We start from the raw sequence: 72,089 nt of genomic DNA, 5'->3' as shown, positions 1-72,089 counted from the left end.
TAATACCTTGTCATCTGGAGAATTAGAGGAAATAAGAAGAAAAGAACAAAATGAGAGTCTTATTGGTGAAAACCTTCATAGGCACCATAAGGTGATGGTGAGTTGAGAGAAAGAACAAAATGAGAGAGGCTTGATGGTGAAAACCCTTCGGGCACTACAAGTCGAATAAGGATCGTGAATCAGATTGGATAATCGGAGCATTGAAGCTCAGTTTCACGGTTTAAGGGTATACCAAGAGTTGAACATTAGACTTTCTTGACAGATTAGGCAACAGGTGCATGTCATGGTCATTAGAGTTGGTATCCACATCTGATAAGTTTCTACTTTGTAGTTTTCTTGTTAGGAATCATCTCTTTCCATTGTCCTTTACTCTGTTCCTTTGTCTTGTTTACTTCCTCTTCCTGAGTCTGTTTGGTCAAAACAAGTGAGAAATGACTTCAAAATTTGCCACCAGCTTTCCAATTGCACAAAACGAGAATTAGCTAGCATATCAAAGTGGCATAAGTCAGGAAAGAACAGCATGCGCACTGAGTTGGTAACAATCAACGTGCTTTGGGATTCATGTGAAATACAAAGGTTTGGTATATGTCAATTTATGAACAATGCAACAGATGGAGGGTGTTGGTTGAATGGATCAAAGGTATTTTCTGTGATAAGATTGACAAAAAAAGTGGTTAACCAGTGACAAGCAAGGTCTTCCAAGCGGAAATCAAAGTTATCATGGCAAGTGAATGAGCAATAGACCTCAAGGCCAAGGCCAGTGGTTTAAGTCAGGAAAGAACAACATGTGCACTGAGTGGGTGGCAAGTGATGTGTTTTGGGATTTATGTGAAACACAAAGGTTCAGTATATGTCAATGCATGAGCATAATGCAACAGATGAATAGTATTGGGTTTTGAACAAATCAGAGGTATTTTCCATGATAAGGGTGATAGAGAAAGTGGTCAGTCAATAAACAGGCAAGGTCTTTTGAGTTGAAATCGAAGTTATCATGGGAAGTGAAGGAGCAATCACCCTCAAAGTCAAGGCCACAAACCAACCACCATATCTATAAACTCACAAGTTTTATTTGTTTGAAATAGGGACAAAAATTGTGTCCAAATCAAAGCTTGGAAGTTTGAATCTTTTTTCAAGTGTCGTGCCCAAACTTTGTTAGTACAAAGGCGGTTTGAGAAGGGAAAAGAAAAATTTGTTTGATCTGCAGGAACCCTCCATGAGGAAAGGCATGGTTCAGGGGCAAGGAATTTTGTTCGTTCTGCAGAGATCCTCCAGGAAGAAAGCATGGCTCAAGTAAGTTCATTCTCGGCTTTTCAGGACCCTCCTGGATAATGGGATTTATTTTTAAGTGTTTAGGACCCTCCTGGATAATGGGATGTAGTTTTAAGTTGACAGGACCTTCCTGGATAATGTGATTTAATTTTAAGTTTTTAGGACCCTCATAGATAATGAGATTTAGCGTAATTTTTACCGTTAGGAAATAGAATTTAGCTTTCAAGTTTTCACTCTTAAGATAAGATTTAGTTTTTAGGACCCTCTTGGATAATGGGAGTTAGCTTTTAAATTCTTAGAGATTTTGGGTAACATGATTCGGTTAACACTCACATATGTTCCCAATATCAAAATGGGGCAGAAAAATTTCTTTTGTTTTGTCTGTTTTATTGCAATCAGGCGCCCACTTGGAGAACAAGGGAAGACATCACAAGTTCAAAGGAAAGTGGGTCAAGCTTAGAAATCAGGCGCCCACCTAGATAAAAAGGATAAATGGTTCAAGCTTCAAGGGAAAATAGTATCAAGTAACAAAAGGAGATGGGCCAAGTTCAGCAATCATGCACCCACCTGGAGAACAAAGGGAAGCAGTTCAAGTTTCGAGGAAAAAACAGTTCAAATGTTGGAAATCAGGCGCCCACCTGGAGAACAAAGGAAAAACAATTCAAGTTTTAGAGGAAAGGAAGACAATTCAAATGTTGGTAATCAGGTGACCACCTAGAGAACAAAGGAAAGCAGTTCAAGTTTCACAGGAAAGGAAGACAATTCAAATGTTGGTAATCAGGCGCCCACCTGGAGAATAAAGGGAAAGCAACAATGTTCAATAGAAAACAGTTCAAGTGTTGGAAATCAAGCGCCCAACTGGCAAACCAGGGAAAACAATTTAAGTTTCAGAGGAAATGAAGACAATTCAAATGTTGGTAATCAGGCGCCCACCTGGAAAACAAAGGGAAACAGTTCAAGTTTCGAGGAAAAAGAGTTCAAGTGTTGGAAATCAGGCGCCCACCTAGAAAACAAAGTGAAAACAATTCAGGTTTCAGAGGGAAGGAATACAATTCAAATGTTGGTAATCAGGCGCCCACCTGGAGAATAAATGGAAAGCAGCAATGTTCAAAGGAAGACGGTTCAAGTTCAGCAATCAGGCACCCACCTGGAAAACAAAGGGAAAACAATTCAAGTTTTAGAGGGAAGGAATACAATTCAAATGTTGGTAATTAGGCGCCCACCTGGAGAACAAAGGGAAAGTAGCAATGTCCAAAGAAAGACGGTTCAAGTTTAGCAATCAGGCGCCCACATGGAGAACAAGGAAAAATAGTTCAAGTTTCGAGGAAAAATAGTGCAAGTATTGGCAATCAGGCGCCTACCTGGAGAACAAGGAGAAGGCAGTCCAAGTTTCGAAGGAAGACAGTTCGAGTATTGGCAATCAGGCGCTTACCTAGGGAATAAGGGAAAGGGAATTCACTTCAGAATGCAATTCAGGTCAGCAACAAAAGAAACTCACAAAAAGAATGCGAGTCAACAGTCCGAGATGATCAATGGAAGTTAGTCACAATCATGAATAAAAAAAGATAAAGGCAAGAAGTGAATCCAAATGCAGAAGTTGATGAAAGATGTGGGCTGCTCAAGACATGACTGAAGTCACAAGCGTGGTATGTCCGATTTTGATCCGAAAAGCTAAAGAAGAATGAACTAGCACCTGCAACTAGCAAATCTCAAGGTTCAAATCCAAAGTTTGCATGAAAAAGCATTCAAGACTCAAGATCAAGCTTCAAAAGACTTACAGATAGGAATCTTGTAACTCGTAGTTGACAGGCTTAGCTAGTTTTTTCATTTTTTGATTTTTGATGTAATAACAGGACCGCGGACCGGAACCTCGGTGGAACGGCACCTCGACTGGCTCCCCATCTCAGTATACTCCATCATTGATTCTACTTCTGAACTACACGTGGCCTGATTCCTTTATAGCCAAGGATATGTAGGCAGCTCAGATACCAAGGCTCGGTCACATTCTCCTTCCTTTTAGTTTTTGGTCTCCTTAAATAAGGGTCGGATAAAAAACATGTCTAGTCGTTCTTTTTCTGAAAACTCTTTGTATTTCCAGTAAAAGAGGGGCAGCTGTAGACATGTGATTTTTGACTCTCCCCAAGATTTTTTATATTTTAGCATGTAAATATTTAATTTAGGCCTAATATTGATATTTCAACTAATTTTGATTCTTTTACTTTATTTTATTACAAGAAAACAAAAATAAATAGTTTCATTAATGTTTTGTAGTCATTTTTAATCTTGAAAAATACCAAAAATAGTTTTGTTTTAACGGTCAGTCTTATTTTAATAGTTATTTTATTTAAGTAGGATTAATTAATAAATGAGATCGTATTTTTAGTCTCGTTCGCGGGAAAAGAATAAAATTTGGGCTCAAACGACCAATTTTTAGGCCTAATTTTCGAATCTAGCCCATAATTCCTAGGCCGATACCCCTTAACCTAAAAAAACTACAAAAATCTAGACCTAGACACTCTACAATCAGCCAAAAAGAATACAAAAAAAGACCCTAACGCCTAAGAGAATGGATCCGCCGCCATTTTTCATCTAGACCCCTCCCCCCCCCCCCCGAAACTTCATCTTCCTCACCGAGCTTCACCATAAAAGCCGATGTTCACTTCTAAATTTTCAGCCATGAAAGACTCCTTTTATTGTTAACTACAGGCTGTTGATTGTCTTAGACTGCTTTTAAAGCTTCTTCTGGATTTTTGTTAGCTAATGAAGTACCACTGCTCTTGTGTACATCATTGTCTTTCATGTTCAAGGACGATGATTTAGCATCGATACTAAAGTCTCTTTCCTTGTGGCTTGTCCATCGTTCCAATTTGGGTCGTCCCTTCTCGGAGCGTTTCTATCATCACCCTAAACCTTTCTTCTTTTTTCTTCAACCTAAAAAACAAAAGAACCTAGACACCCTAACAGAGCACCCTCCTCACAAAAATCAGCAGTTGCTGCTGATCTCTCACCCTCCCTCTCGCCTTTCTTTTTGCTTTGTTTATTTACATTCTCTAAGTTGCTATCTCACACCTTCTCAGTTCCAACAAAGCGTAACATATACAAGCAAGCGAGTTTTCTTTTTTCCGACTTCGTCTTTTCGTTTCGTGGACTGTTTGACATGTGAATTCCTATACTAGAGACGATGCGTTAAGATTGAGCACTTTTAATTATGGACGTGAGGGGCTGAGGGGTTCAGAGCAGTTTTCATGGAAGTTGTGTTATGGAAGTCACCTATTTGAGGTTTCGTCCGCATATTGTCGCGATTTTCGCTTCGGAAAATTGTTATTTGAATTTTTCGTACATCGGCTCATAGTTGTCCCTTAACAGAGGTTCTTTTTCTCCTTTCAATTATTCCGTTTCTTGATTTCATGATATTTACTGGAATTTGGTCTATATTAATGAATGTTTAATTTAAAATGATACTCTTGTTATTACGTGGTTGCAAGTATGCTAAAATAAAAGAAGTTATTTCCTTTTGTGATTGATTTGTAGTACTGTTAACTATTTTGGAATGGATATTTAGCTTAGCAAGTGCATTTCTGGAGAACAGATTAGTTTAAGGATAATTGAGTGCACCTTTTAAGTTAGAAATTAAGAATGTGATTGTTATTTGAAAGGGCTAACAAATTAGTTCTATAAGCCTAATTAGGAATAACACTTTTAATAGATTGAGGTGTGCCATTTTATTTAAATCATCTATGGCCCTCACAAATACTATAATTATTTGTAAAATGATATTCGCCGAAAAGCCTTTAGGCGCGTTTAAAATACAATTGTGATTGTGTACACGTTCGCGTGACACGATCATGATTCTAAAAACCAATTTGGAGTATGCGTTCGCGTAACTTCGATCAGACCTTCTTAATAATAAATTTGTTATTAATATAATTCTCTTTAAATTAAATGTAGTTCTTTAGGCCGAGGTGTGCCATCCATAATTGAATCCTATGGCCCTCGTGTTAATGTTATAACTTAGATATTAAGAATGATATTCGTAGTTTACTTTAGGCACGCTTAATATACCATCGTGGTTGTGTACACGTTCGCGTGACATAATTATGATTCTAAAAACAAAACCGGAGTATGCGTTCGCGCAACTTCGGCCAAACTTTCTTAATAATAATAAAGCATTATTAATTGTGGACACGTTCGCGTGACATGATTTTTGACGCACCAAATAAACGGGTACACGTACGCGTGACCCGTTTCAAGATAATTTCCTAATTAAAAGAGGCAAATGCACATAGGTTCTAAAATCTGTATTTATTAAGCCAAGTATGATCAAAGCGGCCGTGCTAGAACCACAGAACTCCGGAGTGCCTCACACCTTCTCTCGGGTTAACAGAATTCCTTACCTGGATTTCTGTGTTCGTGGACTATAAACAGAGACCAACTTCCTCGATTCGGAATTTTAAACTAGTGACTTGGGACACCATAAATTATCCCAAGTGGCGACTCTGATATTATATAAATAATCCCATTTTTATTGTCACTTAAATTGGAAAACATTCCCTTATACCCTTCCGGGCGTGAGAAAAAGTAGGTGTGACAATCCCACGCTACGTCGTCTTCTAGCCATGATAGATAGTAGTACATATGACCAGCGTGATACCTATCTAGCTCAATGGTTTCTCCTTCCACAATGATCTTTTGGTTCCACATATGTTGTGCCTCAAACTTAAACGGAATGACATATCCTTTGAATCTACCTTGTACTGGACTATGTTGGAAATCCGAGGTATGACATGTTTTCTTCTGCTTGCCTTATTACCCTTATGGGAGCATAAGGATAGATGCCTCACAACCCGATCAGTACCAAATGAGTAGTCCCCCTTGACCTGATGATGAACTCACTACTATGAAACCATTCAAGCATCCAATGTACCTGCTCATCTGTCAGACCGTTGAAGAAACGCATCCAACTTACAGCATTTCCAGGATATGCAAACTTGTCTGGGATAAACGTCATTTTCTATGGCTGATGGTTGGCTATGTAGTCATTCAGTGGCCTTCGTAGAAGCTCTTGACGATACTCTCCCCTCTGAAAGTGTTCCAACAGCCAGACTTGTAGAAACAGATTAAAACCCTCAAAGTGTCCAAATCCCTGCATGTACCAATCTAGAGTGCGGTATATCTCAGCTAAGATCATATGGATGATGATATAATTTTATCCCTCAATGTCTTCCATCAAAGTCTTGGCGACCATGTCTAAGCGAGTATGAATCCTCCCCCTTTCATTGGGAATATCAACAACTCCAAGAAGTAGACGATGAACACATAAACCTGGCGGTGCACCCAACCCAAAGAAGTAATGGCGAGTTCATCATGGTGAAGATGATACGACTTACTATGCCCATAACGCTCGTAAAGAAATTCAAAAGGGATGTATGAATTCTTTAGACAAAGCAGCTCATCATTCTTCTTAAAACCCAATATTTTAAATTAGGGGAGTGCGATTCTCTGGTACTATTAATCCTAGACTACCCATGGAAACTTGGCGAAGCCTCCTATTTATTCTAGGAGAGGAGTCATTTCTATATTGCCAAATCGGAAAATAGCTCTTTTCTCACCCTAAAACATAGTAGCGGCCTCAATTAATTTCCTGTTTGGTCAAATGTTTAGCAAGGATGGCTGGTCACCAAGTACTCTTCTCACATGATTTTTGTCGCAAGGTGCAAGGTCTTTCCACAAGTCTAGTACAAATATGGGTTGTTTTGGACCATGTCGAACCTGGGGATTTCATGCTTCATTTTCTGCAAACAAAGAAAGGTTAGCCATTTCACCCTCCAAATTTGACTACTTACGCAACAATGATCAACATTTTGGCACAATTTCTCCAAGTAATGCACATAATATGATAGTGTCCATTGGGATTGTGGAAATCCCATCGGACTTTGGACAAGGTTCATCTTAGCGGGTTGTTATGTTAATAACGCTCCAACCCGTACTAGGTTTAGCACGATGCATGTACATTTCAAGTTGGAGTAGGCTTTCTAGAATGGTCTAGACTGGTCTCCCAAGTGTACAACTTGAGAGGGATAGGCACGGGACCGTCAATTGCACCGCTTATCGACTAGTCTACTGCAAATAAGCCTTTCCGATTTAAAAGGAAAAATTTTCAGGAAAGCGCGGACACTCATCAAGTGCTGCTATATTGATAATTGGCACGAGTGGAGTATGATGTGGAGCATTCTTTATGCATAATAGTAACACATTGCCAAGTATTTTCATGTAAGAAGTAGTAAATAAAATAGCAAAAGTGAATATGAAAATAAGAGAAAAGAAAAGAAAGACAAAAGAAAGAAGTCAGTTTGGCTCATGAAAATGTGCGAGAATGTAATGAAGCAGGTAAGGAAATAGGGATAATATAGCGATCAAGATGAAAAGAAATGGAGAGCGATCATACATGTCATAGCAAACAAAGGAGAATAAGGAAAGAGATGTGCATGTCATAGCAAATTTAAATAAATAAAGGTGAATAAGGGAAGGTATGTGCAAGTAATAGCAGTTTTAAAATAAATAAAGAAAAATAAAAGAAAGTAATCCACATAAGTCAAGTTCATTATGGTAAGAGCCTAAGTGTAAATCCCCAGCAGAGTCGTCATGCTGTCGCGTCCCATTTTCTCGCGAAAGCGGGTTTCGGTGTGGGACAACTCTTTTAAAGGAGGTATTAAAAGAGAAGAGTTATCACCTAATGATTTTTGAAGTGCGTTAGGGCACCTATTTGCAAATAAATCTGTTTAACTAGTCAACGCCACAAAAAATCGGGTAAGGACTCAAATTACCTCAAAGAGAAGGTGTTAGGCACTCTCCGAGGTCCACAACTGTGGTTCCCGAACGAATTTTATACTATGTGGATTATATGATTAAACTAGGCAAGCATATAAGCAAAGAAAGATATGAAAGTTGAAAGTCCTATTATAACATAAACTAGTGTAAGTAAAAATATTATTAAACTATATGAATAATTTGATACAATTTTTAAAGATCACAAGGATTACAACTGTGTCGGTCTATATTTAATGACTAAATCCTTTTAGCAAGCATATAAGGGAAAGGGGGTCCTAAGTTTTATAGCCTAAAGGATCACCCCGTGCAGCATAAATAATACTTCGTAACTTCCTTTAGGTAGGAGTTGCTCATATTATTCAGCGGGCACAGACTATCATCTCCTACTACCCGATTACTATGTTAGAGTCGTTTACTTAAAAGTATTCTAATTTAATTCTAAGTTGTGCCCTATGCGTGCACTACTCATCTCATGCCTAGGGTCTAAGAGGCTTTGGGCCTACTATTTGGTAGTTCTAGACTCAACTCAGTTGCTCAAAATGATAAAATTAGGCGACAATCAAAACAGATAGGACTGCACATAATTGCAATAAAAGGGGCTCAAGTAACCTCCACACATAAGTAGGAAAAACACGCAGACAGATCTGGTTAGGCAGTATGTGGCATTAATTCTTATAGGCATGATTTCTATGTGATTATGGATTCCAGTATTATATGGGCAGTGCTGTAATTTTTGACGTATATGCAAATTAGAGTGTTGCAAGTCCTATAGACGTGATATCCAATCGTTTGTGTAAATAGGCAGTGAAGTCATTACAAATATCCTATGGGCATGTTTTCTAACGATTGATAATTGGGCTTGATTTTAAGCGATTTATCCTTATAGGCATGCTTTCTAGGAGGGTGACAGTATCCTACAGGCATGATTTCTAATAGTTGACAATTAGACTTGCTTTTGTAATACTTTATACTTATAGGCATATCATCTAGATAAGGCAGTGCAAAGGAAAATAATAGAAACAACTGATTAATTAACCTATAGCCATGGTATCTAGATAAGCATACCAAGGACGTGTATTATTATATCCTATAGGCATGTTGTCTATTAAGCAAAGCGAGTGATTACTATAAACATGTTGTCTAAGGCATTCAATAGTAGATACGAAAATAAGTGCAAGTAATTACTTAAACTAACATGCTCTGAATAAAGTACCAGTGTCAGACAAATTAAGTGAGGTGTGTGTGATCCTTATAGACATTATTTTTATTAGTGTACAACAACATGAAACTAAATAGCATATAGGACATGTTGAACAAAATAGCAAATAGATCACGCAGACTCTATAGGCATGTTTTCTACCCATTCATGCAAGTATGAGAATACCCCAACCCCCTATCATTAATACCCTGGCAGTTATTTACAAATTATTATAGGCCCAGTTAGAATAATAAAACAAATACAAACTTAATAGGGCTACTGCAGGCTCAAATACAACGTTTACAGGCTCATCACAAGTACAAAGTAACCCAAAAGTGCCTTTCTAGGCCTTTACCAGCCGTACTCTTGCATATCTAAAAGGCCTGATATCCAGGCTTGCAAACCCGTCTGCTCAATGCTCAGATCCAACAATACATAAAGCCCAATAAGCCAGGCCCCAAATATGAAAACAATTTCCTTGCTTACCCATTAGAAAATAACGGGAACATGGGGATATAAGGCGCGTCATTCAAAATAGCTCAGGGTTCAGGTAAAGACACATGGATTCCCATTATAATCATCAGTAGAAAGGCTTTCTGAGTGTCACCTTAGGGGTGACAACTAACAGGTAAGAGGAGACACATGTACAAAGACTTTGCAATGAGCACATATGTGAGACAAACAAGTTCAAAGCATGGATTTCTCAGGATACACCAGAGTAATTATAGGAAACATGAATCCACAAAGCAAGGATCTGCACATGGAATAACAAATGATAATGACATGCTCGAGAGATTCCCCTTTGGGGTATATATCACTACAGTCTTCATAAGAATTCAAGGCAGGGCATAACTAAGAGTTGTAGACCAATTCAGGACAAGTAGAGATGTTACTAACTAAACCTAATTCAGAAGCTTAGGGTTAACATTATTACAAGCTCAACACCACAACTAGTCAGCAAACAAGTGTTTAATACAAATTGATCACATATAGCAAGTTTAAGTTTTGCACATCAAAGATTCCTTAGGCATTAAACTCGAGCAAACCTAGCATTAGCAGATATGAGTGTACAGAACAGGATGGTAGTAAAGCAAGTAACTATAATGAAGATCGGGGTTCACAAGTAGCATGCTTTGTCTGAAGGGTTTAGAATACAGACACGATCAAGTAGTAAGTTATGCTTAAATGACTTAGTATAGAGAAGTACAGTCAAGCAAATTCTGGGCATGAGTAAGTACCTCAAAGATTTAACACAATAGTTAAGAACAATACATGAATATGAGCAAGCAACATACATAGGAAACTAATGTGTGCATAAACATAGTGGACTAAGTAGGTTCAAGATGGTCGAAATATGTATACAGTGGGCAGATATCTAAGTGCAAGATTTAAGCAATTTTAGATGCTAAAGAATACAGAACTATAGGCTAGCTTTGAAATAGATAGGATTGCAAACAAAGGCAACAACATATTTTAATCACATAGGTTCAGAAAATTTGACCAAGCATAGTACTCAGGTCATGACCACGACTAAGAATAGAATTGCAAGAGTCAAGGTACTTACCTGTTACAAATTTATGGACAAGTAAGTAAGAAGAACAATTTCTAGTAGTACTTTAATCGTCAATAGCAAAAGAACAGCAACACCCCCCAAAATCCTAGTGCGTCAGAGTTTCCAAGGGTTTCAAGTGAACGCCGGGCAGTGCACCCACTAAGAAAGAGCAACAATCGAACTTTCGGTGGCCTTGGCTTTCAGCCAGCCAAGGTCTCAAATTTCATAATAGTATATAGAATGAGAGACTAAGAGAGTAACAATTGTTAATTTCAGTCTCCGGTCCCTCCAAAGGGGAAATTGGAGAGGGGTTTATGTAGTTTTCAAATTAAGATGGAAAAACAAGGAAAATAATCAATTAAACATAAAATCAAGAAAGAAAATATCGCATGCAATCTACAATAGGACCAGTAAAAGAAAAATTGGAATACAAACCCTAGTTGGAGTCGAACTTAGGGCAAATCATTCACAAGCCCCAATCATGGCGGAATCAATAGAGATATACCATATACAAGAGAGATTTTCTCTTCTCCAGTGCATAGAACCATAATATCACCCTAAACCATAGAATCAAAGCCAAATTTGTGAGAATCTGGCCTGCCATAAGTGAAATGGTAACGAAAGTTACCATAAAATGAGTAATAGTAGCAAGAAATGTAAGTAAACTCGCGTGTGGACGTGTATAAGGAAAGAATAAGAAGGGATGTCGGCTAGGGTTTAGTGTGAGAGTGGAGATGAGAGAATGCAGATGCAGCTAGGTGAGGGAAATAGGTTAGGCTTTCAGGGTAAAAGGGTATAAGAAAAGGGTAGGGATTATTATGGGCCATTGATCATCTGAGATCAACAGTTGTGATTAAAGGGATGTGGGGCGGGTCGACTAAATGGATCTTGATCGGGTTGAAATAAGAAGGGTCATTTGGTTTGGGCCAGGGCAGCTTGGGGTATTGGGCCAGATGTTTGGGCCTTGATTTTGGTCCGAAAGTAACTTAAAATAGGGCTACAAATTAAAATACACGAAAATTGTTAATAAAATAATATATAAAACTATTTAATAGATAATAAAATATCAATTTTGCCACAAAGTGATTGAAAATAATAAATTAACATTACAAAATATAAAAAAATCTAGTTGGCAAAAAATAACGTGAAAAAATGTAATTATGCATAGCACATAGGTTATTATTGAAAAATTGTGTAAATAGCCTAAAATACTAAATATATGCATAGCACATAGGTTACTAAATATGTAGATACAAATAATAAATTTAGATGATTAAGTCATCTCAAAATAATGTAAAGCGATAATTAATAAATATTCAAGTAATTTAAATGCAAAGAAATCAATTTTAAAGCTCCAAAAATTGTAGAAAATACTTGTATAACTCTTATAAATTAAGTAATGATGCAAAATGATATTTTGAAAGTATATATACTATTTGAAAAATATGAGGGCAAAATTGGGTATCAACAGGGAGTCAGATAGTCTTAAGGAGGTGTTATCCCATCGAGAAAAGAACTAGTGGATGAAAGCCATGCAAGAAGAGATGGAATATCTATAGAAAAATGCCACGTACAAGCTAGTTGAACTTCCAAAGAGTAAAAGACCACTCAAATGCAAATGGTTCTTTAAACTCAAGAAAAATGGAAATGGCAAGCTGGACAGATTCAAAGCTCGATTGGTGGTAAAAGGCTTCAAATAGAAGAAAGGTATTGATTTTGACGAAATTTTCTCACCTGCTGTCAAAACGAATTCTATTTGAATAATTTTGAGCTTAGCAGCTAGCCTAGATCATGAAGTGGAGCAGTTGGACGTGAAAACTGTATTTTTTATAGAGATTTATATGGAGCTGCCAAAAGGATTTGAAATAGCTGGAAAGAAACACATGGTGTGCAAATTGAATAAGAGTCTTTATGGGTTGAAGCAGTCACCAAGGCAGTGGTACAAAAAGTTTGAATCATTCATGAAAAGTCAAATACATAAAAATCTATTTTGATCCATGTGTATACTTCAAAAGATTCTCTGACAGTGACTTTATTATTTTATTATTGTATGTAGATGACATGTTAATTATAGGAAAGACAAGGAGCTGTTTGCAAAGTTAAAAGGAGATTTTTCCAAAGTCATTTTATATGAAGGACGTGGACCTATCACAATAAATTCTAGGGATGAAGATAGTTCGAAAGCGAGCATGCAAAAAGTTGTGGCTGTCTGTCACACCTCCTTTTTGCGCGCCCGGCCCCGAAGGGTTAAATGCGCGAGGGAGTTTTCCCAATTTAAGTGACAATATTCGAAATGGGATTATTTATTTAATTCAGAGTCGCCACTTGGGAAAGGTTTGATTTTTGGTGTCCCAAGTCACCGGTTTATCTTGAATCCCGAATCGAGGAAATTTTCGACTTTTCCAAATGAAGTCTGCGAACCAGAAATTCTAAGTAAGGAATCCTGTTGACCCGAGGGAAGGTGTTAGGCACCCTCGAATCCCGTGGTTCTAGCACGGTCGCTTAAATTGTTATAATGGCTAAATATCTGATTTAAATACATCTTATGACTTACGTGCTTTTATTAAGTTTAAACCGCTTTTATTATTATCATTTATTTTATAGAATTGCAACGTCGTGAAAATGCATCTCGAACCACGTCACAATCAATGCACCCGTAGTTGTTAACGCATTTCGACTCCGTTGAGATTTGGATTCGGGTCACATCAATGTGCACTCGAGTTTAAGAACGTAATTTAATTAAGCCGTACCTAAAGAGTCTAATGCGTTATTATTTTTGTAGAAGGCCATGAAATTTGCTAAACGGCCTATCCTGGACTCTAAATAATTATTATGGTTATTTATTGAGGGCCCCGCAATTTTGCATTTTTATTTGGCGAGGCTCGCCTCTATTTTAGAAAAGGATATCCTAAAGTGGCTACATTTCTAATACATTTGTCTCTAGGAAAATAAAGGAGAAAAATACTAAACTTACTTGTTTAAGCAACTAACATACTAAATCCCTACTATATATGATGAATCCAAATTTTTGCTTGATTGCCTAATTGGTTGTTTATGAGGTAAGAATTATCTCATGCCTCGTCTTTAAGGAGTGAATAAGTTTTGTTAATTTGCTAAGGGGGTTGCTAATAACGTACACTAAATTTGCAAAAAAAAACGATCTTCCAGTTCGAATTGCAAAACTAGCTCTTTTGGGCTTGATAAATGAAATCAGTTGTTTATTAGGAAAACCACTGTTAATTGAACTCAAAAATAGTCGCGTTATTCCGAAACGATGAATCTATATTGAAGCCCATATCGAAGCTATGTAGAAACAAATAGTCCAATAACAGGGTCAGCATACATTATTACCCTGTTAACGTAATGCTGCATGAGAATTAGTTCGGGGTTCACTTATCTTGAATTCAAATAGAAACGAATGTAGCAGATTCGATGGTTCGGAGATCTAGGCAAAAATACATACATATGCTTGCTATGATTCTATGTTATGATATCATAACTGAAACAGAACTAACAGTTGCATGCTTTAAAAAACACATCTGATCTATCAAGCCAATGCTATCTAATTGTTCATCTCAACTTAGAATATATGTTAATTTATACAGAATGTTTGCAGTTTGCAGTTAAACAAATACAGGCTAAACTAACATTCAACCTATTTTGAACACCAGTATTATAACATAAACAGATGTTCATTTCTTTATTTCTGCTTCAACTTCAAACTTTCAACAACACATGGTTTCAGGAGTTGTGTACCTGGAAATATTTGACAATTGAAGAAGAGGGAAATCAGCAGAGTAACAATGGCAACAGGTGCAGCAGCAATAACAGCAGGCAACAAACAAGGGCAGTGGAAACAGAAAACCCCAGATAAGCCAAACTTCAAGAAGTAACCCAATGCAAACTAACAACCAGTGAGCTCAGTTTAAACTTGAAAGGAACAGAATGAGCAGAGGAATAGATGAAATCCAGATGACAATATGAAGAAAACAGTTCCTGATTTTCCTATCCTTTCTCCCTTGTATCTGCCTGTGTGTGTTAATAAGGATGTATTCAGCTCTCTCTTCTCAAATCTATCCTTTCTCTGTATGCTCTCTATCTCCTCTAATATCAGGTGTTCTCTCTTTCCAACTGAAGGAAGTCTGTGTCTATCCCTCTATGTGTCTTCCCTCCCCTGTATATATCAGATGTCTCCTCCTTCTCAGAACTGATGGAAGTCTGTGACTATGCCTAATCCCCTTTCCCTCTGTGTTCACTTTTTAATATCAGGTGGTGTCCCTTTTCTTTTTCTCCTATCTTCTCTATCTGTGTCTCTCTATCTGCCCTCCCCCCTAATCTCTGTATCTATTCCTCTTTTATAAGCCTTCACATTACCCCTTTTAACAGCCTGTTTAGAATATCACAACACCCCTCCCATGTGCCTTCCATTTTCAGATTCCAATTGGCTAATTAAGTATGAACAAAACCCATGATATTCCCTGGCAGACTCACTTTAAGTAATGTTTATTATTTCTGAGGTTAAAGTAGAGTATGGGCAGCAGAATGTAGTCTGACAGCATATGCTGTCAAACTATTTTAATTAAAAAGGACCTTTATGCACATGTTGTGCACAAATGCACATGACATCAATTCAGATTACAGTTACAGACCAAGCCTTAGGTTTCTGAAACCACATTAACAACTATAAGTAACTGAACTTAGTTCTTAATTGATTCAGGCAATGTTCAACAGAAGCAAATCGATTTATTTTGTTCAGACAGTTGAAACTAATTGACGACACATGTCGACTCGACTATATTAGTTATAACACGTACAATCGACACCAAAATCAGACATTCAAAAGTATAGGACACATGATTCGAATTGTACTGACTAAACAAAATTGTGCTTCGAGGAATCAGTTAATCAGTACAAATTTGGAATTCAACTAATTGCACAACAAATACATACATACACACTATCAGAACAAGTAGAAGAAGATACTCAATCAAACAACAAAGGTTCAGGCAAAGTGGACAGGGCATAGTTGATAAAATTCGGGGACAACAACAACAATAAAAGCCTTTCAAACAAACATGGACTAATAGAACAAAGAAAAGAGAACAGAACTCACCTCAAATCCCAAAAAATCAAAACCTTAACTCGGACTCGGACAGACCTTTCTTAAGGCTGAACGGACTTTAATCGAAGTGTTTCTCAGATGAGAAACACTTCGATTAAGGTCCATTAGACCTTAATCCTTTGGTTTGAACAAAACACGGCCCATCGACGAGGAACCTTATGTTTCCAAAAACAGATCTGGGATTCGTGCTTCCCTGGTCAGATTCGGACCAAACCAAGCATGGTTTGGTCACGAGGGGGGTCAGGGGAGTGTCTGGTGTGAAGCTGGGGTTAAACGGTGTAGATCGAGTTTTGACTCGAATCTTCAAATGAAGATTCGAGAAGGTGGGATGGGATTCGAACTACGTGGTTAGCAGATCCGTGTTCTGGATGGCAAGGGGGTTCTATGGTGTTAAGGGTAGGGTCACCGGCGTCCATGCCGCCGGCTTTCATAGTGAAGGATACAGGGGCGGCTAGGGTTTGAAGGGGACGGGTTTGGTGAAGACGAAGGCTGAGGTGTTGGATAGGGGGGCAGGGTATGGTAAAGGGTTTATATAATTAGTGGGTAGGTGGATCCTGGCCGTTGGATGAGGTGTGACGAAGGGCCAGGATCCTTCGACTAACGGGGAACGGTGTCGTTTCAAGGGTAAAGGGTTTGGGTTGGTCCGGGGGAGACGGGTCAGGTTCCTTAGTGGGTTATGGGGAATCGATCTTGACCGTTGATCAATTTGAGATCAACGGCCCAGATCAACCTGTATTAATACGACGTCGTTTGGACGCTCTGGGTGTTTAGCTGGTGTGGACCGGGCAGGCCTGGTTTTGGGCTGTTTGTTTGGGCCAATTTTAATAAATTGGCCCAATCCGGAAGAAGAAGATTTTTTTTATTATTATTATTTCTTTTTCTTCTTTATTTTAAAAAACAAAACTAAGCAAAATCAAATTAAAATTAAATACACACTCAATACAATTATTTGCACACACACTAAAATATTTCAAAACAGGTAAAATCAAACAAAACAAAATCACGGACGAAGATGCCTATTTACGATTTTCTATTTAACGACCGGATTGCGGTTCGAATTATGCATGACACACACATTTTTTTGTATTTTGTTTTAAATAATAAAAATACAAATGGGCAAAAGTCACAAATAAATCAACAAAGTGTCGTACAGAAATCCAAAAATTGTACAGCAGGACCAAAAAAAAAAAATTTCTTTTTTATTCTTTTGGAGCGATTGTCGCGCAAAACAAAAATCACGTGCTCACAGCTGCCCCTCTTTGTTCGGAAACACGAAGAGTTTTCGTGCAAAGATAAAGTGAGCGTGTATGAGCGATTTTTGCCTATGAACTACTCCGTATGAAGCATGTTTTTTGAAAGATCTGACCGAATCTTGCTTCAAATATTTCCTACATATCTTGGGCTAAACAGGAATCAGGTCAATGTAGTTCGGGAAAATTTTGGTAGCTAGGACTACCATGGGATTGCAATGCTTGCTGTTACTGCTGCTGCTGTCGTCACTGCTGCGTCACTGACCGCCTTATTACAACCAAACGAAAATTGGAAACTGAACTAACTACTTATATGCATGTCAACTGCTAGTTACAAGATTCCTATCTATGATTCTTTTATGACTTGATCTTGGGTCTTAGCTGATTCTGCTTGTAGACTCCGATCTGAATCTTGATGCTTGCGAGTTGCGGCGACTTGTTTAATCTCTGAGATACTGAGTGAGACGCGATTGGCAGGGTTCAGAACCTTAACCAAATGTTGGAGTCAATCTGCCTTCCTTTTACTCCGATATCTCGGGACATCTTCTTTTTTTTCCTTTTTCTTCTTTGATTCCGAACTTGGACTCATCTCGTGGGTCGTTTCGATCCATGTGGCTCGAGGTTAGACCTGTGGGAGAAAACAAACGAACGAAATTTTCTGCCCCAGTTTCACTAGGAAAATTTTGTTAATTATTCGCCAGGAAGTTCATAAAATTGATGAGAAAGGATATGCATGCTCAGTTCAGGGTTGGAGCCCTGATACCGACTAGCTGAGGAGAGGTTCGGTTTTAGAGTCGGAACTCTGATACTGACCAACTGGGGAAAAGTTCAGCTTAGGGTTTAAAACCCTAATGCTGACTAAAGGAAGAAGCTCAGTTTAGGGTTTAAAACCCTAATGCTGGCTGAATGGAAAAAGTTCAGTTTAGGGTTTAAAACCCTAATGCTGACTAAAGGAAAAATTTAGTTTAGGGTTTAAAACCCTAATGCTGATTAAGGGAAAAATTCAGTTTAGGGTTTAAAACCCTAATGCTGATTAAAGGAAAAATTCAGTTTAGGGTTTAAAACCCTAAAGCTGACTGCATGGAAAAGCTCAGTTTAGGGTTTAAAACCCTAATGCTGGCTGAATGAAAAAAAGTTCGGTTTAGGGTTTAAAACCCTAATGCTGACTAAAAAGAAAATTCAGTTTAGGGTTTAAAACCCTAATGCTGATTGCATGGAAAAACTCAGTTTAGGGTTTAAAACCCTAATGCTGGCTGAATGGAAAAAGTTCAGTTTAGGGTTTAAAACCCTAATGCTGACTAAAAGGAAAATTCAGTTTAGGGTTTAAAACCCTAATGCTGATTAAAGGAAAAAATCAGTTTAAACCCTAATGCTGACTGCATGGAAAAGCTCAGTTTAGGGTTTTAAAACCCTAATGCTGGCTGAATGAGAAAAAGTTCAGTTTAGGGTTTAAAACCCTAATGCTGACTAAAAGGAAAATTCAGTTTAGGGTTTAAAACCCTAATGCTGATTGCATGGAAAAACTCAGTTTAGGGTTTAAAACCCTAATGCTGGCTGAATGGAAAAAGTTCAGTTTAGGGTTTAAAACCCTAATGCTAATTAAAGGAAAAATTCGGTTTAGGGTTTAAAACCCTAATGCTGGCTGAATGGAAAAAGTTCAGTTTAGGGTTTAAAACCCTAATGCTGACTAAAAGGAAAATTCAGTTTAGGGTTTAAAACCCTAATGCTGATTAAAGGAAAAATTCGGTTTAGGGTTTGAAACCCTAATGCTGACTGCATGGAAAAGCTCAGTTTAGGGTTTAAAACCCTAATGCTGACTAAAAGGAAAATTCAGTTTAGGGTTTAAAACCCTAATGCTGATTAAAGGAAAAATTCAGTTTAGGGTTTAAAACCCTAATGATGGCTGCATGGAAAAGCTCAGTTTAGGGTTTAAAACCCTAATGCTGGCTGAATGAGAAAAAGTTCAGTTTAGGGTTTAAAACCCTAATGCTGACTAAAAGGAAAATTTAGTTTTAGGGTTTAAAACCCTAATGCTGATTAAAGGAAAAACTCAGTTTAGGGTTTAAAACCCTAATGCTGGCTGGAAGGAAAAGCTCAGTTTAGGGTTTAAAACCCTAATGCTGGCTAAAGGAAAAAGTTCAGTTTAGGGTTTAAAACCCTAATGCTGACTGGCTGGGGACAAAGTTCGAGAATACTAAACGATCTATTTTTGAGTTTTCTTGTTTTAATAGAAGATAAAAGGGAGTTTCGTGGAAACTTACCTTTCGAGTGAATTCATCATTGCCGAAGTACTTCCTGTACCCGTGTACCTTCTTCTTTGGGCGACACCTGCTTCTTGCACGGTTGTCTTGGATTAGACCTGTTTCAACCTTTCAGACAAAGAATCACTTGTTAGTTCGGAAATGACGGTCGGTTTGGTGACCTTGATCGTTCCCAGTTGCTTTCTTGCGTCTTTATTTCTGTTGTGAAATTCCGCCATTGATTTGATTCAAATGGCGAAACCCTTTTAGACTGCTCAGGCTTGTATTTCCAGATTCTGCGATGATTTGCATCGTAAGGCCTCTTTTTTTTTCTTTTTTGTCCCGTTTTGATTGGAGGTTCTCAACGGGGATTTTATTAGAGGTATTCTGTGGGCATTTGTACAAAAGGAAGCTCTGTGGGGGAATATTTACGAAGTGGATTCTTTGTGCGAATTTTGTACAATGGGGCATGCTGGGTATTTGTTTCAAAACGAGTTTCCCAGGGTTCGTTGGGGTAAGCTTGTTGGGGAATATTTACAAAGGGACTCGCTGGGGATGTGCTGAGGAAATTCCAACGGGGATTTTTTTTTTCTTTTTTTTCATATTGGGGAGACTCTGTGGGAGATTGTACAAAAGGAGAGACTCTGTGGGGATTTGTACAGGGGGAGACTCTGTGGGGATTTATCTGAAAGTGGACTTGCTGGGGAGGAAATTTCTCTTTTCCTCTTTACTTTAAACACCATCACACATCATGATTCATCAGGCTCGGGCAATAGTAACAATGAAATGAGGCGTTTTCCTTCATGAACGGGATTCCGTGCAAACAAACCTGCCACCTGCCCTTTCTGGTGTATCCTGAACTTGGGGTTAAAACATAAAAGAGATTCGAAAAGAAATAAAGAAAGGAGAAAACAAATTTCAGGAAAGGAGTGTCCTTTTCGGGACGAGAAAGACTTATCTGAGGAAGATAACGCTGGCTTTAAATGACATTACATGCTCTTTGGACTGGACGCCTGACCTTCCATGAACTTGCGTTTCCCTGAACCAGAACGGATCTTTGATTCCAAACCGGTGGAACTTTGCCGAGACTTCCTTGGGGTAGAGTCATTCTTTTTCGGCCAACAGCGCCCTTTGTGGGTCTTCGCTGGCTGACCTCTCTCATTTCTCTTCCTGTCATCGCTTGATAGCACTCTTTGTGAGTTTTTTACCAAAACAAGCTCTCTCATTTTGGTTTCTCTACTCCCGTCGCCTCGTGGTGCCCGAAGGTTTTCACCGACGAGACTCTCTCATTTTAACTCTCTCAATTCAAAGTGTGATGGTCTCCATTTGCGACGCTTATTGGTTCCCCACCATATTTGGTAACTGATTTGAAGGCTTGTACTTGGTAAAGAGAGGTATACGATACTAACTTCTCAACTGCTCGACGTGCCCCGGTTTCAATTTCAGGGTGAATGGGATTTTATTGTTGGTGTGACTGAACCTCAGGGAGAGGCTGCCTACGTATCCTTTCGGAATCAAGTCAAACATAGTTCGGGCCTCAATCAATTTTTGTTTTGTTTTCTTTTTTTTTATTCTTCTTCTTTTTTTTTTGTAGAGAGGATTGGGTAGTGTTTGGGAGTAGTGGGGGATAAAACCTTCGCCATTTTCAAATGTGTCAGGACCACTGGAGTATGATCTAGACGTAGTATCTCTTGACTGCATCTGCATTTACTGCTGTGTCGGGGTCATTTCCTTCGATATCACCTAAATACAATGCTCCTCTCGGCAATATCTTCCTTACGATGTATGGGCCTTTCCAATTTGGGGCAAACTTTCCTTTTGCTTCTTCATGATGCGGCAGAATACGCCTCAGTACCAGCTGACCTACTTCGAAATTCCGGGGTCGGACTTTCTTGTTGTAAGCACGGGCCATCCTTCGTTGGTATAACTGTCCGTGACAAACTGCGGCCATTCGCTTTTCATCAATCAACGTCAATTGCTCCAGTCGAGCCTTGACCCACTCGCTGTCTTCGATTTCTGCTTCGACAATGATTCGAAGCGAAGGAATTTCTACCTCTGCCGGTATTACAGCCTCGGTCCCATAAACCAAAAGATAAGGAGTCGCTCCCACCGATGTGCGTACCGTAGTGCGGTACCCCAATAATGCAAAAGGTAACTACTCATGCCACTGTCGGGAACTTTGGATCGTTTTCCTCAAAATCTTCTTGATGTTTTTATTTGCAGCTTCCACAGCACCATTGGCTTTCGGCCGATAAGGAGTAGAATTCCTATGCGTTATCTTGAACTGCTCGCATACATCTCCCATCAAGTGACTGTTCAAGTTTGCTGCATTATCTGTAATGATAGTCGCAGGAATACCGAAACGACAGATAAGATTTGAGTGTACAAAATCTACTACAGCTTTCTTAGTGACCGACTTGAGAGTGACAGCTTCTACCCATTTTGTGAAGTAATCGATGGCAACCAGTATAAACCTGTGTCCATTCGAAGCCTTCGGTTCGATTGGTCCAATGACGTCCATGCCCCATGCGACAAATGGCCAAGGTGCAGACATGGGATGCAACTCGGTGGGAGGTGCATGAATCAAATCACCGTGCACCTGACACTGATGACACTTCCGAACAAAGCTAAAGCAATCTTTTTCCATGGTCATCCAGTAATAACCTGCTCGAAGGATTTTCTTCGCTAAGACATACCCGTTCATGTGAGGTCCACACACACCTGCGTGCACTTCGTGCATGATCTTTCTCGATTCCTCGATATCGACACATCTTAGGAGATTGAGGTCCGGGGTCCTCTTATATAACAACTCACCGCTTAGAAAGAAACCACTTGCATGTCGCCTAATGGTCCTCTTCTGATCTCCAGTAGCGTGCTCGGGGTATTCTTGTGTCTTCAGGAATTTCTTGATGTCATGGTACCAAGGCTGCGTATTTGATCCTGCCTCGATTACATTGCAGTAACCGTGTCTTTCCTTGATTTGGATTTCCAAAGGATCGACGTGGGCATTGCCCGGGTATGGTAGCATTGAAGCCAAAGTAGCAAGTGCATCTGCCAGTTCATTGTGACACCTCGGAATATACCTGAACTCTATTGATGTAAAGCGCTTGCTGAGGTCCTCCACATGTTGTCGGTATGGGATAAGTTTGACATCCCGAGTTTCCCATTCACCTTGGGCTTGTCGGATGATCAGGTCAGAATCTCCCATAATCAGTAAGTCTTCGACATCCTGATCGATTGCCATATGCATGCCCATGATGCAAGCTTCATACTCAGCTGTATTATTTGTGCAAAAGAAACGAAGTCTAGCTGTGGCGGGATAATGCTGACCAGAAGGCGAGATCAAAATTGCCCCAATCCCTACACCCTTGGCGTTCACGGCTCCGTCAAAGAACATCTTCCAAACATGAGCTTCCTCCGAGATCACTTCTACGGTGTTTACTTCTTCATCTGGAAAGTAGGTATCCAATGGCTGGTATTCCTCATCGACCGGATTTTCGGCCAAATGATCTGCTAACGCCTGGGCTTTCATTGCCGTGCGAGTGACATAAACTATGTCGAATTCCGTAAGCAAGATTTGCCATTTAGCCAGTCTCCCAGTAGGCATTGGTTTCTGAAATATATACTTCAAAGGATCCAACCTGCTTATGAGGAACGTAGTGTGGGCTTGGAGATAATGTCTCAGCTTTTGAGCAACCCATGTGAGAGCGCAACATGTCCTTTCCAACAGTGTGTATTTGGCCTCGTAGCCGGTGAATTTCTTGCTCAAGTAGTAGATTGCTTGCTCCTTCTTTCCGGTTACGTCGTGTTGCCCGAGGACGCAGCCAAAAGAGTTCTCCAAGACTGTTAGATATAAGAAAAGTGGCCTTCCCGGTTCTGGAGGGACCAAGACCGGGGGATTCGAAAGGTATTCTTTGACTTTATCAAAGGCTTCTTGACACTCAGTTGTCCATTTAATCGCCGCATCTTTCCTTAACAGCTTGAATATGGGCTCACACGTGCTTGTCAGCTGGGCAATAAACCGACTGATGTAGTTCAACCTGCCCAAAAGACTCATCACGTCTTTCTTTGTTCTTGGGGGAGGCAGATCTCTGATGGATTTTATCTTAGTTGGATCTAGCTCGATACCTCTCCTGCTTACGATGAAGCCCAAAAGTTTGCCCGACGGAACTCCGAAAGCACATTTGGCTGGGTTTAGCTTCAAGTCATACTTCCTTAGCCTCTCGAAGAATTTCCTCAAGTCTTGGATGTGATTATCCTGTGTCCTGGACTTGACTATCACGTCATCCACGTACACCTCTATTTCCTGATGCATCATGTCATGGAAAATAGCAGTCATGGCCCTCATGTAAGTAGCCCCAGCATTCTTCAAACCAAATGGCATGACCCGGTAACAGTAGGTGCCCCAAGGCGTGGTGAAGGCAGTTTTCTCGGCGTCCTCTTCATCCATCAATACCTGATGATACCCAGCATAACAATCTACAAAAGACTGTATCTCGTGTTTGGCGCAATTATCAACGAGGATGTGGATGTTGGGCAGCGGGAAATTATCTTTAGGACTTGCTCTGTTCAAATCTCGGTAATCTACACATACTCGAGTTTTCCCATCCTTTTTTGGTACTGGAACCACATTCGCCAACCATGTTGTATATTGGACTACCCGAATCACTCTTGTTTTCAGTTGTTTGGTGATCTCCTCTTTAATCTTGTCACTGACCTCAGTTTTGAACTTTCGTTGCTTCTGTTGAACTGGAGGACAATCAGGATGAATCGGCAATTTATGAACCACTAGATCAACACCTAGCCCCGGCATGTCATCATATGACCAAGCAAACACGTCTTTAAATTCAAAAAGAAGCTGAATTATCGCCTCTCGCGTTTTCTTGTCCATGTGAATGCTTATCTTGGTCTCCCGGATTTCTTCCGGGGTTCCTAAATTTACCAGTTCAGTGTCATTCAGATTGGGCTTAGGTTTATTCTCGAAATATTCCAACTCTCGGTTTATCTCCCTAAAAGCCTCTTCCGCATCATATTCTGGCTCTGGGTTCATTAATTCGCAGTTAAATAACTCATTGTGATCTGGGCGTGAAGTCCGCAAGCATGTCATACTTAAAGCCGCATTATTATGACTGAAAAGAAAGATAAAAGGAAAATAATAAAAACCAGAACAAAAGAAAGAATGGGAAAACAATGATGATTTTTTTTATTTTTCTTTGGAAAGTTGGAAGACAACAATGTTTACAACTTAGGAATTCAAAACAACAATTGAAAGGAAGAAAACGCTCAAGTTATGTCCTGGAGATAACTTGTGACACAGGAAAGATGGCAGGACAGGTCTACCCGGACTTCCGTCTAGTCGGGAATGGCGTAGCCTCCCAGTTTTGAAGTCGGGCGTTCGGCCCCATGCATAGCATCTCCGCAGTGCTTGTGCCTTCACCTGGTTGAACCATATGGACCTCGTAGAGCATATCTCTCATCGCCCCACATATCTCCTCGATTTCCTCAGCTGTGAAGACCTCATCATCTTCTTCTTCAACGTACCTTGGCCTGATGAAAGTTGCATATAAATCCGGCAGTGGTTGAGGTAACTTCCAACCCTCATTTTTCCTTTTCTTTGCCCACTCTTCGTCTGCTGGAGTAGGTTTGAAACCTAGTCCAAAAGGTTTCTTGATGACTGGCAAAGTAATGGGTTCTGTTATTCCCTGAAGGGTTCGTCCAAGTCCCTTCCCTGGCCTAAATCCATGCCGGATCATCTCTTTGGCCACCATGACCGAGGCGTTAGACAAGAAAGGCTGGGGGCAAGGTATTCCCTCTCCGTGTTGCTCTGCCAGTACAATCTTGAAAGCTTGATAGACCGTGTGTTCACTCCCTTCTCTCGGTTCAAGATACGGGATGGATGGGTCCCGATAAATGGCATGTTCGTCTTCCCCATGGACCACGATCTCTCGGTCTTCGTACTCGAACTTCACCATCTGGTGAAGAGTGGAAGGCACGGCTCCTGCCGCATGGATCCAAGGTCTGCCAAGGAGAAAATTGTAGGATGTGTCCATGTCGATCACCTGGAAGGTTACTCGAAATTCGACTGGTCCTATGACCAACAACAAGTCTATTTCTCCCATGGTATCTCTCTTGATGCCGTCGAAAGCTCTTACGCAGACATTGTTGGGTCGGATTCTTCCGGTCCCAATTTCCATCCTTTGTAGCGTGGAAAGCGGGCAAATGTCAACACCTGATCCCCCATCCAACATTACCCGCTTGACATAATAGTCTTCGCATTTAACTGTTAGATGCAAAGCCTTGTTGTGTGTCGCTCCTTCCGGGGGTAAATCATTTTTGCTGAAAGAGATTTGGTTAACGGCGAAGAATCTTTCTGTCATCCGCTCTAGTTGTTCCACCGAGGTTTCAACTGGTACATATGCTTCATTCAGGGTTTTCAGTAGGATCTTTTGATGTTCGGTCGACCTCATCAATAATGACAGCATGGATACTTGTTCAGGGTACTTGCGCAGCTGATCTATCACCTCGTAATCCGGCATTTTCATTTGGTGGAAGAACAATTCCGCTTCTTCAACACTCACGGGCTTCTTTGGCGGGAAGCGCCTTTGTGTGGCGTTGTTCAATTCTTGGGTATTTGAATACCTTCCAATGGAAGTATTTTCTGGAAGTTCTCCCATGACCTCTTTACCTTTGTACATCACCAAAGTCTTTTGATAATTCCACGGCACTGTGGACGGGTTGGTCATTGGCTTTTGTGGCGCGCGTCCGATAACCACTGGCTCATTCAGCCGAGGTGGTTGAATCATCCCCCGGACCACATAGGCCCCTTTCGGTACGTACATAGGTTTTGTCTTTTTGATTCCGAAGTTCTGCGCGTTCTCAGCTTGACCTCGTGGTATGTAAAGAACTTCATCCTTTACCGGTACCACTTTCTTCTCTACCTTCTTTTTAGGCACTTTCTTTATAGCTTTGACCTCTTCCCCCTTTTCTGGTTTCTGGTCCATTTCGGGCCTCTTCCCCGTGTCGACAATGGCAATTATGGCTTTCAGAGCAGGGTCAAACTCTTTGTCTTCACAAATCATCCCGATCAGCGGCCCATTATTGTGAGCAGGTAATGGATTGTTAGTTACATTCGGGATCTCCTCGTCCCTTAGCACTATTTTCCCTTGCTCTATCAAGTTTTCGACCACTCTTTTCAATGACCAGCAGTTATTTGTGTCATGTCCTTCGGCTCCTGAATGATAGGCGCATCTGACTCCAGCTTTGTAAGAAGGTGACGTCGGGTTTTGCCTTGTTTGAGGGATCGGTTGCAAGAAACCCAACTGGACCAGCTTTGGGAACAAAGTTGAGTATGGCTCACCGATGGGCGTGAAAGTCCGCCTTCTGGGTGGATCCTGAGGGCGGAAGTTATTCTGCGGGGGTTGTGGGTTATAGTGGTTGCGGTAAGGAGGCTGATTTCTGGGAGGTGGAGCTGGGCCTCGGTTGGCTTGTTGTGGTGGATGGTTATAAGGTTGGGTATTCATGACCATATAAGGTTGATGAGCATATGCCAAATTAGAGTGGGGGTAGTAGTGTTGTGGGGCTCTTTCCGGAAAATGGGGCCTGGGATGACGATACTCCCTTGCTTCAGAGGCTGCCATAGTCGTTTCTTCCTTCTTCTTCCCCCTTGTCGTTCCTCCGGACCCGCTTTGGACGGCCTAGGAGGTTGCCCTTATGGCTTCTTGACTCAGAATCCTACCTGTTTTCAAACCATTTTCCACCATCTCTCCAATCTTGATTGCTTCCGCGAATGGCTTACCCATGACTGACATCATGTTTTGGAAATAGTCAGACTCTTGAGCCTGGAGAAAGGTAGTGACCATTTCCACTTCATCCATGGGAGGCTTCACTCTCGACGCCTGTTCACGCCACTTAATAGCATATTCTCTGAAGCTTTCCAAAGGTTTCTTCTTCAAATTCGACAGAGAGTTTCGGTCTGGTGCAATGTCGATGTTATACTGGAATTGTTTTACAAAATCTCTGGCGAGATCATCCCATATATGCCATCGGGACATTTCCTGATCCATATACCATTCCGAAGCTATCCCTACTAGACTTTCCCCAAAATACGCCATCAGCAGTTCTTCTTTTCCGCCGGCTCCCCGTAATTGGTTGCAGTATTTCTTAAGATGTGCAATGGGGTCACCGTGCCCATCGTATTTCTCGAACTTTGGGGTCTTGAAACCCGTTGGTAGGTGCACGTGAGGGAACATGCACAGGTCGGCGTAAGAGACGCTCTTTTGTCCGCTCAATCCTTGCATATTCTTCAAACTTTGTTCAAGGCTTCTCATTCTCTTGGCAATCTCATTTTGTTCTGCAGTTCTGGGGTTCTGATCCTGCCCAGGGGCGGGCTCGCACTGAGGTGGTAGAGGGTTAGTACTGGTAGCGAACCTAGTTGGTTCCATTGAGAACGATGGTGTTTGGAATGTAAAAGAGGATGAGTCAAAGCTTGGCTTGTACGTGGTAGGCTGTGCCGTAATCGGGCAAGGCGATGCAGTAAAGATGTTCATGCTTGCATCAGTGGATGACATTCGGGGATGAGGCTCAGAAGGCAATCCAGCAGAGAAGGCTGAGGTGGCTGGGTACCCGAATGGGGTAGCAGGATAATTTATGGGGACATTAGAAGTCCCACTTGACCTGGAGAATAATTCAGGGAATCCGGGGACGACACTTGGCGGCTCTTTCCCATTATTCCAATCGTCCAGCATTTCCAACATGCGGAGCCGTAGGATTCTATTTTCCTCCGCAGTTGCGGATTCAGGTGTGAGGACGGCTGAGATCGAGCTCTCCTCGGAAACAGGGGTTGTTTGCAATGGAATTTCTGAAGACATTTCCACACTTCCTTTTGACCTGGTGAAGTAAGTGTGAGTACTGCTTCTGGTCCTAACAACAGGTAGTTGAACACTTCTCCTTGACCTCGTGAAGTATGAGTGCGAGGCCAGACTTTCACCAAACCAACCGTCTTTTCAAAAACCCTGGATACTCATCGACAAACGCACGGTTAATTTGCAGCAAATAACAGATAGTTAATCTCACGTTGGGCATGATGCACCTATACAGTTAAGTGGATTACTATAGGTTTGCTACGAGAGCATGCGTCATTTTGGCATTTTTCCTCTTATTAGTTTTCCCCCTTTTTTCTCTTTTTTTTCTTTTTTTTTTTTGTTTTTCTTTTATTATTTTTCTTATTTTGCAGTAAAAGAAATGCGACCGGATCCGATGAGGATTGCCTACGTATCACGATGCCTACGTGAATCAGATCATTACGTAGTTCGAAAAACACAAATGAGCGTAAAAGATGCAACCTCTTTATTGTTGAAATGGTCTATTACAAACTACATTTTGCAAAAGAAAAAGCGAATTTTGAAAATAAACCTAGACTCAAAATAGACTAAAAATCACCCTGATGGGAAAAACAAGCAGAAGATGCTAAGATACAGATTTGACTTATGAGTTCATTATGGTTTTGAAAATTGGTGTCCGCGGGGCATCGTTCGGCCTCACCGCGGTCCTAGGCGTGAGATCCCTCTCAAGTTGCTCCAGCTCATGCATAGTCTGCTTGACATAACCCATCACTGCCGAGAGGACGGTAACGTTGGACATGTTCTCACATCGTAGACATCGTCTGGTGATGGCATGGGCAATGGCCTTGATCCTATCTCTGGTTTGCTTCTTCTCTATGAGTAGGCGTTTTATCTGATCACTACATATCTTGAATACTTGAGCATCCTGTATATGCTGGTGCTTCAGTCGCCGTACTTCCAACTTCATCTGGGCTATTGAGTCGTACCAGTATCTGCTCTCAATTTGGAAATCCTTGGCCTGATTAGCTGCTTTGATCTCAAGTGTAGCCATCTCTCTCTTTATTTTAGCAACAGTTTTCTCGTGGTCGCCTTCCAATTGATTCAGGTATCGGCGATGCTTATCTGCTCTTGTATCCCACTGTGTCCTGAGCTCTGCTATGACGTTTTCAGATTTCTCCAAACTATCTTGCCATTCCCTGATTTCACCTTTTAGCCTTTTTATCAGCTGCTCGTCTAATCGATGCCTTGGCTGTTTATCCGCATCCACCCTTATCTGTTTGATCTGGGCTCTGAGCCTTTCGTTGTCCTGAATTAACCTGTTCCGCTCTCCCAGATTGGTAGCATCTTGCACATTGTGCTCATATTTCAAACTTTCCACTTGTTGCTTTAACCTGCTGATTTCGGCGCAATAGCCTCTTTCCTTTGCTAACCAATCCCACTGCCTTTGCGATGATTCGGTGAAATTCCGGATGTGGGGTCTCTTAGCTGGCCTTTCATGCTCAAGTTCCCTTCTATACCATGCAAGGTAACCTGGCGCCGTCTCTCCTTTGGCTCGATCCCGCACGCAAGTATCTGATTTCAAATATTGGCACTCACTCCAGATTTGGCGAATCTTTGCTTCTGGGAATTGTCCGTTAGGACTTATCTCAACTGCTTGAGTGCTAAGATCTTCCTCATGAGGTACTGTCTGGCATCTTCCGAATTGTCTCAAAACTCGGCAGGGTGCGTAAGGTTGAATGCTCTTAAGCCCCATCAATAAGAAATGAGTTTTAGCTGCCGACGTATATAGGATTTCATCAACAGGCAACCATCCCAACGTCCACTGTATTTGGCTAGCAGTAAGAGCTTGAAAGAACGAGGTCCATGCCAGGACTCCTTTGGGCAAACTGATCTCTTTGGCTCTCGTGTAAGATTCTTCTATGCAGGTCTTTTCCGGGGAACCATGGCTCAAAATCTCGGAACGATGGCAGAGGTGCTCGGTCATCCATATTTGTAGGAGCAAGTTACAACCTTCGAAGAAACTTCCCCCAGCTTTACAAGCCGTAAGAGCTCGAAAGATGTCAGATACCACCATAGGCGCGAGAGTACTGTCACTTTGCGTGAGCAAAGTGCTGACGACCCCGGATATCTTCAAATCAATGTTTCTGTCTTTCCTCGGAAATACCAGAAGGCCTAGGAACATCATCATGAACGCTACCCGTCTGTGCTTGTCCCACTTCTGACGAATTCCTTTGCTGCATAGTTTGTTGATTGGATTATTGAATCCCCCTCATGACCGTACCTATCATATATGAAGCATGGAGTACAAAATTCGGCTGCCAGATCCGGGTTGTGGACCGTTCTAGGTATCTTCAATGAATCTAGGAACCGATGTACCATGACGACTCTTGGGGCGACCAAGTATTTTTCCCTCAAGGGAAGTTCAGTATTCCCGATGTATCCGGCCATTTCTTCCAAAGTCGGGGTGAGTTCAAAATCAGAGAAATGGAAAACATTGTGCGCCGGGTCCCAATAGGTAACCAAAGCTCTTATGATATCTCCCCGAGGCTGGATTTCTAATAAACCCACAAGACCTTTCAGATATTTCTTAACCTCATTTTGTCCTTCAACACCTAGATCATTCCACCATAGCCGTAACTTGACAGGGATTTTGGTCATTATTGAAAAATGTTCATTTTGCATCGTGCTCATCCTGCACATTTATTAAGGTGATTTTAACAAAACGAATTGACTCAAAAAAAAATTTTTACAGAGGGGATCAAGTTTTGAACACGGCCTTTAAACACTTCAGGGACGAAGATTTTAAGGTTGTGTGGGTCTACTGGATAAAAATGCTAAACAAGACCCAAAGGTGGCTATTTATGCAAAGTCAGCCTTCCGGCGTCCCTTTCGGGAACATTCGGCTATTTATGACAAAACAGCGTCACCCGATTTATTTACGACTCTTTTTTTTTTTAAAGTTTGAAACGCATTTTTTATTTATTTATTGATTTTGGCTATTTTAGCAAAAATGGGGTTGAACCCGACGAGGGTTGCCTACGTATCTCACATCCGGTGAGAATCAAACCGGCGTAGTTCGGGCATATCATGAATAGAGAAAATAAACCTAGAAATTAAGAATAAGTATTTTTATTTTTGAAAAGAGATAAAGACTAAAGAAAATATTTATTATTATTTTTTAGGCAATATTTGGACTATTAGTCTGAATTTATAAAAGGGGTACTACAAAAGAACAACACATTTTTTTTGAATTATGAATTTTCCGTTTTTTTTTTTTTTTACTTTTAAATAAATACCCTTTTTGATTTTTAAAAGAAAAGAAAAATTTTTATGTGTTTTTTTTTTAGTAAATCAAACTAAAAGATAAATGTTGGTTTTATTCTTTTTTTTTTAGAAAAATTCCGGCGAGGTTGGGACACTACTTGGACATTGGTTTTATTTTCCCAAAATAAGCAATTATATCCCTACGCTGCTATTTTTCCTCTTTTTTTTAGAAACCGGTCAGCATGCGGAACCGAAGCAAATAAATGCGCAAAACAAATAGGATGCAGCAGGGTGGTCTTTTTCATTTCAGGTTGCCTATCCTGGGCGGACCCAACCCCTGTGTTGAGCCCCTAAGTCAAATGCAACATGATGCAAATAAACGTTCCTACTAGGGATCCGGCATGAAGTTTCGTTATACTAGGTTTATACCCTGGGTATTTGTTCTAGACTGTGTACCCGAGCGGACAACTCGAGTCGAGGAGGGGGCTACGTACCGGGGACCCGCGAGATCGTCCGGCTTTGTAACTTGTCCGACCTCTTTCTTATTTCAGGTATAGACACTAACAGAATAGGGAGTCTCGACCAGCGAGCTTCTCCCCGGAGGTAAGAAGAGAAGGGTTTCGGCACAGTTTATATACGGTTCAGATAATATCAAAGCGGTAAAAGACAGCATTTAGCACATTATGCAAAAACATGTAATAAAGATCAGATAATAAAGCCAAATATAACAATTATTCTAAGCTCGAATTCTTGAACCCTGAACCAGTGGTTCTGGGTCAACAAATCCCCAGCAGAGTAGCCAGAGCTGTCACACCTCCTTTTTGCGCGCCCGGCCCCGAAGGGTTAAATGCGCGAGGGAGTTTTCCCAATTTAAGTGACAATATTCGAAATGGGATTATTTATTTAATTCAGAGTCGCCACTTGGTAAAGGTTTGGTTTTTGGTGTCCCAAGTCACCGGTTTATCTTGAATCCCGAATCGAGGAAATTTTCGACTTTTCCAAATGAAGTCTGCGAACCAGAAATTCTAAGTAAGGAATCCTGTTGACCCGAGGGAAGGTGTTAGGCACCCTCGAATCCCATGGTTCTAGCACGGTCGCTTAAATTGTTATAATGGCTAAATATCTAATTTAAATACATGTTATGACTTGCGTGCTTTTATTAAGTTTAAACCGCTTTTATTATTATCATTTATTTTAAAGAATAGCAACGTCGTGAAAATGCATCTCGAACCACGTCACAATCAATGCACCCGTAGTTGTTAACGCATTTCGACTCCGTTCAGATTTGGATTCGGGTCACATCAATGTGCACTCGAGTTTAAGAACGTAATTTAATTAAGCCGTGCCTAAAGACTCTAACGCATTATTATTTTTGTAGAAGGCCATGAAATTTGCTAAACGGCCTATCCTGGACTCTAAATAATTATTATGGTTATTTATTGAGGGCCCCGCAATTTTGCATTTTTTATTTGGCGAGGCTCGCCTCTATTTTAGAAAAGGATATCCTAAAGTGGCTACATTTCTAATACATTTGTCTCTAGGAAAATAAAGGAGAAAAATACTAAACTTACTTGTTTAAGCAACTAACATACTAAATCCCTACTATATATGATGAATCCAAATTTTTGCTTGATTGCCTAATTGGTTGTTTATGAGGTAATAATTATCTCATGCCTCGTCTTTAAGGAGTGAATAAGTTTTGTTAATTTGCTAAGGGGGTTGCTAATAACGTACACTAAATTTGCAAAAAAAAAACGATCTTCCAGTTCGAATTGCAAAACTAGCTCTTTTGGGCTTGATAAATGAAATCAGTTGTTTATTAGGAAAACCACTGTTAATTGAACTCAAAAATAGTCGCGTTATTCCGAAACGATGAATCTATATTGAAGCCCATATCGAAGCTATGTAGAAACAAATAGTCCAATAACAGGGTCAGCATACATTATTACCCTGTTAACGTAATGCTGCATGAGAATTAGTTCGGGGTTCACTTATCTTGAATTCAAATAGAAACGAATGTAGCAGATTCGATGGTTCGGAGATCTAGGCAAAAATACATACATATGCTTGCTATGATTCTATGTTATGATATCATAACTGAAACAAAACTAACAGTTGCATGCTTTAAAAAACACATCTGATCTATCAAGCCAATGCTATCTAATTGTTCATCTCAACTTAGAATATATGTTAATTTATACAGAATGTTTGCAGTTTGCAGTTAAACAAATACAGGCTAAACTAACATTCAACCTATTTTGAACACCAGTATTATAACATAAACAGATGTTCATTTCTTTATTTCTGCTTCAACTTCAAACTTTCAACAACACATGGTTTCAGGAGTTGTGTACCTGGAAATATTTGACAATTGAAGAAGAGGGAAATCAGCAGAGTAACAATGGCAACAGGTGCAACAGCAATAACAGCAGGCAACAAACAGGGCAGTGGAAACAGAAAACCCCAGATAAGCCAAACTTCAAGAAGTAACCCAATGCAAACTAACAACCAGTGAGCTCAGTTTAAACTTGAAAGGAACAGAATGAGCAGAGGAATAGATGAAATCCAGATGACAATATGAAGAAAACAGTTCCTGATTTTCCTATCCTTTCTCCCTTGTATCTGCCTGTGTGTGTTAATAAGGATGTATTCAGCTCTCTCTTCTCAAATCTATCCTTTCTCTCTTTTCTCTCTATCTCCTCTAATATCAGGTGTTCTCTCTCTTTCCAACTGAAGGAAGTCTGTGTCTATCCCTCTATGTGTCTTCCCTCCCCTGTATATATCAGATGTCTCCTCCTTCTCAGAACTGATGGAAGTCTGTGACTATGCCTAATCCCCCTTCCCTCTGTGTTCACTTTTTAATATCAGGTGGTGTCCCTTTTCTTTTTCTCCTATCTTCTCTATCTGTGTCTCTCTATCTGCCCTCCCCCCTAATCTCTGTATCTATTCCTCTTTTATAAGCCTTCACATTACCCCTTTTAACAGCCTGTTTAGAATATCACAACACCCCTCCCATGTGCCTTCCATTTTCAGATTCCAATTGGCTAATTAAGTATGAACAAAACCCATGATATTCCCTGGCAGACTCACTTTAAGTAATGTTTATTATTTCTAAGGTTAAAGTAGAGTATGTGCAGCAGAATGTAGTCTGACAGCATATGCTGTCAAACTATTTTAATTAAAAAGGACCTTTATGCACATGTTGTGCACAAATGCACATGACATCAATTCAGATTACAGTTACAGACCAAGCCTTAGGTTTCTGAAACCACATTAACAACTATAAGTAACTGAACTTAGTTCTTAATTGATTCAGGCAATGTTCAACAGAAGCAAATCGATTTATTTTGTTCAGATAGTTGAAACTAATTGACGACACATGTCGACTCGACTATATTAGTTATAACACGTACAATCGACACCAAAATCAGACATTCAAAAGTATAGGACACATGATTCGAATTGTACTGACTAAACAGAATTGTGCTTCGAGGAATCAGTTAATCAGTACAAATTTGGAATTCAACTAATTGCACAACAAATACATACATACACACTATCAGAACAAGTAGAAGAAGATACTCAATCAAACAACAAAGGTTCAGGCAAAGTGGACAGGGCATAGTTGATAAAATTCGGGGACAACAACAACAATAAAAGCCTTTCAAACAAACATGGACTAATAGAACAAAGAAAAGAGAACAGAACTCACCTCAAATCCCGAAAAATCAAAACCTTAACTCGGACTCGGACAGACCTTTCTTAAGGCTGAACGGACTTTAATCGAAGTGTTTCTCAGATGAGAAACACTTCGATTAAGGTCCATTAGACCTTAATCCTTTGGTTTGAACAAAACACGGCCCATCGACGAGGAACCTTATGTTTCCAAAAACAGATCTGGGATTCGTGCTTCCCTGGTCAGATTCGGACCAAACCAAGCATGGTTTGGTCACGAGGGGGGTCAGGGGAGTGTCTGGTGTGAAGCTGGGGTTAAACGGTGTAGATCAAGTTTTGACTCGAATCTTCAAATGAAGATTCGAGAAGGTGGGATGGGATTCGAACTACGTGGTTAGCAGATCCGTGTTCTGGATGGCAAGGGGTTCTATGGTGTTAAGGGTAGGGTCACCGGCGTCCATGCCGGCGGCTTTCATGGTGAAGGATACAGGGGCGGCTAGGGTTTGAAGGGGACGGGTTTGGTGAAGACGAAGGCTGGGGTGTTGGATAGGGGGGTAGGGTATGGTAAAGGGTTTATATAGTTAGTGGGTAGGTGGATCCTGGCCGTTGGATGAGATGTGACGAAGGGCCAGGATCCTTCGACTAACGGGGAACGGTGTTGTTTCAAGGGTAAAGGGTTTGGGTTGGTCCGGGGGAGACGGGTCGGGTTCCTTAGTGGGTTATGGGGAATCGATCTTGACCGTTGATCAATTTGAGATCAACGGCCCAGATCAACCTGTATTAATACGACGTCGTTTGGACGCTCTGGGTGTTTAGCTGGTGTGGACCGGGCAGGCCTGGTTTTGGGCTGTTTGTTTGGGCCAATTTTAATAAATTGGCCCAATCCGGAAGAAGAAGATTTTTTTTTATTATTATTATTTCTTTTTCTTCTTTATTTTAAAAAACAAAACTAAGCAAAATCAAATTAAAATTAAATACACACTCAATACAATTATTTGCACACACACTAAAATATTTCAAAACAGGTAAAATCAAACAAAACAAAATCATGGACGAAGATGCCTATTTATGATTTTCTATTTAACGACCGAATTACGGTTCGAATTATGCATGACACACACATTTTTTTGTATTTTGTTTTAAATAATAAAAATACAAATGGGCAAAAGTCACAAATAAATCAACAAAGTGCCGTACAGAAATCCAAAAATTGTACAGCAGGACCAAAAAAAATTTCTTTTTTATTCTTTTGGAGCGATTGTCGCGCAAAACAAAAATCACGTGCTCACACTGTCTTAGGAGAAGTACATTGAACATGTACTGGAACGGTTCAACATGAAGAGCACTAAGCCAGTCAGCACACCTCTGGCTAGTCATCTGAAGTTGAGCAAGAAAATGTGTCCTACAACAAATTAGGAGAAAGAGAGCATGGCTAGAGTTCCTTATTCTATAGCAGTCGGAAGCCTGATGTATGCAATAATATGCACCAGGCTTGATATTGCTCATGCAGTCAGTGTTGTCAGCAGGTTTCTTGAAAATCCTGGAAAAGAATACTAGGAAGTAGTCAAGTGGATACTTAGGTACCTGAGAGGTACCGCAGGAGATTGTTTGTACTTTGGAGGATCTGATCCAATCTTGAAGAGCTATACAGATGCTGATATGGCAGGTGATATTGATAAAAGAAAATCCACTACTAGACACGTGCTTACACTTTCAAGGGGAGCAATGTCATGACAGTCGAGGTTGCAGAAGTGTGTCGCACTCTCTACAACTCAAGCGGAGTATATTGCCGTTACTGAAACTGACAAGGAGATGATATAGCTAAAACGGTTCCTTCAAGAGCTTAGCTTGCATCAGAAGGAGTATGTTATCTATTGTGACACTCTAAGTACAATAGACTTGAGCAAGAACTCTATGTACTATACAAGGACCAAACATATCGATGTGAGATATAAGTGGATCCGAGAAAAGGTAGAGAGTGACTCTCTACAAGTCCTGAAGAGAATTCTGCAGATATACTGACCAAGGTGGTACCAAGGGACAAGATCGAGCTGTGCAAAGAACTTTTCGGCATGCACTCAAGTTAGAAGTCTGGTGTTACCTCCTTCAGAAGAATGGGTCTGGAGGGGAGATTTGTGGGGTTCATCCCCATAATAAAATAAAAGAAAAAGAAAACAAAAATAAAGAAGGAAACAGATACCAAATCTGATGGCCAAATCTTGATTTGGAAATAATTTGCAAGAAGCAAATCGGCATGTTGGCAACAACTTGCAAACCAGTCAATTTGATTGGTTGGAGTGGACGGTCATTCTTCCTATAAAAGGAAGGCTTCAGCTTCTCATTTCTTGCACCAAAACTCAGGGAGAAATATATCAGAGAGCATAGAGAGCAGTGTGAGGTATTCACAGGCTGTATAGTCTATGAGGGAAAATAGAAAGTGTGAGCGATATTATAGTAAGGTGAGAATCTTAAAGGAGGTTTCTTTCTTTTGAGTGTATAGTGGTCTCTGTAGTATTTTACTCGGGATTACTAGGTGTAAAATTCCTCATTATAGTGGATTACTTTGCTCCTCTCGGGCCCGTGATTTTTCCCTTATTCAGAAGCATTTTCCACGTTAAATATTTGTATTGTTGTTGATGTTTTTATTCTTGTTGATTATCGTATCTCATTACAACGTTACTATTCCGTTGTTATTACCGTGAATATTATTTCTATGGGGGGGAGGAAGTTTATTCCCAACATTTAGGTGTAGTCTTCTTTTGTTGTCAATGGTAATATGCACAGTTATTACCACACACAAAAAAAAGCTCAAGTCGTTGCTCGATTAGCGAGTCAATTTATTTTAACCCGCTCAATATAAAACTGTGCGATTATCCGCAATTCGAATTATGCGTTACAGTTGACACTTGACGACCTTTGCTAGTAAAAATAGCACGGTATAGCCAGTTTTCGGACTGGTCATTCAAAAATAGCCAGCGTTTAGGAAGTCAATGAAAAATAGCCACTATTTTGCTGAAACAGAGACCGGTCCAGCATAATATACTGGAGTTCGGTGCACCTGTGTATGAACTCCAGCATATTATGCTGGACCGGTATACTTTGCTGATTCCAGTATAATATACTGGAGACTAGAACAACTGTGCTCCAAACTCCAATATATTATACTTGACAATTATACTTGCTGGAACTCCAATATATTATGCTGGAGTTCTAGTGTGCTTATGTTGGAACTCCATCATATTATGCTGGAGTTCCAGCACACTTATCCTGGAACTCCAGTATAATACACTGGCGTATTTTCTAGGTTTTGAACAGTGTTTTCGCTCAGATTTATCTTTACATGAAAAGTAGCTAAATTTCAATTACTTTTGAAACTGGGCTATTTTTGAACGACCAGTTGTAAATCTGACTATTTTTGAATTTCTCCCCCTTTGCTAACTACGCGAGCCCTTTGCTTGGAGGGGAATTAACTTTCCCAACTTTTGCACTTTAGCCCGTCAGCAGGATATGCTTATTCCCAGTTACTCGGCGACGTTAAGCTGGCCAACCAGCAAACCTTTGCACCCGCGCAATAGCCTTAACGCTGGGGCAATGTTTGCTGGCTTTGTGGCAAATCCATGCAAACACAAGTGATCTCTTATCCCCGTTGTTACGCCCAAGAAACCGTTTCGACAAAATGGGGTTGGTGGGCGGATAGGAAAAGGGGAGGGCATGAGGGGTTGAGTGAATTTCAATCAAACACAAAAGATCTATGAAACACTATACACCTTTGATAATGTCAAATATTACAAGGAGAAATCAAAGAAGAAAGACTAGTCCCATATTACTGATGTTTGATTATATTTGAGCAGATATATTAACAATAAAACAAACAAATTGAATAAACCTCTCAATGTTAAGACACTAAACACAAATAAATAACCACAGGACATGATCAGATTTGAAGAATAAAGCTACACTTTTAGCTGCAACAACCTCCTCCTTGAGAAGCAGTTCCATCTCTTCCGCCTGATGGCCCAGGAATGCCTCCGTACCCAACTTTTATTCCGTATGACTGCAAAAGACGATTGAAAATTTGAACTCTTTAGATCAGGGATTTATACACAACAAAAAGTCACCATTTGACAAAAACAAGCAATAACAAGCTCCCTAGTAACCAGATTCTGAAATAACTTTCAACTCATTCACCTCTCTTCAAATAAAACAACCCCATGAAAAGAAAGCATCGTCACTATCCTAACTTGTATGAATTGGAATTTGGTTCGCATTTAGGTATATCAAAATTCCTCCCTCTCCTCATAAATGGTACTTTTAGGAGTCAAAGTTATATTAATTAAAGAGCCTCATTTTACTCAAAACTCTAAACTGTGTCTGAAAATCCCAAAATTCAGATTTAGTGGAAGCAAACTGGACATAGTTCTATATTCAAGTGTTGCACAAAAGTTGAAATCCTTTTTGGGATGACAGGGCCCAAATCCAGATGACTTTAATAAAATTGTATCTTAAAAATATATTTTTCTGCCTGTATATCGGATATTAGTATATTCATCCCTATGTTCTAGATTGCCATCCCAGTTTTCTGAAAAAAGCAATCGAGGTGCAAAAAAATTGCCAATCAAAAATTGGATACAATCTTTATAAAACATTTAATTTCTCTAACCAAATTTCCAGTAAACTGGATCACTATATAAATGAACTTCACACTAGATTACAAGATAGGCAAATTAGCAGTTCACTTCAAAAAGCTATAACAGCATTTAAGCTGTGCATAGCACAGATAGATACGTCTTTGGAGGTTGGACAAGTCAGATGCGAGGGGGGTGTCCCCCAAATGTGGATATTGTTTTGTTTTAAGTATTGGTCCGTTGAACTAATTAGTTCAATATAAAACTCTGTATTGTTTTCCAGAGGAATGAAGACACCCTAGATCTTTTTTATCATTTAAATAAGCAAGGAAAGTACTATCTGGCAGTAGGATCAGAAGGCACCATATAAGTCCTTCTACATGGTAACACGGGATGTGCCAATAGTATTTTTCTTTACTCCCGAATTGTCTTACTTTGTTTTCTCTCATACATTAATATATCTCCACAGAAGTTACTTTTTCTCCAACAAGTAACAACATTCAGTGCACAAAGCGATAAACATTAGGCAGATTATACAAATGTAGACAGGGTATGGGATACCTCATTTGATACATCAAACACTCCATCCTGTATTTTCTTATAGATAGTTGAGGCTGTTCTGATAAATGCCTGAAAAGGTGCAATAGAATTTCTTAGCGAAAAGGGTGGCCCTCGCACATTCTCAAAGCTCCAGAGAAGTAGCAGAATATAGGATTTCTTACCTCTTCAACATTCTGGGCAGTTTTGGCAGAGGCCTCCATAAATATCAAGCCATTTTCCTTTGCGAACTGCTCACCTTCTTCTGTGCTTACAGCCCTTCTGTGAGCCAGATCACACTTGTTTCCTATCAGCATTATAGTCATGTTTGCATTTGCGTGCTGCCTTGCGTCTTCCAGCCAACTAGCAAGGTGATTGAACGTTTCCCTCCTATAAAAGTTTTGGAGAAAAGAAAATCATCACTTCATCACTAACACATTAATGTAGACAAATGTACTTAGATTTACAGCAGCAGGAAGAGTGAAGGAATCATCAGATGATCACCAATAGAATAATGCAGGAACCAATTATTATACATATCAGCATCCAGGGATGGAGGGATGGAAGGAGACAACGAAACAAAGATGTGTCAATTACAACTTACTCCCAGATGAAGTTTAATACAGAAGAAAGATAATTGATTCAGTAATGTCCAGTAAGAGAGAAACTTATGATGCAAGACAATAGAGTGTTATCATTACCTATAGAAACTTTTTAAATTTCTCTTTGACAGTCAAGGACATAAAGTTATCATCATCAGAACACCATTTAATATTGTTTTACAATCAAATAAGTCAAAAAGAAATTAGAAAAGGCTACAAACTATACTGCAGATGCAGCCAAATCTGCCTTACAAATGACATCTCCGGGCAACAAAGTTTGTGTAAAGAAACATTTCTGAAAATTGGATCCAAGTCAAAAGACATATCAAGAAGTAATCCTAATATATGCAAGCAAAGTTATGCTGACTAACCTGGATTCCATGCATATATGTGATAAAGATGTATGCAGGACAATACCTTGTAATATCGTAAACAAGCAGTGCCCCAGCAGCACCTCTGTAGTATGATCTAGTGATAGATCTGAATGATTCTTGGCCAGCCTGAAAAGGTGAGCATTCATTAGAATCAGGCTGTCAGCCATAAATGATCGCACATGCAAACAATAACAAAAACAGTAAGAACGACTCTGCTGCTTAGGACAGAATATAAGGCATTTATGAGGATAGTCTCAAGCTCCTAAATGACCAAAATAAGATGATCAGATGAACTGTGGTCTAATTTAGCACTTTTTGGACATCCGGCATATTAACAGTAAAAGAGAAAGAGACAAGATGTGTCACAAACCGTGTCCCATATCTGTAGTTTTATTGGTTTGTTGTCTATTGTGATCATCCTAGCCCCAAATTCAACCCCAATGGTCAAGTCATGGACCGGTTGAAACCGTTTGTCCGTAAACTGCAACAGAAGACATGATTTTCCGACTCCTGTGCAACAAAACATTGTAAAGTTATGGATGATGTCTAATAAATGCATACACCAATATCACATACAAAATATTAGAACCAAATGATTATAAGAAATGCTAGGGGGCAAAGTACACTGGCAAAGGGCAAACTAGAAACTGCAAGACAGCTTTCTGTGTATGCAGATACGACTAAAAAAATACCAAGTCATGAGGAATCACTCAGCGTAATAACCATCACATAAATTTTCAATAGTTTAGATTCTCATTACAGGGATTTGAGTCCCCTAAGACGAAGAGTGTTTACGAGGCAGTTCCTTGTAGTGATATAGTGGCAACAGTCCCGAGTAGCCATCTTCACCATAACCCATATGTAATTCATCAATTAAAGCATGTTTTTATTATTATGAGCCTTGACAGTTTTACAATAATCACTTGACCATATGCAAAAATTCAGACATATTTTCGAACTATTTTCTTACTCCGTTTTCTCATGGTCAAATTCCTTTATATATTGATTCTACAAAGTGCCTAGCCAGCAAATTCATGTAAAAAATTATCCTACAAGTCAAAGAAGAAGAGGTGTTCTATTTCTAGGAGAAACAATTATCTGGTTCAGATTGTGGAATGTAATACGAACCTAAGCCACTGAATAAACAGAACTCTACAGATGCAATTTCTTGCCTTACTCACCAAATGATGCAGGAATTTTTAAACTTCAGTAATAAAGAATCAAAAATCTTCAAAACTAACTAGGAGAAATCAATTCTCATGCCTAATGCAACCTAATGGAGGCAACCTGATGGAGGTTGGGGATGATTGTGCCTAATATGGACTGACAAGCTGGTTAAACTATGATGTTTTAAGGTTCCATCTCAAATAAACTATAATGTTTTAAGTTGTGTTGAGGATAGCCAGATTGTGAGAAATTGCAGAAAAAGAAAAATTTGTAAGTAATGATGAGAGTGATGAGAGGGAGGAGAAGAAAAGAGAGGAGGGGAATGTCATCATATTTTCTTAGATTATATTTCTATTGAAACTTAGAATATATGTATCCTTTTAGAAGGCCCTTACTGATAAAGTAAATATGTGCTTCTATAATGGAATTTACTTTAGGAGGAAGCAGGGATTGCACTTAGGAAAAGCGGCTATGCAGAAGCCTCATCAGTTCTTTTATTTCCCCAATTCCCTTCGACTATTGTCAATTTAAGGCTCCTAACTTGCTGTCCCCAGACATTATGGGCCTGCTACCAAGGATAAATGAACTCTAAATTAAGGTTCACCTTGAATTTGTAATATTTCTAGAACCTGCTACTTTTTCGAAAACTTTTTTCATTGAATTTTTTTTTAATCTTCCTCTAAAAAATTCTTTTTCATGGGCATCTTCTATTCAAAAGGATCTTACTCAATTCAATAGAAACTTAACTTCTACCCCAAATTTTTTTCTTTTCTGGCTAAATTGTTGGGACGGACTTTTATAGGGACGGCCTCCTGACTTCAATGCCTTTATTGAAGTGATGAGCTTCGAAAATATGATTTTCTCGATTGGTCTTTTAATGACAGAAAAGTAATTTACATAGCAAAGAGTAATCTTTTTAACTGTATCCACAAGACTTTGCGTTGACACAAGAACCTAGAGTAACCAGACTTCAAATATAAGCAGTTTAAGAACAGTCTCACGTACTGAACCTCTGCTTTTATTTGTGTCGAGGCCAGCTTATGCACGCACTATTTCACCGGGTTCCTCCTATCTCCCCACCTAGGCTTACGCTACTGAACCTCTACTTTCTTTTACTTGATAACATAAATATCTAAATGACCAAAAACATCAAATTTGGCCTAACCAAATCCTTTCTATCAGAAAGAATTAATTGTCAAATCATCATGAATATATCATTGATTTCAACTGAGATATGAAATGCGTAGAATTAACACGAAATCATAAAATCCAACATTCAATAGAAGAAAATTGATTATATCATCCAATTGCACATTCCACATCATTCCAGATCCATAAAAAGTGAGGAAGAGCAAATAAATTAAAGTAAAATCATTGGTAATCAAGCAGAAAACATTTTAAACAGATGCAAAGAAAAAAAAAGGAAATCAACATAAAAAAAGAAAAGAGAGATATAAATCAAATAAATAAAAAGCCAATCGAAATTGAAAATTGAAGGAAAATTACCGGTATCGCCGATGATGATATACTTGAAAAGATAGGCGTACGACATGGTTGACGAATTACGTAAGGAAGAAGGAGATCTGAAGAGAGAATAGTAGATGAATGTATATGAGCCGGAGAAATATGATTTATATATATAATTAAAGTATATTAGAGATTATATATTATAGAAATCGCAGATATTTCAGAAGAAGATGAAAAGAGAAGGGGTAATGGCTCTGTAAAAATTTCAAAAACCTCTCTTCTTTTCCTTCTTCCCGTTGAGACGTGGCGAGAAAGAGGAAAAAAGAACGAAGTTTATGTACCGAAAGGTTTCTTTTAATGTATTTTTCTCATTTCATTTTATGTCTTACTTGACTAGGTACAAGGTTTAAAAATAAGATTTTAAAATCTTGTGAACCTAAGCTAAGTGTGCGTATAACACGCTAAAAATTATTCCTAGAATAGAATGTCATTACAATTTACAGGTAAAATATGAATGTAGAGAGTAAAAACTTAAAAAATATAAAAATGTAGTTATATTTATTTTAGAATACACTAAAGAAAAAATAATGTAAGACATATAAACTGAAATAGAGTATACAAGATACTTTTATTTGCAAGGGGATGTCTCGTGGTATAAGAGATACAATCATACAATTTTGGGAATTAAGGTTAGATCCAATCGCATGCTAACGCATGGTTGTTAGGATCAAATGCTTACCATGCGGAGCCATATTCAATCAAGGGGTATCAATCGATACCACTTCAGCAAAAAATTACATTGTACTATTAGATAATTTTTTTTTGTTTTATGTATATTTACTATACGTTGATTTTCCTTGATTTTTTGGTGTATTTAATTATTTATATTTTGATACTCCTTGATAAAAATTCTGGCTCCGCTGCTACTTACCATCAATGCCAAATGTTGATAAAGTTGTGTTTAGTTGGGGCAATAATTGACATATTAGGACTCTTATCTACTCTCGTGTCTACTCATCTCATATGGATTATGTAATTATCTCATCTATGTAAATATCACTATAAATAGAATGCAAGCTCTGGTTGGCGTTAGGGTATTTTAATATTAAAGTACATTATTTCGTGTGAGGTAGTGGTTATAAATTAGCAAGAAAATGGTTATTACTTTGGTATAACTCATGAAACCACTAATGTCATGATCTACCACAAATAACTCACTAAAGATTAAATTTTATAACCACCAACCATGTTCTATAATTTTATTATCCCACTGCCTTATTATTTATTTTATGGAAGAGATTCTACACCTATAAATAGTGGTGTTTCTTCCTTGTGTTTGGTGTGTGAAAGTATGGTAGTGTGTATGAAAAAAGTTAAATTGGTGTAGTGAAAAAGAGAGTTAAGAAAAAGAGAAAATCTAATTCTCCTAGTTATTCTCGACGAAAGAGAATATTATTTATGTTGCAGGAAGGTGTTCATTTTGGTGGAGCTTTGGACTCAACAACTTGTCCAGAGTTTGTTGGAGTCATACGATGTTGTCGGGTTGTTGTATCCTGAAGGGGACAAGTCAAGGGTATTAGTGCTGGACCGGTGAAGATGCTACTTCGGTGGACTTGAATCTCCTTAAAGAGAGCGAGATATTTAGGTTTTTATTTACTTCATTTTATTTTTCAACTGTAATTACTTGTAATTTCACCAACAATTCTATTACTCATTGAGCTATTCACAAAAACATTCTGTGATAAAGCATTTGAAGAAACGAACAATAATTAAGATTAATTAAGATGATTGCCATTTATTACATTGCTGAAAACTAACTATGATGTTGACAAACTATTTATTAGACCAGTAAACTGTTTGAATACTTTGAGCTCAATGAATAATATTATACAAACAGAGAAATGAAAGCTACCAAACACATTCTTAACTAGCTTTCACTACAATGGGACTTCTAACATTGTGCTTGCCATCAGACCATATTAACTGCCCAAACACATAATCTTTTGGAGCTTTATTTCCTCTAACTTTCAGAGTTAGCTTGAAAGATTTCTCCTCTCCAATCTTGTTGAATTCCAAAGTGTTTGGTTCAATAACAACAGAAATTCCAGCTGGGGAGCGAATACGAGCTTTGTAAGTGCCCGGTGATCCTACATTCTTCAAAGTTCTAGTCACAACGACTGAGCCATTGAGCTTGGGCACTGTGATTGAGGGTAAGTTCAAATTGATGAAACTAATTGGCTCGGGACATTTGAAGTACCCTTGTGAGAAGATATTGATTTGAGTTTCATTGTAGCCTTGGGCACAGAGAAAGCTCATATAATCATCGATCGTCAAGTCATAAACCAAGCCAGGGTCCATGGCGCGGTTTGGCCATATGTTTCCCGCTCCATATGCAAATGGTGTTACCTTAAGGTTAGTTGAATTAGTCATTGGCTTGAAAGTATTATCTCGCGTTCTTGCTGCAGAAGAATAAGAGTATCAAGGCATCAAAATCATATAAAAGTTTCCATATAACTCATTTAGTTCTTATTCTAATGATCAAGAATTTAAGAAAAGTTGCATCCAGCAACTTCAATGGTATAATTAAAAGGGCTATGTAATCCTACCGGAGGTCATAATGGCAGATTTGATGGCTGCAGCACTCCAAGTTGGATGGAGCGCTTTCAAAAGGCCAACGACACCAGCAACATGAGGACATGACATTGAAGTGCCTGTCATTGTGTTAAATTTAACCCGGCGATCATCAAAACCCATTTGTGTAGGCGGTTGTACTCCAGTATAAGCAGCTATTATGCTCACTCCTGGGGCAATGATATCAGGCTGGAAAGATAGTATCATATGAATACTCATTGAAATGAAATTATTTTCCCTAATAAACTTGAAACTAACAATACTAAAATGGTAAAAAAATAAGAAACAAACCTTAAGTATCTCTGGTGTAACCCTGTTGGGCCCAATTGATGAAAATGCAGCCACAATTGGAGCAGGCTTTGTTCCCAATTCAGTTGTTGGCCGAGTAATGTAAGCCGTAGGTTTCCTGTTCACACAACATGGTTAAGGCATGTGTATGCTAACTTAATTTTGTCGTGCCATAAAAGATTTAATTCAACAATCATGTTTAGCATAACGCCAGATTCTTAGACTGTTATACCTTGTTGAATTAAGATAAGCCAAGACTTCAAGTGCATCAGAGTAACTGATAAGCGTTGCAGGGCAGATATAAGGTTCAGCATACATTTCGTTTCCAAAGAATGCACTGTTGAGTATAACGATACCAACTGCGCCTACTAAAGTCGCTTGCGTGCACTTATCAAACCCTGGACTACCCCCTCTATGGCAAACCAAAATAGCCCCCTTGGTCTTCTTAGGGTCCAAAGTCCCACCTAGGCAAAAATTACTGCAGAAGCACCTATATGTTAGCACTAAAAATTGCCAGCAAATACATAATATGTATAATCCATATATAATATGTGTATAACCGTGTATAATTAACGTATAATATATATACCAGCTAGAAAAACTAAAAAGTGAATCTGACCGGGCTATTTGTGTAAAGATCCCTTTGTATTAAGCAGTAGGGAAGACAGTAATACTCACGCAGCTGGCAAGTTTAGCAGATGCGCCGGTAATAATTGGGAAGGACTTGCCGTGGGGCACTGCTTCAGTTGCAAGGCTTACTCCCTATAAAACAAAAACCTGAATACTGTTAAATTACGGCCCAAGCCTCGCGTGAGAACTGTTGCAGTAAAGCTCGCCCCCAACGAAAACATGACAATAAGAATAGCGGACAAGAGAAACCTACTCTGTAGCGCTTATTGTTTCCCAGGATGACATAGCTGGCAAACACGCGATCAATGGTGCTTGCCCCGACAGTGATGAGCCAAGGTGCAGTGTTGGCTATTGTACCAGGATAAGCACCAGAATTACCACCCGAGGTTACCACAACAATGCCATGCTTAACAGCATGAAACGAACCGATAGCAATACTGTCATTGACATATGGTACAGGTAGTCCTCCCATTGATACTGAAAGCACATCAACACCATCATGAATTGCCATATCAAAGGCGGCCAAGACATCTGCATCAGTGCACGAGTCGCTTGGAATAATAGGAGGCCAACAAGCCTTGTAAGCTGCTACTCGTGCTCGTGGTGATCCACCCTTCGCTGTGCCATTGCCATACCCAAAAATATTAGCTCCCTCCACAAAATTACCACCGGCTGTGGACAATGTGTGCGATCCATGCCCTAAAGTGTCTCGTGGTGTGTAGAAGCTGGAGTTGATGAGAGCTCCTGCTGCAGCAGCGAATCCGTTGATGAAATATCTTGCTCCAATCAACTTCCTTCATTATTTGACGAAAACTCCAAAAGTCAAAAGTTATCTCGATCTTAAGCTAGCATAAAGCTGAATAAATCATACTTTACTCTTTCTAACTTATATGACGAACTTTTCTGTTTGTGTCATTCCAAAATGTTTGGCGTCATATCATTTTAATATAATTTTCACAATTTCCAAGAATCCATATTTAATACACTACTCAAATCCTAAACTTTGGTCTGATTTTTTCGTAAAACGAAGGGAGAATACTTAAGGAAATTTGATTGAACAAGTTGCTATTTGCCTTCTATGCCTATATGTGAACAGCATAGCTAGTGAAGACAACTTTGATATGATAATCTACAGAGCAGATAGAGGGTAAAAGTTTGTTGTTCAAAGCCAAACTATTAAGCATTGAAATATAGGTTAAAGAACAAGCACTAGATATCAATATCTATCATCTTCTAAAGCTTCATAAGAAAAAAAGTGCAGCCTGGTGAACAAAGCATTTTGCATTCACGCAAGGTCCGGGAAGGGCCGCACCCCAAGGGGTCTGATGTAGGCAATCTACCCTGATACAAGCATTAATGGCTGATTCCACAGCTCGAACCCCTGACATATAGGTCACACGGAGATAACTTTACCGTTGCTCCAACGCTAACAAAATTTTCCAATTAGAGATTGCTCTTCCAAATAAGTTTCCATTTCATCCAACAAAGCACACGATGGGTAGAGAAATACCATAATAACAACAACTACTAATACGTCTCAATCTCGAGCAAATTAGGTCGGACTATATGAATTTTCAAGAGAAATACTATAATAACAACTACTATTAATACGCCTCAATCTCAAGTAGGTTAGGATGGACTACATGAATTTTCATTATTCATGTCCCATTTAAGCCCGTCTCAACTCAATATTATAAATAGGACATATATTTCAAAAGAAGAGCGTGCCACCTGAGGAGGATTTTCCAAAAGAGCAAACTATCCTATCTTGACAGAGCAGTGCAGATAAAATGGGAAAAGGGAAAGAGAAGATGGAAATAGAAATAGAGTACCTATTGCATCTAAAACTGGCATCTGTACCATGTTGGCAAGTTCCTTTCCACCTTGAGGGAATTGGTCCCGTTCCTTCATCACTAAAGCTTTCTGATTCAGGCCAAACTCCTGCTCCAACCCCATCACACAAAAAAGGCGAGCCTTGAGGAAACATCAATTACATTTTAAGAAAGAAAATATAAAGAAAATGAACTACTTGATTTATTCAAGGGTGTGGCTTACTTGTCAATGAACAACAACAACAACTCAATATAATCCCACTTAGTGGTGTTTTGGGAGGGTAGTATGTACGCAGACCTTAACCCTAGCCTGCGGCATGCTTCCCTCCAACAACTTCCACCTTGCTCTTGGGACTCGAACTCACAACCTCTTGGTTGGAAGTGGAGTTTGGTTGGAAGTGGAGGTTAGTTATAAATGAAATGAAATAAAAACCAAGCGAGTATATGAGAAGAGATTTCAAATCCCAGCCTAAAAGACATTTGGATTTGGCCAATTTTCTTCAAGTCTTGGTAGACAGAATTTTTCGTTATTTGTGCGATATATAAATGACAAATACTTAGTGGAACAGTCTAGGTGTGCTAAGCTGACCCGACCATAATTATTATAAGAAAACAATAATAATGAACTCTTGTTGGCGTTGAGCTATGCATAATTGTTGCACAAGTTTCTTCACAAGATTTAAATTTTGAGTGATGGACGCAATCATTATTCTTCAGTTCTTTTTAGTCTAAATTAATAATCGGGTCCTCAAATTCTTTCAACTGGTGAAAGGTGCAGCCATGGTCGATAAAGCAAGCTTTCTAAATTAGACAGGTCGTTGTCGTATGCAAGGCCAGCTACATGCTTTAGGCCCCAAGAATTTAAGGGCCCCAAAATTATTATTTTTTTATATGTAGTATATAATTTATATAATTATCGCTTATTATTGATAAATTTATTTCTTTGTTTTCATATTAACGTTGATTTCTTCCTATGATTAGTATAACCAAATTAGTTTTCTGCCAATCTTATTTTACATTTTTACTGAATTATTTTACTTTATTGTCATGTAACTATATCTAATAATCTAACTTATCAGTTATTTTCCTCATATAAATTATACTCCCGCCGTACCAATTTATATGAAGGTGTTTGACTGGGCATGAAGTTTTTTAAAAAAAGGACTTTTGAAACTTGTGATCTAAACAAATCATAGAAACTTATGTAGCTAGAAATCATCTCATTAAGGATAAAGAGAAAAATTTACTGTTGAATTATTACCAAATATAGAAAGGTATTCTTTTTAGGGAAGACTAAAAAAGAGAGTGTCACACAAATTAGGATGGAGGGATAATGTTTTCTAGGGTCGCATTTTAGTTGTGATGCAATCAAGGTTAAATTCATTCAATATTTTGTACTTTATAAAACCAAATTCTCATTTTTTTTCATTCCACGCTTGTCTAATTTTTTAAACAACGATGCTCATTATATATATATATATATATATAAGGCCTTTTATTAAGGCTTTGCTTTAGACCTCGGATGGTATTGAGACGCCCCTAGCCGTATGTGAAATTGGAATGGCCAAGGTAGGAAGGATAGTCAGATCTTGATACGCAAAATACTTTTTTTTGTCAACTGGTACATAAAATAATCAAATTATAATAGTTTATTGTTCTCTAGACGTACACTAGCTAACTCACACCAAGGTGAAGGTGATTATCAAATATTAAAATTAGTGTAATAAGAAATTCCGGATCTTACATCAATAAAGTCAATGATCCACGTGCATTTGTGCAACTTATTACTAGCCAACTTCATGTACAATAAGAAATTGCAAAAATAATTATATATAAATCAAAGAAGTTAAAAGATGGGTAAGAAAAAATTAGAAAGAATCTAAAGAATTTTTTTTAATTATAATAAAAAGAATTTGACTTCTATATACTAAGAGCCATTTTTAGATGTTGGGAGTGTTTGGCAAAAAAGAAAACAGCTTAAAAAAAAAGTTAAAAGTGGCTTAAAAAAGCCAAAAGCCACAAGTTAGTTGATCCCAACTTTTTTTTCCCAGCTTAAAAGCCAACTATCTTTGACCAAGTATTTTACCCTCTTGTCCCTAATAATATTTATTATTCCAAAAATGTCCTTCACAAACTTTTGAAATAATTATAATATCCAACTCAAACTTTTAAAATTTGTCAGAACGTGAACTTACTTTGAAGTTTAGCTTTGCTTTGAAAGGTGAATACGACATTTACCTAATGAAGTTTTCTTACTAAATAATTAAAACATGAGATAGGAAATAGGATTCCTAAACCTAAAAGGAAGGGAAAATAGTCCTAAATATTAGTATAAAAATGATTAAACATTTATTTATATAATAATTATCTGTAAATCTTTATAAAAAAAAATTATAAATTAATAAAACTGATATACATGCGAAGTCATAATAGAAGAAGCTTGCTAAACATACTTAACTTTAATATCTCTTACATAGATTGTAGTATTGTACTTGTGCTTGATTTTTTTTTTCTAAGAATTTAAACTCGTGTGCGACCAACAATTCTAGTTGCATTGTAATTTCTAATTAACTATACGTACAATTTTCAAATAATTTTAAGAAGTACAAATTTATTTTATTTTGATTTCCTAAATATTAGGAATTTTTACATTGTTCAAATAAGGAATAGAATAATAAAATGGGATAGTCATTTCATATGTTTTTCCAGTAAGCTTGGAATTTCAAGAAATAAATAAAAAAATTATATGGTTGAAAGAGTGAAAAATAAGAGTTCAACAATTATATTTATAAAAATTATCTTAGGTGATCAGTTCAAATATTAATTATTTCGTATTTATATTAATAAGTTTGAAATAAAATATTATAGTAATAAGCTTCTTTATAGTGTTAATAGCTTTAAGGATATTTCGGTCATTTTAATAGAAAAAATGCTTACCAACACTTGTTTACCAAATATTTCAACAGCTTTTTTTCAGCTCCAGCATTTTTATCCAAACGCATAACTGCTTATTTATAAAACAAGCTCCAGCACTTAAAAAGTGCTTTTGTGCTTAAAAGCTATTTTTTTCAAGCCAATCCCAACGGGCTCTAATACTACATACTTTTTATGATATAAGATTCTCCACTATTTCTCTTTAAATAGATATTCTTTTTTGTATTTCTTTATTCTACTAATGTGATTGTGCATTTCTTGAGACGATATCTATAGGAAACAATTTCTCTACCTTCACAAGGTAGGGATAAAGTTTACATACACATCAGTCACCACCCTTCCCATACCCCACTTGTGCGGCTATACTGGGTATATTACTGTTGTACCAGCAATATATAGTAAATCCAATGGGGAAAACCAGCACTACGTGAAAAAGGACCTTAAAATTGGATCATGGTGACACAGAAAATGAACTGATGTGTGAGACCAATATAGAAAGTAAGAATAGAAACAACCCGTACCAGAATCAATGTTGCCAATAATGATGTCTTCTCCAAATTTAGCCCTTTTCCATAAAGAGCTTTCATGGATTATTCCGTCATGTTCCAACCCCAAGAAGTTCCATGATCTGGTTGTGTGTAGTTCCTTACCCTTGTTCAAGAATACTGATACTACCCCCGGATGCTCTGCAAAAAAAGTTCATATAGACAAAGTCATAGCCGAATCTAAGGCGAGTTCTGTCAGTTCAATTGAATTTCACTGTTGTTATTCTTCTGCTCTAACTATATACTATTATATATTTGTAAGAAACTTAAAATGTAAATATATAACAAGTAGGGAACTTAGGAATATCGCTTATAAGGTTGTTCATGAATATTTAATATTTAACCGATATTGTACCCTTCTGCCTACATAATTCACTGACTCTAGACCCTGAATTCACCTTTGAACAGTGAGAAATGCGAATTGAAGCAAAAGAGGGGGGAAAAGGGTAGTAGTTGGAAAACTCAAACCATTTCAGAAAGCTTACTGGATAATGCTGCAGCTTCTTCATCCTCAAGCATAGCAGCAAAGCCATTGATGTGTCTAGTATAAGAGTAAAAAATTGCATCCTTGGCCTTCTCAATACTGTTGAGATTTCAAGCATGTTAGAAAAAAAGACTAATAAGATTTCGGATTTCACATAAATAAAAAAGAATAGCGGAAGTTTGACAATATTCATTTACCTTCCTAAGTGTGATCCAAGAAACTCATGATGGGAATCAGTAACTCTATCAAAATCAATGGATGATGCGTCTTTTCCATGTGAATGTGCACCCATGTACACCACGTATGACTATGTAAAACATAAATTATTTTCATTACTAACAATTTCGAAACTTTTCGACGAAAAATATGATTTTCTAAAATTATACTTAGATTTTTATTTGAGCTATAATGCTGCAAATAGTAATGATATATTCACAATTTATAAAGAGAAATGACAGGTACGTATGTTTACCTTTTTTATGGCAAATGTGGGTGTAAACAATAGAGCCAAAAAACATGAAAGAAGACATATCGTTATTTTCATATTTTCTGCAACTTTCTCTTCTTCTTCTTCCTTTTCAGTTCTTCTTCCCTCAAAAGTATGAGGGAGTTTACTTCCAATACGTTTCACAGTTCCTATATACTTAAATAGAGGCGGATATAGGATTTAAGCTCTATGGGTTCCATCTTAAAGAATTTTTGTCACGAATCTATTATATTTTTAAAATTATGGGTTCAAACCTATTATTTATTACAATTTTAGTGAATTTTTACACATAAATTTATGCTTCATGTCGGAAGTACTGGATTCAGTTGAACCCGCTATTACAACTCTACATCCGCCTTTGTACTTAAAGAGAGCTCTTATTGGTTGAATCACTGACCTTAGAATGAATTAAAAAAAAAATTTAGATCTTATTTTATTTGGAAGAATCATTGACTTTAGAAAGAATTTTTATAAAGATTGTAAATATTATTATTATTTGTGGCCTATGAATCCATTTATTGCATGTTGTATGCATCCAATTCTTTTGACTTAATTTAGACCTAGATCATATAATAGAAGGGAAGACTTCTAAAGCATTTACCAAAATTTTATGTGTAATTTCATGAATATTGTTTAGATATTTTGGATTTACTTTCTGAATATATTAAATTATTAGCATATATATAGAAGATATTGCCTTTCATTTGTTACGGGACCTTAGGAAGGAATTACCTTATAATTATATTTTTATGGCACTTGCTTATGTACTGTTTCACTCTCCAATTAGGGGCGTTTGGTAGGGTGTATAAGAAAAGTGTTGAATAATCTGTATTAGTAATGGAGGGATTAGTAATGCATGAGTTAGTAATGCAAGCATTAGGTATGTGGAGATTAGAGATTATTTCTTATTCATTATTTGGTACAATGTTTTAAAAGGCGGGGGCGTGAGGCGAGGCGTTTTACCTCTGACGAGGCGAGGCGTAAGCCCTGAGACATGGAGCGTAAGTCCCACGGATCTTTAAATTTTACTAATTTCAAGAATTTTAAAATAGTATAAAATAAAAAATAATTATAAAATTACATTAAATCACAAAATTATAACAAATAATATATTTAAAATATTTATAAAGTAGAATTCAACTATGAATAATACGAAAAGTATAACATATATCATAATATGCATATTAGCTACAACGTCATTACAACTCAAACATCAAAAGTTATGTATTCGATACGAAATCTTATATATATCTCTTAAGGAGTAATGAGTCTTGAAAGAATTTCGATATTGTAACTTGATATTTTTCTTAAATACTCCTTTTATTTAATATGCTTTCTACTTGAAAGAGAATTAATATAAAAACATAATTCACAATTTCAATATGATTCTCTAACATCATTTATTTTTAAGTTTCAACAAGTTAATAAAGTGACACATAATTCACCATACAATACCATGATAATTAATTATTTGTAAATAGTTATTAGCTAATACTGAGCTATTAAATTATTAAGTATTGTATCTCGTAAACGTGAAAAAAATAATACTTAGAAAAATAATTATAAAAAATAATGGACTATTATATAGTAAAGACATAAAAAGTTAATAAATAAATACTTTTTAAATGAAAGATTTATTTAAAATTAACTATCATAACAGTCTTAGTGGATAACGTACAATAATTTTTATTTTAATTATGACATAAAGTACTCTCGACTTAATGATTTATGATTAAGAAAAAAGTAATTTTGAATAGTCAATGATTTATTAAGAAAATTTAAGGATTTACAAGGTTAGTTACATACAATTGCATAATGTTCTATTAGGCGAGCCAAGTACGCTGAGCGTTGGGCGTGTCCGGGGCGTAAGTCTCACGGAACTAAGCTTCGCACATAAGCCCAGGGTTGTTTTACGAGAATGCTCCGTCCCGGGGCGAGTCCCAATTCTGCCTTTTAAAACAGAGGTTTGGTATGGTCTTTTATTAAAAATTAAAATGCATTGCATAATTTCTAATAAAATTAATTGTTTACAAAAATGCTCTCCATATTCTTTAGCTTTAAGGGACTTTAAGGGTACTTTTATCTTTAACGCAACCATGCTAATACATGCATTAATAGCGTTGGTATTGCTAATACGATGATTTGCTATGTATAAGTTATATATAGGATAATACCAAATAGATTGTATAACTAATACTTGTATTAGTAATACATTTATTTGTTAAAAAAATATACCAAATAAGGAATTAGTAATACTAAAAACTAATGCGTACATTCTTTTCTAATTCTGCCGAACGACCCCTAAGTAATTCGGAATATTATATTCCATCCATGTGCTTCGTGGCACTTAAAATTCGTTTGGGATTGGAGAGAAACATATAATTTCCCACTAAACACGATGACGGAAAGAAATATTAAAAAAAGAAAGAAAGAGAGCAAATAGCTTTATCCATGTGAATCGAAATATTTAAAAATGATTTGTGATCGGAGCTGTAATCTAGCCATTGCAAAGTGCATTAACATTAGATCCTTTCCAGCTTCTTTTTTTCTTTTCTTGTACTTTTCCTTCTCACTATTCACTGCCACTCTCATAAAAATGAGGAAAAGAATAAATTTATGTTCAAACTATATTTCTAAAACATTGGATTCTAATTAAAAGTTGCAATAATATATCCAACTATTACTAATTCGATAAAAGATTTCGAGGGGAAGGCATAAATAAGAGTATAAAGACTGCATTAACAAATTTGAGTACTCTGTCCTACTAATTTATGTGATGCAATCAGTAGCGGAACCATAATTTTTACCAAGGGGATTCAAAATATAAAAAATAAATATACGAGGAAGTCAAGGGAGTTCAACATGTATTATATATACATAAAAAGATAATTTTTACTTTGTATATAAAATATAATTTTTCAGCAAAAGGGATTCAGCTAAGTCCGTTTGTGCCATCCTAGCTCCGCACATGGATGCAGTGTCAACTTACATTTAAATATTAAATAGTAGAAGAAAAATATTAAAGTTGAGGTCGAAACATTAGTCTCATAGAGTAAACATATCATCAAAATTTAGAGTTTTGAAAAGTTAATAAGCTTACTCATAACAAAAGAATAGTTTTATAAACTTTAAAATTTAGAAGAAAAAAGACAAAATTGTATAGAAATAAAACCATAACAAAAATACTATATTCTGAAAAATCAAAAACTAAATGACAAAAATTCTGTGAAATGTTCTAAGATGTTAATGGTTGAAACGATTGGGATTAAACACAAACTTTATGGCTTATATTGCTCATCATCACTAAATTATTGTATTTATATAGGTAGAATCTAGTTTGAAATTGGCACAATATGAAAGATCTTTTTGATACATACGTATTCCTATGGACAAGGCGAAGCAAGGGGAAGGGGCATTCGAGTTCCATTCGTTGAAAAGTTATACTATGTGTTTTGAAAGACCATTATATTAGGGAATAAAAGTATCACAAAAATAAAAACAAAAAAAAAAAGAAGAATTTATGACTTGTTTCTTGCAATAGCTGCGCATGGGAACGTACCAAAAAGGCAAGACGCTGTATTATATATTTTTGTAAATTTTGTCGCCTTATTTTACAAGTCTGATTGGCAATGAAAAGGCAGTGTGAAGGAGGAGAGAATATGCATGAAAAATGCAGCAGCTAGTTTTGAGTAACAGATTGGAGAACGGAACTCTGTCCCACGTGGTAGAGTCCGTTGACATAATTTGCCTATACTTGCGACGCGGACTCCGCATGGTTGTACATTTAATAAACAAAAAGAATTATTATCAGATAATTGATAAGTAGTGGAATTGGAAAATTGATTAATTTATATTCTATTCTTTTTAATTTATATGACTTAATTTGTTATGAAGTTTAAGAGAAAAAAAGACGGTTAAAAACTGTTGAATACTTAACATGTCATAATAATTATATGGCTATAAAAATTTTCATTAAGAATAAAATAAAAATTCAAATTAAATTATTTTTAAATTTAAAAAATATTATTTTTTTTTGGATCAAACTAATAAGGAACTAAATTCCTTTCTTTTTGGAATGGAGGTAGTATACACTAATATTTTAAATATTTTTATATTAACAGTGTATTTTACTTGTTATATTTTTCATGTTATTAGTTTAATGTACTGACTATTGAACAATGGCCTATAGTTATATTTTAGCTTATATGACAATATAAAATTTCTTTGATATAGTTAGTATATAAAAATTAAACTCTTGAAAAATATATAATAGTAATAAAAGTTCTGGCACGTAATGTACTAATCACAATAATACAAAATAAAATATATTGTGTCACCACTGCAAGGGGTACCGTTGAGAGTATTTCATACTATATATATCACTTCAAGTTTCACTTTAAAACCCTATTTCCACTTCCCCTTCCCAAATCCTTTAGTATAGTTTTTTTAAAAGTAAACGATACTTTTTTCAAAGGCATTATAAAATTCGTAACTATTTAACCAAAAAATCTGAGTCTTTGATCAAAGCTAAAAAGAAATTCGGGTTACTGATAATCAGGAGACAAAAATAAAATATTTTTGTGAATGATGGTAAAACAATAAAAATTTTGTATTTCAGTAAGATTCCAATAGTATTCCTCCTCCTTACAGATGGTGAGTTCTTCTCCTTTTATAGCTAATCCTAGGAGAAGATGTAATGTCTTTGTCTTAATGAGGCAATTATGAGCAATAAATGACATTAAAAGAAACGTTACACAATCATTTCTTTTTAAAACAAATATTCTAACGTATTTGATATTTAATGCTATATTTAAACTCTTTTACGTCATCAGATTCGTATCTTTAACTTCTTCCGATCTTCGGTCTTTAGATGACTTGGATAGGTACGAGACTCGTACCTATTTTAGTAACGGTCCGCACCAATGTTGCTTTCTTTTTCCCTTATCTTTTGTCACCCGTGCCTCTTGGCTATTTATTGTGTTTTGACCGTTTGACCAGTCCACGTGTCATGCCACGTCACCTACAATGTAAATTCAGTTTTTTCCCAATACAGTAACGAATATGATTATGTACAATTTTTTTTAAAAAAAAAAGAGCAAGGAAATAATCATTTACTTGTATAATTGTTAATATCATTTGACCTTCTAGACCAAGTCAAGTCAAATCCAACACTTCTATTTATGTACTCTCTTTTTTTATTGAACTCAAACAAAAAATTTATTAGGCTGAATCAGCAACCCACAAGTCTCTCGTTAGAAAGTAGTAGCGTAATTTCTAAACTCTCTTGCCAAGCAATGAGGAACTACAGTTACTTGACTCTTAACACAAACCAAAGAAATATTAAAATTTCTCCTTAACAAATGAAGATTTTGAAGAGTTTGGAATGTTATTATGTACATATTAACACCAAAATTAAGAGCTAGGTAGACCAACACTACTTTGGATTATCCTTCACTGATGAATTCAGACCACAACCTTGTAGAATTGGACCAGTATATATTTGACTGGAAATGGAATATGTACGAAAGAAGACCAGCTATCAAATTCAGTATCATTTTCTAACGTTCCTAGCTAGCTCATATATAGATTGTCAAGCAACTACGTCTTATCTTTTTCATATTCAGTTTTATTGATTCAATATCAAGTTTTTTTTTCTCAATCGAAAAGCAAAACTAAACAAGTCAAATACATGTTAGCTTTTCACGTCGTTTGACACTTTTTTTGAACACTTCTACGTATCACTTGTATTTGAAGATCTAAAAGCTGTGATTCCAGTGGGCACATGCAAAGTCATTAATGTCGACTGACTATTACCGATCAATCGAATCCTTATATAACTGTAATCTGCCACCAATATTTGGGCATACCTGTATTAGCTAAAAGCCTAACCTCAACATGTCATATTAAAAAAATGATTTAGAATGAAAAGAAGCAAGGATATACGTTATATAAATCACATGCACATGGCATGACATGCCCTAGACCCTAGATGCAAAGACGGATTCTGGATTTAAGGCTTATGAATGCTGAAGTTTATTGTAGATGTATATTCGGTGGATTTCTCAACAAATATACAAGGTTGAACTAAAGTTAGTAATTTCTATCAAATCCGTACTTTGCATGCGAGAATGTACCACTTTCTGCAAGCCTTTACTTCAGTTTAGCCATAGAATGCTATTAATTATTTTGGCCAACAAAAAATTAACAATGATATATAACAATCAAAATACCTAGGGAAAAAAGATTTTTCTCAATGATTATGCTTGAAATTTAATTAACACATATAGACAAGACAACATACAAAATTTGAAGAAGATTGAAGGTGATCTGAAATCAAAATTGATAGTTGAAATTAAATTGAAAATTTTCTAAGCGAACACGTAAATCACATATATCTCACACACAAGTATATATGAATATACACATATATATACAAAGGATATACAAGGGATACATATAGGATACACAAAAGATACACAATTATACATGCAGAATCTTCTTCGTTCGAACCGTAGCTCAAATGCCAATTCAACCTACCTCAAATCTTCATCAAGTCGTTCCAAAATTTGAGATTCAAATTCCTTATGATTTTTAAAACATAATCCAGTAACATCCAATCGACACAAATCAGAATTACGCATATTCGAAATATTTAACTCAAGCTTCAAGTTTCTTCAATAATTTTAAATTGATTTTTGCTCATTTTCTTCACTCTTTCAAACAACCAAATAGTATTTTCTCACTTTTCAGACCATGTATTTCAAGGTTGCGGCCTCATCTGCTTGACAATTCAAACTCCACTTATAAGCACTAACATCATTCTATTTATGCATATCGAAGCTAGAAAAGAAGAAAAATAAGAAAATCTTATTTAATTTGTTCATATTAACATAGCAAAGATAGATAAATTCTATGGCTGAGTTAATTGAAGATGAAATTCCATATTAAACTTTGGGTCCGAAAAATATTCTGGAGCTCAAACTCAAGCTTCGCTCATCTGCTTGATTATAATTATTTCATGAAGGCATGGAAATTGCCACAAAAAGAAAAAAAGTTAAATATTACTTCTATGAATTAAATGTAGGAATGTCATCATTTGGCTTGTGCACAGAGAAGAGTCAGTCGAAGGGAATAAATTTTCTTATGAACCCACTTCTCAAGTATACAAATAGCCAGTTGGCAAATATTAGTAACATTTTATGAATAGTATGGCTAATATTGGTATATTTCATGAGATGGGCTAATGTTGATAGGTTTTTTTTTTAACTGCCAAACCTGATAATTTTAGCTCCGCCACTGCCTAAACTTCGTAGCAAAAAAGTTTTCAGCTTTTACATGAACATACATTAATCTGAGAAAATGGCAACGCGTCCAGTCACGCTCACTGCCAAAGGATAAATTCGTCAATGGGGTAATTGTTGATAGAGTAAAGAAATTAGATTTAGTGAGCATAAGTATTATATGATGGAGGTATTATATTAGTTTTTTTCAATTGTTTTTATTGTGGAATATAAGAGAATAGGGAATATAAGAGGGGTAGTTTCAAGTACCTTGGATCGGTTATTCAGGGGATCGGGGAGATTGACGAGGATGTCACACACCGTATAGGGGTGGGGTGGACGAAGTGGAGGTTAGCGTCGGGAGTCTTGTGTGACAAGAAAGTGTCACCGTTACTAAAAGGTAAGTTTTATAGAGCAGTGGTTAGGCCTGCAATGTTATATTGAACTGAATGTTGGCCGGTAAAGAACTCACACATCCAGAAGATGAAAGTAGCAGAGATGAGGATGTTGAGGTGGATGTACGGGCATACAAGGATGGATAAGATTAGGAATGAAGATATTCGAGAGAAGGTGGGCGTGGCCCCCATGGAGGACAAGATGCGGGAGGTAAGACTCAGATGGTTCGGGCACATTCAGAGGAGGAGCACTGATGCACCGGTGAGGAGATGTGAGCGACTGGCTGTAGTGGGCACGCGGAGAGGTAGAGGGCGACCTAAGAAGTATTGGGGAGAGGTGATCAGACAGGACATGGCGCGACTTAGGATTACTGAGGACATGGCCCTTGACAGGGAATTATGGAGGTCGAGCATTAAGGTTGTAGGTTAGGGGAAAGTTGTGAATATTTCTACAGCACAATAGAGTGAGACTAGCCAGTTAGGAGTTAGACTAAGAATGTCATTGGTCGTCTATTGATGCAGGGCTTTACCTGCTAGTTTTTAATATACCAGTCATCTATTTCGTATTTCGTATTCTGTATTTCATATCTATTATATTGTTGTTATTTTATTATGTATTTTATGGTACTAATATATCGGCTCCTGTTACTTTTTTGAGCCGAGGGTCTCCTGGAAACAGCCTCTCTACCTTTCGGGATAGGGGTAAGGTCCGCGTACATATTACCCTCCCCAAACCCCACTTGTGGGATTATATTGGGTCGTTGTTGTTGTTGTTGTAGGGAAGGTCTTAACTTGGCATTAGTGATGAAGATGTAATCAGAATTCAAACTTTTGACACACTAGTTGCACCTAGTATGTATACTCTTGTCATGGGTTTTCCATTATGGTCTTTTGTTGATTCTGTGAAGTGGGCTGAACTTTCACCTTTGAAGGTAAAAATTGCACGGGCATCCTATTTGGTTGCCCCCATTTAATTTATAATTAAATTTTTTTTAACTTGTACTCACTTTTTAAATAACTCCAGACCTTTTTCTCCTCTTTCTTTTTCTTCTTCTTCTTCTTCTTCGGGTGACAATGATTTTATATGGTATTTGTGAACATATTTTAAGGTAGTTTATGATGTTTTACAATGGTGAGCTGTTATGGAGCTTTATTTTTTACTATTGCTTGGGGTTTCTTCTTTTTCTTTTTCTTAATTGCAAAATGGGTTCGTTAGATTTATTATTGTTTTGACAAATTGATGATTGAGGTTTGTTCTTGCTGATATTTGGAGGTTATGTTTCAAATTTGAGCTCATTTGGAGTTGATTTAGCTATTAAATCGTATATTGGATTGTTATAATTCGAAGAACAAATTTCTATTTCTAGGCAATTTGTACTTTAGGTTTATTTGGTCTTAAGCGCATGAAAACGTTGTCGCACCTCCTTTTCCGGAGGGGATAGGAAATTTTTTCAATTAAAGTGGCATTATTCGAAATGAGATTATTTATTTAATTTAGAGTCGCCACGAGGGATAATTTATGGTGTTCCAAGTAACCGGTTTATTTTAAATCCCAAATTGAGGAAATTTGAATCCGTTTTAACGTACGCAAAAACTAGAAGACCGGATAAGGAATTTTGTTAACCCGGAAGAAGGTGTTAGGCACTCCCGAGTTCCATGGTTTTAGCATGGTCGCTTGTAACGACCTGGCCGGTCGTTTTAAGAATTAATGTCTCGATCTCCTATTAACTGCTTTCCACATGTTTGCTTCTGCTATTTTGATTTGCCAGGATGATTTGTTTTGAATTTTGGAGTGTTTTGGGACACTTGGTCCCTAAAAGAGAGCTTAAGCATTAGAATTTGGACCGTAGTCGGAGCAGTGCGAAGACGACCTCGGAATAGAATTTCGTCGATTCTGTTAGCTCCGTTGGGTGATTTCAGGCTTAGGGGCGTGTTCAGATTGTGTTTTGGAGGTCCGTAGCTTATTTAGGCTTGAAATGCCGAGAGTTGAATTTTTGAAGTTTCCGGTTCGATAATGAGATTTTGATATCGGGGTCGGAATGGAATTCTGAAAGTTGGATTAGCTCCGTAGTGTTGAATGTGACGTCTTTGCAAAATTTCAGGTCATTCGGACGAGGTTTGATAGACTTTTTGATCGAAAGCAAAATTTGATAGTTTTTGGAGTTCTTAGGCTTGAATACGATGTTAATTTGATGTTTTGATATTATTTTAAGTGTTCCGAAGGTTGGAACAAGTTTGAATGATATTTTAGGATATGTTGGCATGTTTGGTTGAGGTCCCGAGGGCCTCGGGTGAGTTTTGGGTGGTTGAACGGATCAAATGCATGTTTGAGGAATTGCAGAAAATGCAGCAGGTCTCCAGTTCTGGTTTCCTTCTTCGCATTCGCGAGTAGAGTCTTGCGTTCACGAAGAGGAGTTGGGGTTGGTGGAAGCTTAACGCTTCGTGTTCGCGATGATGGTCCCGCGTTCGCGAAGCTGAGAGGTCATATGCCTACGCGTTCGCGAAGAGGGCCTCGCGTTCGTGTAGGAGGGAGAAAGTTTCTACAGCGTTCGCGACAGGGTCATTGCGTTCGCGATGAAGGAATTCTGGGCCAAGTGAAGTTGTGCTTCGCGAACGCGATGGGCCTTTCTCGTTCACGAAGAAGGAATTACCTAGGCAGATTATAATGTTTCAAAATCGAGGGTTTAGTCATTTTTTATCAAAACTAGAGTTTGGGAGCTCGGATTTGAGCGAGATTTTGAGAGATTTTCAGATATATCAATTGGGTAATGATTCTTAACTCCTTTTTTCTTATAACCCATTAATCTAAACGTGAAGTCATCATCTAATTTCGGATTTGGGGTGAGAAATTGGGAAAAAATTGGGGAAAAATTTGGAAAAGTTCTTAGGCCTAATTTTTGAGTTTGATTGGGAATTTAACATCGGATTTGGATAATTTTGGTATGGTTAGACTCGTGAGTGAATGGGGGTTCATAATCCATAACTTTTACCTGATTCCAAGATGTGGGCCCGGGGGACTTTTTCGCAATTTCCTTAATTTCGCGTGTTAGCTTCAAATTAATTAGTGGAATTAGTTATTTGAAGTTATATTTACATTATGCAATCGATTTGAATAGATTTGGGACATTTGGAGTTGAGTACTCGTGGCAAGAGTGTGGTTTCAGGTTATTTTTTGATTCGGTTCGAGGTAACTGGCTTGCCTAACCTTGTGTGGGGGAACTCCCCTTAAGATTTGATATTGTTGATATATGGAATGCCTTGTACGTGAGGTGACGAGTGCATACATGTGTTAATTATTGAAAATCATATTTTCATTAAATAACTATAATTGTGTTTTTCTTCCTTGTTGTACATTACTTGCAATTTAAGCCTACTGTTAGTTTAGGGAAACATGTCTAAGTGACTTAATTGCTTTACTTGTTCAAATTGCTTTATTTGAATTCTGTGCATCATGCTAGGTTAGAAATACCTGTTTTACCTTGGTATGAAATTGAATTGAATTGAATATTCTTTGTGTTGCTGCTGTGTGTTTACTTTAGGACTATGGGACGGTATCCCGAGAGATCCCCCTGTTTGTTTACTTTGGGACTACGGATCGGTATTCCGATAGATCCCCCTACACATTTATATTTGGGACTACAAGACAGCACCCGATAGACCCCCTGTACTGGATATTTACTTTGGGACTATGGATTGGTATTCTAGGAGTTTTCCTTGCATCTTTATGATTCAGACTACGGGACAGCATCCCAGGAGATCCTCTGGACATTTACGTTTGAGACTACGGGATGGTATCCCAGGAGATCCCCTGTTGCTATTTCTGTGTACTTATTTAGATTCTTGCTATGTTTTTATTTGTTATAGACTGTTAGCACTTAAATTATATTGTCGTATTTTATACTGTTTTACCCTGCTTTTCATCTATAATCAGTAAGGCCCTAACTTTCCTCGTCACTACCCGACCGAGGTTAGTCTTGGCACTTACTGAGTACCGCTGTGGTGTATTCATTCCTTTTCTGCGCATGTTTTTCATGTGCAGATCCAGGTTCTTTGGCTCAGCCCTACCATCCTTGAGGCAAGGCGATTCATCAGAGACTTTAAGGTATATTTTCCGCGTTCGCAGACCGAGGAGTCCCTCTCCATTCTCTCTTGTAGTTACAACCCTTCTGTATTTACTTTGATTTAGATATTCTGGAGTTAGAGCACTATGTAGTATCCTTAGCTTGTTTTTTTTTTGTTTTGTTTTTGGGAACTCAAACAAAAACTTTTTATATCCTTAGCTTGTGATTTCATGAGATTCCGAGTTTTGGGAGATCTTTTCAGTTGAGAGTGTGTATCTGTATATGTCGAGCGACATCTTAAACGTCTTCATTATATTTATCTGCAGTTTTTATTAGTTTTTATCTATTATTTCCTTTTTCCACAAATTGTTAGGCTTACCTAGTCATAGAGACTAGGTGCCATCACGATAGTTCATGGAGGGCGAACTGGGGTCGTGACAAGTTAGTATCAGAGCTCTAGGTTTATAGGAGTTATGAATCACAAGCCGGTTTATTCGAGTCTTGTGGATCGGTACAGAGACGTCTGTACTTATTTACGAGTGGCTATGTAACTGTTAGGAAAAACTTCACTTCATTTGATTTTCTTGTCGTGCGAGATTTTTAATATCACAATTCTAAACTTCTGTCTTCTATTCTCTCACAGATGGTGAGGACACGTACTACCGGAGATGATCAGGCACCCACGCCCCTACTAGAGCTGTCGAATGCCGGGGCCGGGGTAGAGGCTGAGGACATGCTCATGGTGCAGCCAGAGCACCCGCGCAAGCTAACACAAAGGAGCCACCAGTAGCTCCAGCCGGAGTCCAGGCACCTGATACGCCTACTGCTACTACTATTCTAGCTCTTTAGGAGACTCTTGCATAGTTCGTGAGCATGTACACCACTCTAGCTCAGGCAGGGTTGATTCCCCTTGCTGCAGCCACATCCCAAGCCAGGGGAGGAGCACAAACTCTCGCCGCCCGCACTCCTGATCAGCGAGTCCAGGTTGATCAGATCCCAGAGGTTATACTGGTACCGCTTGTAGTTCCAGATCAGCCCGAGTACAGGGCAGCGGCTTCAGAGGATGAGCTATGGAGGCTTGAGAGGTTCAAGAAGTATAAGTCTCCTGTATTCAGTGGTTTAGCATCAGATGATGCCCTGGGATTTCTAGAGGAGTGTCACCGTATCCTCCGCACTATGGGTATATCAGGATCGAATGGGGTTTCTTTCACTGCCTTCCAGCTTCGAGGAGCAGCCTACCAGTGGTAGCATATTTTTTGGGTTGGACAGTCCAGCTGAGGCAGCATCCCTTACTTGGACTCAGTTTTCAGATATATTCCTGAGAGAGTTTGTCCCTCACAGCCTCAGGGACGCATGGCGCACAGAGTTTGAGCATTTGTGCTAGAGCACTATGACTGTTTCAGAGTATGCTGTCCATTTCATTGACTTAGCTAGGCATGCACCAGCCTTGGTTGCTACAGTTCATGAGAGAGTTCGCTGGTTTATTGAGGGACTCATTCCCAGCATTAGGTCTAACATGGCTCGTGAGTTGGAGATGGATATTTCTTATCAGCAGATGGTGAGCATTACTAGGAGACTGGAGGGTATGCATGATCGGTATCGAGAGGAGAGGGAGGCCAAGAGGTCTCGAGAGTCAGACCATTATTCTGGTGTCCGTGCTCCAACTGTAGTTTGTCATGGTAGGGGTTATATGAGTCGCCCCGTTCATTCAGCTCTTCCAGTAGCCAGTGGTATTCCAACTCCTCCTAGGCCTCAGTAGCCTTATTATGTACCTCCAATATCTAGTGCGCCTCCTACGCGAGGCGCTTTCAGTGGTCAGTCCAGCAGACTTGGCCCGAGCCAGTCACAGCTGCCACGCCCTTCCAGAGCTTGTTTTGAGTATGGTGATACACACCATATGGTGAGGGATTGCCCCAGACTTAGAAGGGGTGCACCTCTACAGATTTCTCGGCCACAGCGTGCTCCGCAAAGTTCCCAGGCTATGGTTCCAACACAAGTTGCTACCCCACCTGCCCAGCCAGCTAGAGGCAGAGGTTGGGGATGCAGAGGTCGCCCTAGAGGGGGAGGCTAGGCCATATATTATGCTCTTCCTGCCCGTACCAAGGCTATCACCTCCGATTCTGTCACCATAGGTATTGTCCTGGTTTATCATAGGGACGCATCAGTTTTATTCGATCCAGGCTCCACTTATTCTTATGTGTCTTCTTATTTTGCCCTGCATTTAGGCGTATCTCGGGATTCTTTGAGTTCTCCTATTTATGTTTCTACTCCTTTGGGAGATTCTCTTATTGTAGACTGCGTTTATCGGTCATGTTTGGTTGCTCTTAGTAGTTTTGAGACCAGAGCCGATTTTTTATTGCTCAGCATAGTAGATTTTGATATTATCTTGGGCATGGACTGGTTGTTTCCCCATTATGTTATTCTTGATTGTCACGCCAAAATCGTGATGTTGGCTATGTCAGGTATACCACGATTAGAGTGGAGGGGTACTTTAGATCATACTCCTAGTAGAGTTATTTCTTTCCTTAAAGCTTAGCGAATGGTTGAGAAGGGGTGTGAAGCGTATCTGGCCTATGTGAGGGATGTTAGCGTTGATACCCCTACAATTAATTCAGTCCTAGTATTAACTCACTCCCCATTAATTTGGAAAAATCCTTACTTAGTTTGTCAGTGGTTGCCCAAAAAATTATGTCATCAACATATATTTGTACCATAAGAAGATCCTTACCTTTTTCCCTCAAGAATAGAGTACTATCAATTTTACCTCTTTTGTAGCCATGTTCAAGTAGGAATTTGGACAATCGTTCATACCATGCTCTAGGAGCCTGTCCATAGAGAGCCTTGTCTAATTTGTACACATGTTCAGGACATTCCTTGATCTCAAACCTTGGAGGTTGTTTAACAAACACTTCTTCTTTTAGGTAGCCATTCAGGAAGGCACTTTTTACATCCATCTTATGAAGAGTGAATTCCATGTGTGCTGCAAAGGCTATAAGGAGTCTTATTGCCTCTAGTCTTGCAACTGGAGCAAAGGTTTCATCATAATCTATACCCTCATCTTGGCTATAACCTTGGACCACCAGTCTTGCCTTATTTCTTATAATGGTTCCATCTTCATCAAGATTATTTCTGAAGACCCATTTTGTGTCAATTATTGATCTATCCTTGGGTCTTGGAACTGGATGCCAAACTTGACTTCTCTCGAACTGATTGAGTTCATCTTGTATTGCATTTACCCAATCTGCATCATGCAAAGCCTCAACAATATTTTTAGGTTCAATAAGAGATAGGAAAGCATCAAAAGCACACAGATTCTTTAATTATGATCTAGTTTTAACTCCAGAGGTTGGATCAGTAATTATGTTCTCAATGGGATAAGAACTTTGATACTTGTGAGGTTTCACAACCAACTAATTTCTGCTTGATGTTTCTCCCATGTTCTGTTACTGAGGAACAGGGTCATGAACAGGTTCCTTTAGGGGATTGATTTTAGTTCCTCTTTGTTCTGCTCCCCCTGTCAGGTTGCCCTGGATGGAAGAACCTGTTCCATCACCTATTCCTTCTTTTGGTGCAACTTTAGCTTGAGCTGAGACTTCACTCAAATCTTTTACCAGCCCAATAGCTTCATCTTCATATTCCTGTCTCTCAGAAAGAATGTTAGTTTCATCAAAAACTACATGTACACTTTCTTCGACACACAAAGTTCTTTTATTGAACACTTTATAAGCTTTGATATATGAAGAATATCCCAAGAATACTCCCTCATCACTTCTGGGATCAAACTTACCTAGGGAGTCCTTTTCATTATTGTTCACAAAGCACTTGCATCCAAATGCTCTAAGATGAGATATATTTGGTTTTATCCCTTTAAGTAACTCATAGGGGGTCTTCTCTACAAGAGGTCTAGTCATGCATCTATTAATGATGTAACATGCAGTATTTACAGCCTCTGTCCAGAAGCTATGTGGAAGTTTACTAGAAAGAAGCATAGTCCTAGACATATCTTCAAGAGTCCTATTCTTTCTTTCAACTACTCTATTTTGTTGAGGAGTCCTAGGGGTAGAAAAATTATGATCTATACCATGTTTATCACAAAATTCAGCAAACTTAGCATTTTCAAATTCAGTTCCATGATCAGACCTGATTGATGCAAGTTGATTACCTAGTTGTTTCTGAGTTTTTATAACAAAGGTAGTAAACATGTCAAATGCTTCATCCTTAGATGTTAAGAATAGTACCCAGGTAAACCTAGAGTAATCATCAACAAGTACCATCACATATTTCTTACCACCTCTGCTCAAAGTTCTCATTGGACCACAGAGATCTATATGAACAAGTTCCATCGTCCTGGTTGTGCTTACCATTTTCTTGCTTTTAAAGGATGATCTTACCTGCTTCCCCCTTGCACAGGCCTCACAAACTTTGTCTTCCTTGAACTTGATGTTAGGTAACCCTATCACCAGGTCCTTGGAGACTAATTGATGAGTTGATTCAGACTTGCATGACCAAGTCTTTTATGCCACAGGAGGGGATCATTGTCCAACACACTCAGGCAAGTAAGTTCATTTTCTAAAAAAGTGGACAAATTTACAATGTAAATATTGTTAACTCTTTTTTCCTACAAAAACATCTTGTCAGTAGTAAGATTAATCACAAAGCATTTGGTAGAGGTAAATTCTATAAGGTTACCTCTGTCACACAGTTGTGATACACTGATTAGGCTATATTTCAAGCCATATATCAAGTAGATATTCTCAATGAATTGTGAGTCTGTCTTACCTACCTTTCCAACCCCAATAATCTCACCTTTCTTCCCATTTCCAAAGGAGACATTACCTCTTTTTAAGTCCACAAGTGAAAGGAATTGGTTCTTGCTTCCAGTCATATGTTTTGAGCAGCCACTATCTATGTACCATATTTGGCTACTTCCCTTCACTTGGACCTGCAAAAAGAAATCAGGGGTTAGTCTTAGGAACCCAAACTAGTTTGGGTCCCTTTTTATAGGCAAATGGGTAAATTAAATTCCTTTTAGCCTACCCAAGTAGCCTATTTTTCTCTTGAACAAAGGTTTTGTTCTTTTGACTGGCCTTTTCTTTTGCATTACATTCATTTTTGTAATGACCAGTCTTGCCATAGTGTGTGCAGATTTTGTTTTCAGGAAGAGTGATGTACTTGCTTTTGGGGTCCCACTTAGGTGCTTGGGTCCCATGGCCAAGTCCTCTTGTTGCTAATGTGATGTTCTTATAGCCAGGATAGTGCATCAAAAGCCTTATTCCACTTGCAAGTTCTGCTCATCTTTCTTGTACAACTCATCCTTTATTTTTCCTAGGTTTTCTTCTAAGGTGAGATGTGTGTGATCAGCTTTCTTTTTACATGTTCCTAATTTCAGTTTTAAATTTTCAGACCTAAGTTCTAGGACACTGGTGTCGAGTTCAAGAACTTGGTTCTTCAACTCAGCATTTTTAATGTCACTCTTATTAGCCCTAGATTCTAGATTTTTGCACTTGGCTGTTAAGATCACACACTCCCTTGAAAGTTGTTCCTTCTTATTGTTAATTATCTCAGACTCATCGATGAAGTCTAGCAATAGTTCAGATAACCTTTCTTTAGACAGAAATTTAATCTTGTCTTTGAGATGAAACACACTTACCTCTTGTTCATCATCTGATTCTTCGATGGCCATATGTGCTTGCTCATCTCCAGCTTCATCTTCTAAATCCTCATCTGATGTTTCTCCACAAGCAGCAGCCATAGCCTTTGTTGATCCTTTGTTCCTTTTGGGTTGAACCTGTTCCTTCTTCTTGTTCCTTCGTTCGGCCCTTTCCTTCTTCCATTCAATTTCCCACTGAGGATAGTTCTTGATCATGTGATCAGTCTCGCCACATTTGTAGCAACCCTCGTTGGTCTGTTTCTCAGGAGCCCTTGGTTTGTTGAAGGTTGTACATCTTGAAAAACCATTTCCTCTCATTAGGTACTTTTTGAAATCCCTTGTGATCATGGCCATTTCATCATCCTCCAGATCTGCACCTTCAGCTATTCTGAGAGCCAGACTCCTTTCATTTTTGGGTGCATCCATTTTCATGTTTTGCCTTCTTAGTTCATAGGCAGTGAGGTTTCCAATCAGTTCATTCAACTTGAGAGTAGCAAAGTTCTTTGATTCCTGAATAGCAATGATTTTGCTTTCCCAAGTCACTGGTAAGACCCTTGTCAAGATTTTCTCAACCTTGTCTTCTTCAAGGATAATTCTCCCAAGAGATTTAAGTTCATTGGTTAGTATTGTGAACCTTGTGTACATGTCCTGGATAGTTTCTCCTTCCTTCATAGTGAAATTCTCATATTGAGAATATAGCAGTGTTCCTCTTGATCTCTTTACTTGAGTTCCTTCATGAGCCACTTGTAAGGTGTCCCATATCTCTTTAGCAGTGGTACAACTTTGAATCCTGTTGTACTCGTCTGGACCCAGTCCATACAAAAGCCATTTCTTGGCCTTGGCATTCTTTTCCCATTTCTTC

At 38.2% G+C, this 72,089-nt stretch overlaps 2 protein-coding genes across 2 annotated transcripts; both read right to left on the bottom strand.

Moving 5' to 3' along the window:
- Nucleotides 1–38,990: 38,990 nt before the first annotated feature.
- On the bottom strand, nucleotides 38,991–44,357 carry LOC107824202 (ras-related protein RABB1c). Its single transcript, XM_016650946.2, has 7 exons — nucleotides 44,284–44,357; nucleotides 44,050–44,126; nucleotides 41,747–41,886; nucleotides 41,420–41,502; nucleotides 40,586–40,790; nucleotides 40,425–40,493; nucleotides 38,991–39,292 (listed from the first exon to the last, which is right to left on the bottom strand). The coding sequence occupies exons 2-7, from the start codon at nucleotides 44,093–44,095 to the stop codon at nucleotides 39,200–39,202; spliced, it is 636 nt and encodes a 211-aa protein (XP_016506432.1). The 5' UTR covers nucleotides 44,096–44,126; nucleotides 44,284–44,357; the 3' UTR covers nucleotides 38,991–39,199.
- A 1,489-nt stretch (nucleotides 44,358–45,846) lies between these two features.
- Nucleotides 45,847–53,975, bottom strand: LOC107824203 (subtilisin-like protease SBT5.3). The gene is made up of 11 exons (XM_075219926.1): nucleotides 53,827–53,975; nucleotides 53,552–53,661; nucleotides 53,356–53,453; nucleotides 52,847–53,011; nucleotides 49,392–49,500; nucleotides 47,813–48,353; nucleotides 47,610–47,691; nucleotides 47,162–47,432; nucleotides 46,933–47,047; nucleotides 46,617–46,830; nucleotides 45,847–46,469 (listed from the first exon to the last, which is right to left on the bottom strand). The coding sequence occupies exons 1-11, from the start codon at nucleotides 53,896–53,898 to the stop codon at nucleotides 45,934–45,936; spliced, it is 2,313 nt and encodes a 770-aa protein (XP_075076027.1). The 5' UTR covers nucleotides 53,899–53,975; the 3' UTR covers nucleotides 45,847–45,933.
- Nucleotides 53,976–72,089: the final 18,114 nt, after the last annotated feature.

Source organism: Nicotiana tabacum, chromosome 8, assembly GCF_000715075.1.
Source record: "Nicotiana tabacum cultivar K326 chromosome 8, ASM71507v2, whole genome shotgun sequence".
Classification (NCBI taxonomy): domain Eukaryota; kingdom Viridiplantae; phylum Streptophyta; class Magnoliopsida; order Solanales; family Solanaceae; genus Nicotiana; species Nicotiana tabacum.
Note: the sequence above shows the minus strand (reverse complement) of the source record. Positions and strands in the feature narration are given on the sequence as shown.

Bases quoted from the DNA above. Each gene is read 5' to 3' on its own strand.
- LOC107824202 (XM_016650946.2), bottom strand. From the start codon at position 44,095: ATGTCGTACGCCTATCTTTTCAAGTATATCATCATCGGCGATACCG. The intron at 41,503-41,746 runs GTTTGTGACACA...TCACCTTTTCAG, and splicing joins AACTACAGATATGGGACACG to GCTGGCCAAGAATCATTCAG. The intron at 39,293-40,424 runs GTATCCCATACC...CGTCTTTTGCAG, and splicing joins TGTTTGATGTATCAAATGAG to TCATACGGAATAAAAGTTGG.
- LOC107824203 (XM_075219926.1), bottom strand. From the start codon at position 53,898: ATGAAAATAACGATATGTCTTCTTTCATGTTTTTTGGCTCTATTGTTT. The intron at 47,433-47,609 runs GCGTGAGTATTA...GGCAATTTTTAG, and splicing joins ATCTGCTAAACTTGCCAGCT to TGCTAACATATAGGTGCTTC. The intron at 46,470-46,616 runs GTAGGATTACAT...ATTCTTCTGCAG, and splicing joins ATCTGCCATTATGACCTCCG to CAAGAACGCGAGATAATACT.